This window comes from Conger conger, chromosome 16 (genome assembly GCF_963514075.1).
Source record: "Conger conger chromosome 16, fConCon1.1, whole genome shotgun sequence".
NCBI lineage: Eukaryota > Metazoa > Chordata > Actinopteri > Anguilliformes > Congridae > Conger > Conger conger.
In genome coordinates, this window is record NC_083775.1 from 5,783,619 (window position 1) to 5,846,406 (window position 62,788).

A 62,788-nucleotide genomic window follows, 5' to 3' on the forward strand; every position below is an offset into this window, starting at 1 on the left:
TTCTTGGTTCGCGGGTTGATTATGGAGTCCAGAGGGCCTGTGCACTTTGATCCCCAATCAAAGACACACTCTGGTGCCATTTGATTAGGGTCTTTAAAGTAGTTGATGAGGGGGGTCAAGGGGAGACCCCCAAAATCACTCCCTGTGTACTCACCATGCCTGGGACCAGAGGCACAGTAAAGACCACAGGTGCTTGAAGTGTACACCCAGAATGCATTGCAGTAAAATTGTTTCCGAGGTGCGGAAACTTGTTGGGGGGCAGAATGCACTGACCTGAAGTGAACTGGTTGGTCAAACTGCCGCCCCTGCCTTCTTCTGTGTTTAATTTCTGAACACATTGGCTGAGTTCTGTTGCGCATTCCCTCACAAACAATAACTGCAGTTCAACTGTAGTTGTAATAGGGGGGGCAGCCTGTAGCCTTGGTACATGGCTGGGATCCGGAAGGTTGGTGGTTCAAGCCCCAGAGTAGCCATGATAAGATCTGCAGAACTGTTGGGCCCTTGCGCAAGGCCCTTAACCACACTCTAGGGGGGATTGTCCCCTGTCTAGTCTACCAACTGTAAGTCACCTTGGATAAAAGCATTTGCTAAAGAACAAAATTATCATATTATTATTAATTATTGTATATATTGCAGTATTATGCCTTTTGTTAATGGCTACTTTAAATCGCTACTTCATGTGCAGTACTCGCGAGAAATAGAACTATGCCTTTTAACTGCTTTGTTCTTCAGTGACACGACATGATTACTTTGCAGCACTGTAGCTGCTGTACTTTCTTATAACGGTTTGAGTTTCCAGCCCAGCCTCTCTTTTGCACGTGTGAGGCACTCTGTCACAGCAGCCGCCCCAGACGGTTAACCTTCAGGGACTCGCGGCGCTCTTCTGCCCGTCGTCTGTATAAATACGCTAAATACACATTTCACCGTTTTCCTCATCGCGCTATCTCCCGGTGCGCTGAGCCTTAATATCTGTGTCTATGTTAACGTTACCTCTAGCTGTGCAACAACCATTCCGTGTATATGAGTATGTTATATTATTATATATTGCATGTATAACTGTGTTATTTTATTAGCCGTGTTACTGCTACTTCGGCATTACTGGATTCTGCACGCTGAAAATCGATTCGCGGAGGAGCGCAGAGGCGACGTGCCCCTTTCCCACTGGGAGCAACAGAAGCCGAGCGCAGACAGATGCTAGACGTGTAAAGATGTAGGGGGAAGGGGTAAAGAGTAAAAAGATATGTTATCAGTTATAGATAATGTTGCATGTGTCCGTCATGGCCGCCGCTTTGAAGCGAAATTGAAACCGCGTCTCCTAGTGTGTAATGACTGGAAAACAATGATTTGTATAAGTGAGGCAACCTCTTTTCATCTTCCGGATCGACACAAAACAGGTCCATAAAAAATTTCGAGCTGGACGAAGAACCTGAGTGGGTTTTAATTGACAAGAGAGGGGGGGGTGAGAGGGTTGAACTTTGACCCCATGACCTCAGAGAAAGCTGTAACTGATTTCTGTAGTAATGAACCCAGGAGGTCACTGCTGGGGTACACAGAATGCAGGCTCCTGGGAGCTGTAGCTGAAACACTGCTGTGTGTGTGTGTGTGTGTGTGTGTGTGCGTGTGCATGTATGTGTGTGTGTGTGTGTATGTGTGTGTGTGTTCATGTGTCTATGTGTCACGTGTGTTGGAAGACCGTTCTCTAGAAAAGCAGAAGCATCTTGTTGTCAAAAGAATATTATGCAGAAGGTGCACTTTAGCTTTTAAAAATTTTAAATGATACAGTATTCAGCAGCTTTAGTTAATGTTTGTGTGCATGTGTGTGTCTGTCTCTGTATGTGTGTGTGTCTGTGTGTGCATGCGTGTGTGTCTCTGTGAGTCTGTATGTGTGTGTCTGTGTGTGTGCATGCGTGTGTGTCTATCTCTTCTCTGTGAGTCTGTATGTGTGTGTCTGTCTCTGTGTGTGTGTGTCTGTGTGTGTGCATGCATGTGTGTCTCTGTGTCTGTGTGTGTGTGTGTGTGTGTGTGTGTGTGTGCTCTTATTGTGTCTCACCACACACCACAGGACTGACAGACCAAAGGCTAATATTTCAGGAGAACTGCACAGTCCGTCCCTGAAATCCACCACCTTCCACTGTGATTTATTGTTTTCTGGTTTAGCTTGTCCTTATGAATTTACAATAATACATGCAGGCTGCATATTTTATTCATAACAAAGATCGTAACTTATCCCGATGTTGCAATAAAGAATAAGAACTGAATTCTGTGTCCCAGGGTGACGGGTTGATTAGTGTCAGTATACAGCCATTCTCATTTAATATAGTTGCAATTGCTGTATATTTTAAACTATATTTAGTAATTTCCTCATTTTCTGAACAGTAACATTATTCTGAACGATAACCCATTATTGCTCATTGTCTGAATGGTAACTTGGTACTAACTCAATCTGTTGAGCAAATAGCTGTATGAACTGCTTGTAGTAATGCAGCCCATTGGAATTATACTAAGCCAAAAGGGAGTATACCCCTTCTGTACCACTGTGTACCACTGTGTAGCATTCTGTACCACTGTGTACCACTCTGTACCACTGTGTAGCAGCACAGGTACCTACATATTGGTACAGGTACCTGAGCCCTTTGTCTTCAGATGATTCTGGTTCATTCACACACAAGGCTTAAGCCAGCGCTACTCAACTCCACGTCCTGCAGTGTCTGCAGTGTCTGCAGGTATTTGCTTTGACCGTGCGCCACCTGATTTCACGAATTATTTTATCTGCTTGGTTCAGATAATGAGCTACGTAGTGAAATCAGGCGGTGTATCGCACGGTTGAAGGAAATGCGTGCAGACACTGTGGCCCGCAGGATGTGGAGTTCAGTAGCACTGCAGGACGTGGAGTTGAGTAGCACTGCAGGACGTGGAGTTGAGTAGCGCTGCAGACACTGCAGGACGTGGAGTTGAGTAACGCTGGTTTAGGGAAATCGTCGTTAGCCTTGCGGCTTTTGTGTGGACACTGACCGAGTCGTCGTCAGCCACGCGATGCCCGCGGTACAGTGCCGTTAAGTGAGCGAACGAAGAACCCTGCACACGGTGCGGTAATGATGTCAGCGATGATGGTCTGAGCAAGGCCCCCCCCCCCCCCCCACCCCCCACCCCAGACAGTGACGAATGGGGCAGGGGAAATCGCCGGAGGCCCTGACCCCCGGTCCAATCAGAGGGCTGCCCATGGGGACGTGTTTATCTGGGGGGGGGGCAGGAGAGACCCGGGGGCCCCCAGGCGGAGGAACCCTCTCAGCCCAGCAAACGGCATCGTGGGCCGGGCACACCGAAGGAGGCCCTCGTGAGAGCCTTTCCTGAAAAACGAAGTAAAAACATTCCACCAATGCAGCTGCCCTTGGGCTCAGTGCACCGGGCCCCTCGACCGGCCCCGGGCCCCGGGGCCCCAGCTAGGAATTCTCAGGCCTGGGTCAAGACATACTGGGAGGCCTCGCACCTCCGGTCCTAGGTGGGCAGCTGCATGGAACCAAAACCCAATGCCCAAACCACTGCACCACTGCCCCGATATATTTAGTAAATAATAAAAAATAGCTCCTCCTTGTATCTGCCCCCCCCCCCCCATCTCGTGCCTGGGCCCGGGACAGTGTCACCGGCCCCCCCCCCCCCCCCCCTCTGCCGCCCCAGCTGGCCCAATGGCGTGACTCTCCCTCACCCTCATCTGGTTTTGTGTGATCTCTCTCTCTCTGATCTCCGCCGTGTTCTGGGCGTGACTGCGCGCGTGGCGGGTGTTGTTCTTGGACCTCCGGCGCTGTCCGGTCGTGGGTGGGGGGGTGGAAGTGGAAACCGAACACAATGGGCCCTGCGTGGGCCCGGCCGACCCAGATTGTCCTGGTTTGACCCGCGGGCAGACGGGGCACGGCACCGGTGACGTCATCGCGGGGGAAACCGGGCCGCAGGAGCGCCAATACTCCCCAGAACCGCAGGGAGCTGCCGCTGAACAGCGCGCTGCATTATTTAAAAAACAGACACATGATTTATATCTTGTGCTTTCTGGAAGAGAAAGTCAAGTCTTATGACCTGTGACTATTGTGTTTGCCTGGCACTTTGATGTTTTTATTGACCTTTATTTATACTGGATAGTAAGACTGGGCACACATGTTTTTTTGCAGCAACGCCCTGTTAATGCCCCCCCCCCCCGAGTAGTCTGCATGTCTTGGGACTGTGGGAGGAAACCGGAGTACCCGGAGGTAACCCACGCAGACACGGGGAGAGCACGCGATCTCCACACAGAAAGGCCCTGGTGTCTCTGATTGCTTTCTAAGATCAGTTGAGATCTGCTATCCTGTCGCACTTTAATTTTTGAAAAATCAATGAATTGGATCAATCAGACCGTGTGAAGGAGAACGGTTCTGGCCCAGCCCGCAATCAGACCGTGTGAAGGAGAACGGTTCTAGCCCAGCCCGTTCAGAGTAGAAACACCAGGTGAAGGTTGTCATATAGTATGTAGTACTCCTTTCCTCATGTATTTTTTAAAAACTTTTTTATCACATTAATGGCATTTATCCAGAGCGACGTACAGTTGATTAGACTAAGCAGGAGACAATCCTCCCCTGGAGCAATGCAGGGTTACGGGCCTTGCTCAAGGGCCCAACGGCTGTGTGGATCTTATTGTGGCTACACCGGGGATCGAACCACCGACCTTGCGGGTCCCAGTCATTTACCTTAACCACTACTCTACAGGCTGCCCCTCATGGCGATATGCTGGCCTGTAGGAATAGAACCTCCCACCCTACTTTAAAAGCGATATGAGCAGATCTAGCAGGCCAGGCTGCATTATTCTGTATGTCAGTATCTTGCAAGGGACTAAAAGCCTTTGTGGACTGCAGCTCGAACACTTGAAAGTCATCTCGAACTCTCCTAAAACATACGAAAACAATGCATTTAAAGTTAATTTGCTCTTGTTAAAGTCTATTATCTGGCGACTGCTTTAGCGGTTGTGCGGAAATGAGATCTCTTGAATACCGTACAAGGTTTATAAAGTGGAGTAACCTCATGGGAACCACTGTCGGTGACTTTGCCCCCCTCAGACAGTCTTTTACAAATGAGTCACTCCTGCCGCGCGTTCGGCTAATACAACAAGCGGAACGGCTCTATCCTTCTGCTCTCCCGCACATGAAGTGTTTGAGAGGCGTCGTTAGATCTCCGCCGTGTCGTTACGGCGGCGGGTGACTGATGGGCATCAGAAATTGGCTTGTTCCCCCCGCTTCCTGCACTTGTTATCGATTCCCCGCTGATGGCCTTCCCGTGTTAATCACCGTTACAGTCGCGCCGTCTGTGAAAGAAACGCCATAAAGCACCGCTTGTCAGACGTGAAAGGGGCCTAAATTAATTGAATCTTTAAAATAAAAGTTTGCGGGAACAAAAGGTGAACTGCCAATCTCATTATCGGCCCCGGCTGATGGGGCTGTAACTCAGGGCCTGAGACAGACACACTCCGGCGTGGCCGGTTTTGAGCATCGCCTCAAAACTGATTTACCGCCCCTGCCCCTACATATAGATTTCTGACTCATTAAAGAACGGAGCACAAAATGGCCTCCGCTATTAAAGCTCCGGCCTCCTTCCCTTCTAAATCAACCCGTTGCCGTGGATATCGGCAGGCTTCCGTTCCGCTCCTCCTCCCGCGGCGTCTTGTGTCCGCCTGCCTCTGCCCCGCGCCGTCCCGTTGGCCTGTTTTAGGATCTCCGCTCTCTGCTCCCTCATCCCTGGTGTCAGAATGAGCACCCTGTAACGCCCAGCTCCTCAAACCTGGCACCTGCTGGTGTTCCACCCTCCCTTTACCTGGGGGTCAGGTGTGACTACGGTCTGGCCAGTCAGCAGCGTTAATCGTTCAGTTAATGACCCGGGAGGATTGGAAAACCAGGGCTGGATTTGGGTTCCAGCACCGGATTTCAGGAGTCCCACTCCTGCTCCCTGCCAGGTGACGGTGTGTTGCTGAGCGATCGTGTGTGTTTGTGAGCTGAGGACGACTGCGCTCTGCATAGGCACTATGTTTAAAATTAAAATTAAAATAATAATATATATATTTGGCGGCACGGATGGCGCAGTGGGTAGCACTGCCGCCTCACAGCAAGGAGGTCCTGGGTTCGAATCCCCATCGGCCGGGGCCTCTCTGTGCAGAGTTTGCATGTTCTTCCCGTGTCTGCGTGGGTTTCCTCCCACAGTCCAAAGACATGCAGGTTAGACTGATTGGAGAGTCTAAATTGCCCGTAGGTATGAGTGTGTGAGTGAATGGTGTGTGTGCCCTGCGATGGACTGGCGACCTGTCCAGGGTGTATTCCTGCCTTTCGCCCAATGTATGCTGGGATAGGCTCCAGCCCCCCTGCAACCCTGTTCAGGATAAGCGGATTCAGATAATGGACGGATGGATATTTTTTTTTTTTTTTAAGTAGCAAACCATTCAGGTGTCTAATGGAATAAAACATAATATTACTGGGGGCAGACTGTAGCCTACATTACATTACATTAATGGCATTTGGCAGGCGCTCTTATCCAGAGCGACGTACAACAAAGTGCATACCCATAACCAGGGATAAGTTCGCTGAAAGACCCTAGAGGGAAGTACAATTTCAACTGCTACCTGTACAACAAAGATATGGACCAGGGCCTATTTGAATTATTATTATTTTTTTAACAAACAAACAACAAAGCAAAAGTGACCTAACTTAACTATCCTAGTGGCTAAGGTACATGTCTGGGACCCAGGAGGTTGGTGGTTCAAGCCCCGGTGTGGCCACGATAAGATTTGGACCCTTCAGCAGGGCCCTTCAGCCCACCTTGCTTCCGTGTTGAAAGGAGGTCCTGGGTTCGAATCCCCGTCGGCCGGGGCCTCTCTGTGCGGAGTTCGCATGTCCTCACCGTGTCTGCGTGGGTTTCCTCCGGGTGCTCCGGTTTCCTCCCACAGTCCAAACACATGCAGGTCGGGCTGACAGGAGACTAAACGGAATGGTGTGTGTTCTCTGCGATGGACTGGCGACCAGCACCCATTACATCACATTACATTACATTACATTAATGGCATTTGGCAGACGCTCTTATCCAGAGCGACGTACAGTTGATTAGACTAAGCAGGAGACAATCCTCCCCTGGAGCAATGCAGGGTTAAGGGCTTTGCTCAAGGGCCCAACAGCTGTGCGGATCTTATTGTGGCTACACCGGGATTAGAACCACCGACCTTGCGTGTCCCAGTCATTTACCTTTACCACTACGCTGCAGGCACCCCCTGCGACTCTGACCAAGAATACGTGGCTTAGATAATTGATGGTTGGATGTAAGTTTTAAACTGGTCAGTTTTTCCCCAGTGTGCCCACAAGTTACCCTCAATGTGCATCTCGCCCCTTGGAGATGCTTTCCTGCCAGATGGAAAAGGTCAGATAGCTGATAACACTGCTATCTGATACTACTGAAGACAACAGAGGGGCCCTCTTAGTAAACCATGACCTTCCATCTGCACCGTGCATCTGACCTGACAAAACTCTTTGGGGGGGAAAAAAAACAAAACAATCACACTAGTGTTCTTGTTTATCCACTTCAATATTACAGCAGCACTACTGCCTGACACCAGTTATTAAAGAACCAGGAAAGGTCATGCATGCATAATACAATTGAATCCCGATTGTAACCGGATCATATAATCACGCCTGCATTTTAATTTCGCGGAAAACATTCTTGTTTATATTTCGACAAATGGGTTTCAGCACTTTACTGGTTTACAGTAAAGGGCAGAGCGATAAATTTGTGAAATGGTCCCTGGCTGTAATTTTGTCCTGGATCACACTAAGGTTATATCGGGTCATTGTTTCCTGTAAATTTCTCTTTTTTTAGACACCCCCCCCCCCCCTCCCCGTTTTCTTCTCTTGGGAATCACCGATACCGGAATGTTCCGGTGTCACAGGTGTGCGTCACCTGCACCTGCACAGGGGGGGAACGGCGGCAGACCGCATTCCGCATCATGAATCGGATAATAACAAAAGGACAGTACTGACACACCTCTGTGTAAAGGAGGTGTGTCTCCGTCTCTGATGACTGTTACGTGCAGGCTCCTAGAGGGTCACCAGTTGAAAGGCTTTTCATGTCATCCTGTTCCACACTGATTTACGCTCTAGCTGCTATTTTTTCCGAGCGGTAAAATGATTTCCCACTTGACATGGCTTATGTTTTTTGCATAATTATTGGATGATGTTGCTAAGTGTTAACACGGACAGGAGGCAGGGTTAGGGACTTTTCAAAAAACCTACGCTTTGTGGGCATTTTAGATACTGAGACCAGGCAGAGAAGGGTGATGCGTGTGGGCTGATTGCTAATTATCCCAGTGGGACAAAGCCAAGCCAGTATTATGATTACCGATGGCTAAATACACCTCCAAAACAGTAAAAGGTAATGCGCAGGCTCTTAAATCCTGCCCATGCTTTCTTTTAGGAAAGGCAACAGAACTTTCCAGAATTCCTCTTTGCTAACTCTTGGGTCAGTACTTTAATGATGCGCTCTGGTGCCACCCAGTGGTACTTTTGATGTACTGCACACATGCGTCTCTACAACGAAAAAGATCCTTTTTAGGCGTCCGATTGTACAGTTGCTGTCCAGATGCTCCAATATGCAACCTGGTGTGCAATTTTCATCTCCTAAGGCTTTGTTCACTGCTACAAGTAGTTCAGGAACATTATCACTCATAGTCATAACACACATGAGGTGCACTGTAAAGTGTGGGCAAACGTGAAAAAACAAAGTGTTACTACAGTTTGCATATTTGACTTGACTGTTTATATTTAGTCATGTATTGAGTTTATCTGAAAGAAATACAAATTTGAACACATTATGGGCCAGCCTGTAGCCTAGTGGGTAAGGTACATGAGTGGGACCCGGAAGGTTGATGGTTCAAGCCCCGATAAGATGCACACAGCTTCGCCACACATTGCTTTGTCTAATCAATTGTAAGTCGCTTTGGATAAAGGCGCCAGCTAAATGACTGTAACGTAACGAACAAGTCATACATATGAGAGTATTCCTTTCTCTCTCTCTCTCTCTCGCTCTCTCTCTCTCTCTCTCTCTCTCTCTCTCTCACTCACACACACACACACACACACACACACATTTGAAGCTATTTGAGATTATGGAAAAGTATTATAAAATATGACTGCAACACACAGGAACACCCCCACATCATTGTTTCTCAATCCACCATCGACAGCCATCTGTTTATTTATTCATGCGCGTGCATTTCTCTCTACCTTCACTTTTGCGTGATTGGCTTCCTCATTACCTCATCCGTCTTTCCGCTTTCCCGACCCTCTCCGCTCTGCCAAGCCTTTCTGTCTTCGTTTTCTGTCACGGTGTTTATTCGTGCGAAACGTTGTTTCAAATCAACTTCATTTCGTCGTCGTCCCCCGAACGGAGTGGGCCCGCGTATCGGAGTGAGAAGCCAACGCTGGTGTTTATTTGATTAAGAACCGGCGCCATTTGTATCCGCTGGGCTGTTTAGACAGGGGAAACATGGGGCAGTCCGAACGGCGTGCGTGTTTATTTGAGTTACCCGTGCGATCGCCGCACCGTGGAAGAGGCCCGGCAGGCCATGTGTTCCCTGGGAGACTGAGCGCCGTGATTTGCACTCCAGCAAACTAGCTAGCGCAGTAACGTAGATACAGATATATTTGATAAACATACGCGGGAGAAAAGCTGCCTGCGAAGTTGTAGCTATGTACACATCATCTGGTTGGTCGTGCTGAACCTGCTGCCTTCCAGGTCTCACTAATACATTTTAGTACTTTTTATTTTATTCATACCGTTTATTTTCAGCAAATATATTCTATTCAGAAATACAGGACAGCACATAAATCCCAACAGAAAGTGAAACACGTAGCGCCCCCCACCCCCGTGAACGGCCAGGACATTTTGTGCATTCTGTGTGTGCTGGTGCTGCTGCCCAATAAAGCCAAACCGCAGCAACTGTATTTTTTCCCAAGACCCCTTTGCAACTTTGATGAAGTGACGCGGCCATCTTGCGGCTCCAGGCACGCAGATGTATGTTTTCGCGGTTCGGCTTTGGGACTTGAGGCCTGAGTTATGGAGTGTGAGGTGATTATTTTCGGCTAGAGCCTGGACCATCTCTGGAGCTTTGAGGCCGCTTTGAGATGAAGGACATTGACAGGGAAGGAATGGCTTCAATGTTCAAAGCTTATATTTTCAATATTCAGATTTAAAAGCAAGAGATGAGTCGCACTCAAAATTGCATTCCCATGTAAAGCTTTGAATATTTTATTTGTAGGCTCAAAGTTATATGACAGATTGTTTTATTATTACAGCATCAACACAATTCAGAACATTGTTCAATGTAATATTATACATCGTCTCTATTAACATAATTATGTTTCTGGAATGGAAAGTACAAAATTATTTTTTTTTAACAAAAGACATAACACTTCTTTTTATATGTACTGCAGAACATGTGAGAATATATCTTCAATATGTTGTAAAGTGCAGCTCCTGCCAACCATTTTAAAAGAAGCTTTTTTTCCCTTTTTTTTAAACAATCTTTTTTTGTCCCAGCCGGTTTTTTGTGATTGACATACCCCCCCCCCCCCACCCCACCCCACTCTGCAGGAACAATGTAAGACCGCCCACAATGACATCATTTTTTTTTATAGCCAATCACTCAAAAGACAATCCATCAATGTCTTACCATTGACCAATAATATGGGGCCTGGGGAAAGTGTTTCAGCCAATTGCGATTAGCCTGTGATTTCCCAAAGACATATAAACCAGGCCAGGCGAAGCAGGGTCCGCAGTGGCCCATTGTTAGCAAACACAGAGGACTTCACCAGAGTCTGTGAAACGTGTCCAGATGGGTGCTGTTGAGATTATATCAACTGGAGCATGAGCAGCATTTTTATAAAAGCACATTGTGGGCATTCAGTTTTGCAGACACAGATTAAGCTTAGTCCAGGACTAAACAGGGTTGTGTATGCAGAATCTCCATTCAAAATTGAATCTAGTCTCGGACTAGGCTTAGTCAGTGTCTGTGAAACTGGCAAAACTGAGACATTCTTTTGAAAAATGCTTTGAAAACAATCAAACACACGACAGCAGTGGCCGCAGTCCCGTGTGTGTAACTGAGCTGGCCTGTGTTGGTGTTTTTGATTGCAGACTCGGTTTTGAGGCTCGGTTGGTTGGTGTTTTGGATTGCAGACCCCCGGAGAAGGGGTCTTGGTGGGGCCAGTGTGGGGCGCACGCCTGCCTGTCATGTTCCTGCCTGACTGGGCAGCACTGTGTGGTTTAGAAGGTGCTGTTCGCTGGATTAGGGCGGCCTGTAGTGTCGTGGTTAAGGTACGTGACTGGGACCCGCAAGGTCGGTGGTTCTAATCCCGGTGTAGCCACAATGAGATCCGCACAGCCGTTGGGCCCTTGAGCGAGGCCCTTAACCCTGCATTGCTCCAGGGGAGGATTGTCTCCTGCTCAGTCTGATCAACTGTACATCGCTCTGTATAAGAGCGTCTGCCAAAATGCCATTAATGTAATGTAATGATTAGATGTGAAACCCTGCTCCTGAGTCTCTACTCAGTAAAGACCCAGCACACTTTTCCAAAGAGCAGGGCTGTTCAACCCCAGGGTCCTGGGCACGCTCTCAATTAAAAACACTCTCTCTGTGTCTGGCCGTGAGGTCAGCGTCCTACAATCTGATTGGCTACAAACTTTCTTGCAGACCCGCCCACTTTGATTCCACATTATGTCACTGCAAATGAAAACTGAGCAGCCGGGTCAATAATATATCATATTCTGAAAACAAATATTAAATGTTAAATATTTAAAAAGTGAAATGAAATTGTGTAAATAGCTGTTAAAAGAAGAATCAGAAGGAATGTAACTTTGTTTAGACACAGACGTAGATTGATATACTCACCGTGATTACTGAATCTTTTTGTGTCGGCTAGGCCAACATACAGCAGATTTCAGCTTCTGTAGTTTAGATAATTGACTCCTCACAGATGACACTTTTTTTTTTGCAATCAGCTTTTTAAAAATAGATTTTTCAATACATGAAACGAGAAAGAAAATATATAACAAAAACACCCCCCTTCCCCTCCACCCTGGAACAAACTCCCCCCACAAATAACTTTTTCGCTTAAATGTATAAGCATATTCAGAAACAAATAATTAGTAAAAAAAAATTTGGAAGAGGCACTGTGCTGAAATTCGTTTGCAGTTTTCTTGGAATGGAATGGAAAATTCCGGAACGGTCACAGGTTGTATATTGTCCATTGCATTTTGATTTGGCAGTTGGATTTAAATCTCAATCGATAGAAATGAAAGCTGGATTATGGCAGATTGAGAGATGTCGCAGCGTGCCTATATGGCCATTAGGTGGCAGTACAAGCTCAAGGTTGAAGCTAAAAACATAACAGGTTACGCGGTCGTGTTACACGCTGGCATCGCGTTGAAGTGCCACCCTGTTTTTTTGGCGACATGTGTTCTGTGCAAACACAAAGCGTATCCAGGTCTGTATTAAAGAACTCTGAAATCAGACGTTCGGCGTTCAGTGACCCACTTTCACCCGGAGAAGGGACGTGGTACCGTCAACCCGAGGAATGCCGACTTTCCAGCCCGCATTCCTTGTGCTATCACCTGGCCCTGACCGCGTATAACCCGAATTATGGCGTTGTATAATGGCAATGACCGATGGGAATTATGGAGTTCAAGAAAAAAGGAATATCGAAATAACAAGTGATGCAGCCGCAGACCCTATAAAGCCTGAACCCTGAACCCTATAAAGCCTGAACCCTATAAAGCCCATTCAGAGGATTCTTATTTAAAACGGGCACAGTATTCCCGGGGACACCACAAAGCCATAGTAACTAATTGTCTCTGAAAACTCGAGGAAAACTCGTTTCCTTGCCTCAATTGAGACCTTGAATATCCAATCAAATCAAATAAAATGTATTATTAGCATGATTATTAGACAAAGTCATGATGAAAATGACAAGGTGCAAATGAATTGGAGGCGTCCTGAGGAACATTGCATTGTCCGGCGTACACTGTAATGCCCACATCAGCCCCCAGGGGGCGTACAGAGGTGGAGAGTCACGACACTGGGCCTCTCTTATAGGTCCACCAGGAATCGACAGGGACGGAGGAAAAAAATAAACGGTTGATGACCTACTCTACACACTCTAAGGAGTAAGGTGTGATTGTAAAAAAAAAATAAACAAAAATACAATGAGAGCTTTATTCAGGTATCCGAGCACAGCTGGAGGAAGATTAGCGCTGTTTTTAACTTCAAACACAAAACCGAAGAAGGATATCGAGCTGAGGTGGGCTGCGAGCATTATAATACAGTTTAATGGCACCGAGGGCCTTATCTGTTTTTGGTTGTCATACTAACGTCTGGCTGCTTCATAAACGCATGAACGACACCGTGCAGTGAAAATTAAACATTTTACTGACATCTAATCTACGAATGAACCAGTGGTGGTATAAACAGCCTATATACCACCACTGGTTCATTCGTAGATTAGGGTTATCGGTAGAAAAATAAACATCCACATTTTTTTTACATTATTTCCCTTTTTCCTCTATAATTTGACAAGGTAATGATTAAGGTTTGGCAACTGCGTACGATGTACGTTGCACAGTGTAGTATGCATATACTGTGTCGTTGGATTATGGATAATATCATGAGGTTCATGCTTAGTCGTTTATATATTTAACATTGTAGTACAAATAAGACATTTTAACAGACTTAATGGTAAAGATAATATTTATTATTTCTCAATTACAAAAAGGAAACATATCGGCACGGGTATTGAGAGACAGTGCAGCAATAGACAAAAACAAAAAATGGAAATTGCAAAGATTAGTCCATTTCAAAGAGCATCGTTCTGGGAAAATAATATTTTCTTAATCTTGGCCAACAATTGAAGGATATGAAGTCATAATTGGTAAATCTTTAATCAATACAATGAAATAGGTTACACGTGGTGATTTGCATCAGTTTTTATATTGCTTGTATATTGTAACAGCAAAAAAAATGGTTGAAGAAATGGCATAACATTACACGAATATTCCTGTTGACATTTTATCAATTTACTTTGGGTGTGTAATGCACAGACATTTCTTGCCAGCGTACAGTTTTTCTTTTGTTCTTGTTGCTCATGTGATAAGTATTTAATATATAATTCCACATTTTAAAGTGCTCTGCCAAATAAATAAGCAATCATAAATAAATGTAAATGCTTTTTTTCTTCTTCTCCAAAATAGCGCAAACAAAATGACATTGCTTTTCATCGATGTGTCAAGAGGGAAAATGTAGTGTGGGCCTTCTTTTACGATCTTTGGTATCGGAGTCACAGGCATAATTTAATAATTCCTGAATAACCGTTCTAGGCGAGAGGTTCGAGTGTTATTTCGCATTCGGGGGGAAAACGTAACGAAATATAGTGTTCATTGAAAATAGAACGTAAATCAGTACTTTCTTACGATTGTATGGCGCTCTAAAATAAAAATGAACAAGTTTGTGCCCATAGCAGCAGTACGCCTAACTTAACTAATTCCAAAAAATTACAATCATTTAATAAAGACACACGCCAGAACTCGCACCTGCAAGTTAAGTCTTCGTTCAGCTTTACGTAGATATATTATCTATATTAGTATATTATCCAAGCGGTATGAGCCATCCTGCTAAGCTTTTCGCGAATTTCAGTGCAAGGTTCCAATTCTTTTTAGCTTTCTTTTTCCATAGAAATAAAAAAATTCACGCGCATGGATTTAGTTTTAGCTATATCTGTTCCCTTACGCCATGACACACAAACAATTTTATTTAAAAGGCTAAATCCGAAATTCAGTGCATTTTAGAATTTTTTCTTGTTCTTTTTAACAACGAGGGGAAATGTCTAAGTGTTTCAAACACTTGACAGTTCATAAAAATAACAGCGCGTTCTAGTTGCTAATTATACCACAACAGAAAGGGAAAATAATATGCAGAAATATTACCTGCCATGTTACCCTGAAATGGATACTCTTCAAAAATGTTCCCTTACAAGGCCCTGTAGATTACACCCATTATAGGCTATTTTAATACAAATATAAACGATTGTACCTTCATAACAGAAAGCTTACATACTTCTACCCGCTTTCTTACTAGCTCTTTCATTTTTAATTGTAACAAGACCTGTGCCTCACATGTATACACTGTTCTACAAATATAAATATACACTGCAATTCACTCAATTAGCGTTTGGGGCTCTTCTCTCGTCTCCAGACGTGATCATTTCAGTAACGACCATTTGATCTGATCCTTCGCAGACTGCAAAACCTGAGGGAAACACAAATAAAATCATCAACGTATTTGGCTATTATATGGTTATTTAACCTTAAAGTCAATTACTAAATAAACATCATCATCATCATCATCAGTGTTATAGATATCATATTTTTCTGGTCATTATCTTATTATATGATCGAATAACCATCGATAATATTGCTAGAAACTACTACTGCTGAAAACTTCAAAAACAATATACATACAGTCACTGGGCTGAGCTAATTTAGTCTAAGCTAAACGATTTTTTTAAACTATCACGCAAATATGCTGAAGTCACATAATTACTTCATTAGTATCACTTCAATGCAATTCAAATCACTGAAATGATTCCTTATTTTCTCTCAGATTAATTGACAAACTGAATACCAAGCAGCCAGCTGGTGGCGCTGTTGGTCAAATAATGGTTCACCACTGTGACAATTACTATGAAAATAGCGGTCTGTCCATAAAGGTGCAAACCTGATTAATGCTGACTACTCGAAGTTAATTCTTAGAAGCAAAATTAAGAATACAATACTCTTACTATTAGATTATATACAAAATCTAATTTGACCAGATTTAGGGGGAAAGGGTTTACAACAACAACACAAAAGATAATACTCAAACCCTGATCCAATATTAAATCGATACATTTCGATAAACAAGAATGAATTAAAAGGATCGTGTAAATATTTAATTTACTTTGCCTCCAGGTTAAACGGGCCAAATCCAGAGACATTAACATTCTAAATTCAAATCGGTTAAATAATAATGTTTAAAGCAACATTTATAACGCTTAATCTTCGACGGCACAAATAGGCACAAACAAATCCTATAGAAAGCACACGACACGGGGCGTTCGGCGAAGCGGTCTTACAACAATTCGCCACTAGATGGCAGCTGGAACGGTTAAGATATCTGGGTAAGAGGACACAGGAGCTCTGGGTATCTGGGTAAGAGGGTACAGGAGCTCTGGGTATCTGGGTAAGAGGGTACAGGAGCTCTGGGTATCTGGGTAAGAGGGTACAGGATCTCTGGATATCTGGGTAAGAGGACACAGGAGCTCTGGGTATCTGGGTAAGAGGGTACAGGAGCTCTGGGTATCTGGGTAAGAGGGTACAGGAGCTCTGGGTATCTGGGTAAGAGGACACAGGAGCTCTGGGTATCTGGGTAAGAGGGTACAGGAGCTCTGGGTACAGGCAGAGAGGCCAGGTCAGGGACGGGGCGGGGCGGGGCGGGACGGGGCACTCACAGTGGAGGTAGAGGCCAGTTTCTGTGATATGTGCTGCGTGGGAGTTAGAGCAGAGAGGGTTAGTGAGCAGAGGAGGTAGAGAAAGAGCAGATCATTGTGCATTAAGTTAAAACGGCCACAGGGATGTAGGTGACTGCAGTCAGTGCATTTTCTCCCAGTACCATGCTCTCTTAAACCAGCAGAGGCTCGTACATGCATTACATTACAATTATTTATCTGACGCTTTTATCCAATGCGATTTCCAGTTGATTAGACTAAGCAGGGTAAAATCCCCCCTGGAGCAATGCGCAATGCCGGGTTAAGGGCCTTGCTCAACGGCCCAACGGCTGTGCGGATCTTATCGTGGCTACACCGGAGCTTGAACCACAAAATATTTGGGTCCCTGCCACGTACCGACAGACCGCACTCGGCTACAGGCCGCCTGGTACGCAGTGCAGCAGTGCAGTGCTGAGGTGCTAACACGCCGATAGCACGATAGCACTAGCACGATAGCACTAGCGCAATATCATTCACTCTGCAGCCAGTAAGAGCGGGAGCGAACTGAGAGCGTAATGCAGTGGTAGTCTATCCGTCATCCCTGGCCATATCAGACAGAACATGTAGGCGCAGAAAGTGGAAGCCAGAATTGTTGATGAAATGATAAACAAACACATTTATTTTGCGACGATATCGCTGCATTGCATCGACATGGCGTAGGCCGGCGCTCCTCGCTCCTGGTGCTGGAGAGCCGCAGGGTGCGCTGGTTTTTGTTGTCGCTCAGCGCTTAATTGATCGATGAAAGCATTGATCAATAATCACTCAGTTGGCTCACATCAACTGGTTTCTTGGGTCTGAACTGGTTGCTGATGTTAAGGTGAGAACGAAAACCAGCACACCCTGCGGCTCTCCAGGACCAGGAGTGAGGACCACTGACATAGACCATTACATTACATTACATTACATTACAAAGCATTTAGCAGATCCTCTTATCCAGAGCGACATACAACGAAGTGCATGGAAAACAGTTATAGAGGAGGTCTGTAAAATCCCCCTCCTTGTTCTCCAAGCTCTGGGGGAGGAGGGGAGGTCTTTAAGAAAACATCTACATGTATTCTCTACTCCTCACATAAGATTAGATAAATACACTGCATACAGTGTATTTGGGCAGTGCTCCAATTTCTGTTCTTTTGGATTTTTAAAGGAAATGATGAACATGAGTTCAGACTGTCACCTTTAATTGGAGGGTATTTACAGCAGTACCGGGTGATCTGTGTAGGAATTTCATCACTTTTATACACAGCCCCCATTTTAGGGGAAAACTTTAGAGAGCTGTTTCTGATTAGACAGGTGCATTAAATGGTTTCCTTTGTTCCATATCTAGTCTTGATTCTAGGCTTCTGTTTGCCTTTGGAGTCGGCTATGGGCGTTTGTTAACATGAGGACCAGAGTTGTGCCAATGACTCAAACCGTTGTGTTGGGAGTACAGAGCCAAAAGAACAGAAATCGTCCCACTGTCCAAATACCTACGGTACACAGCCATTGTGCATGTTATATTTGGGAATTTGGAAGGAAATTCCACATCTGAGCTAATATTTGCAGCTGTACCATGCTGAAATGAACAGCTCAAGCTATATTCTGAAACAGCTGGTCGACCAGCTCCATACTCAACATGGTATGACCAGCTCAGGCTAGGTTTTCAAACAGCTACCAGCTCAGACAAGCTAGCTGCACTAGCTGGTTGACCAGCTCATACCCAGCTAGACCAGCATTATGACCAGCTTGGCCATGCTAAAGTTGGATTTTACAGTAGGGTAGTCTTCATGCAGCTCGCTGTTATGGAGTATAATCAAATGATGGAAAATGAGCCTTTTTTTCCTCCCGACACCTCATCTCCCCGATGCGCTGTCAATCCCTTCCCTGCTAAATAGCCGCTGCCACGTGTGATTGGCGCTGAATGGCAGCCATTTTGAAACGTTTATTGCCCCATTGTCAAGTGTTCCATTGTCTGCACACGAGCGCGGCGCGGCACAAAAGCTAGCCTAATCTGCCTGGCTGTGTGTGGAGAGTAACAAGGAAACGCGAGAAAAAAAAAAAAAAAGCCCCCGGAACATCTGCCAGTCACAGCAACAGCAGCAGCACTAAGTCGAAAATGTTCATAAATACAGGCAATCTGTGCGTTTTAATAAGGCTTTAAACGATCTCGGCCTCCCAGTCATCCGTCCTGCGCGGCCTCCCTCCCCTTAACGCTCAGCCGTACTCATAGCCCATGTTAAGAGCTGATTTTATTATGCGTTCTATATGCCTCCCTTTTACCGCCCATTAGCTTAGCGATGACATAACATCACAACATGCAGTCGCAGTTAGGGAGGAAGCATGCGAGTTACAGACTATTCTCGCTGTCCCCAGGCCTAGACATGCAAAAGGCCAGGAGAACGAATTGCACAAGAACAGAAGAGGTGAAAGGTAATCTTCCAGCATTTGGAGGCAACAACAGAAATGACTGTTAGTGGGATTTAGGTTCGAGCCACTTAAGAGGTGAAGGAGATTGGGTTGTTTCAGTTTGTTTGAGATTGTACAGCAGACCAAAGACCTAGTGCTCAGTGCCAGAGAGATTCCCACACGTGTCCCAGATGTGGTCAAAGCTATGTGGAAACAAGCTTAGCACAGTTAAAAATGTGCTAAGTTAAAAATGATATTAGGCATATCCTGATATCAGGAAAGCCAAAATTTCATTCATTCATTCACATCAAATCAATCCAGCTTCATGGTTTGCGCTTAGTTTTAACTCAAATTTTAAAGTAATAAATTAATTGGACAAACAAAATGAAAACACGGTCAGATTTTAGGTCACACTAATTATTACAAAATGGGCCCAAAGGAAATGTGCGTAAAATGTGTGTAAAATGTGCGTAAAATGTGCGTAAAATGTACGTAAAATGTGTGTAAAATGTGTGTAAAATGTGTGTAAAATGCAGAGTGCGCTGCTGATGTGAGCCCCATACCTGAGCCACGCTCTGCTCTGACAGCGCTCCTTCATCCATCTGCAAGACAAAAGGAGAGATTAGAGCTGCCACACGCACCTGCACACACACGCACGCACGCACACGCACACACACACGCATACCCACATGCGCAAGCACACGCACGCACGCACACACACACACGCACACACACACACACACACACACACACGGGAGTGGGGGCAGTGGTGCGATGCTTAGCACACACACTCACACACTCACACACACGCACACACACGCACACACGCACACACACGCACACACACACACACGGGAGGGGGCAGTGGTGCGATGCTTAGCACACACACACACACACACATGCACGGAAACACACACACACGGGAGTGAAGGCAGTGGTGCGATGCTTAGCACACACACACACACACACGCTCGCACGCATGCGCACACACACGCACACACGCGCACACACACACACACACGCGCGCAAGCATGCGCACACACGCACACACACACATGGGAGTGGGGGCAGTGGTGCGATGCTCAGCACACACACACACACACACACACACACGCACACACACACACACACACACACACGCGCGCACACACGCGCACACACACACACGCGCACGTGCACACGCAGACACACACGCACACACACACACACGGGAGTGGGGGCAGTGGTGCGATGCTCAGCACACACACACACACACACACACACACGCACACACACGCGCACACACGCGCACACACGCGCACACACGCGCACGTGCACACGCAGACACACACGCACACGCACACACACGGGAGTGGGGGCAGTGGTGCGATGCTCAGCACACACACACACACGCACGCACGCACACACACACACACACACACACACACACACACACACACACACACACGCGCACACACACACACGCGCGCACGTGCACACGCAGACACACACGCACACGCACACACACGGGAGTGGGGGCAGTGGTGCGATGCTCAGCACACACGCACGCACGCACACACACACACACACACACACACATACACACACACACACACACAAACACGCGCGCGCACACACACACGCGCACACACACACACGCGCACGTGCACACGCAGACACACACGCACACACACACACGGGAGTGGGGGCAGTGGTGCGATGCTCAGCACACACACACACACACACACACGCACGCACACGCACGGACACACACACACACACACACACACACACACACGCGCGCGCACACACGCGCACACACACACACGCGCACGTGCACACGCAGACACACACGCACACACACACACGGGAGTGGGGGCAGTGGTGCGATGCTCAGCACACACAGAGGCAGACGTGTGCATCCCAGACGCCGTGCAGAAACCACAACGCCACACACACACACACACACACACACACACTCCCAGGACATGACGGACAGACCCACGCGTTTATCCTTCTGGAAGGACCTGCGCAGAGCTGAAACTGGCCTGCCTGAGAACACACTTAACACTCTGCAGCAGAATATAAGACAACTAAACCTTACTAAAGCGTTCAGTCCTTTAGGACTGGTAATGTAATGTTGAATACCTGTGCATGCCAAAATGACATTCTCTTCCTCATAAAAATCGGAAAAGGAAAGATTTATGTGCGACACATTTGACCCACAGCTTAGACGTTTGAAGACCGAAAGACACTGAATTTCAATTTAATCTGTGTTCATGTAGGTCGGGGATCTTTACTGCACAGCACAAAGAAAAACTGCCGAATGCCACGGAAATACAAGACCCTCGAAGAGCTCCTGTTTCTGGAAAATGCACACTCGATTTATTCCCTTGCCACCAGCCAATCACATTTCAGAATGCTGAGGACTCGGCAGATGTGTTCAACGATACGATCACAGCCAGGCATCACAGCACGCGTTTTTAATATGAAGTGTGGTTTTGGCCGTTGAATCGGAGGTTGGATCTTGCCTGGCACAGCTTCCTGTGTTGCGTGTTGACAAACGGTGCGGCGGTGGCAAAGACTAGAGACACAGCACTGCAGCATGCACCAGCTGAAGGCCTGGTGCCGCTGTGTGCATATAGACGGGGCAGAAACACGGTGTGTAGGGCCGCGTTCACACAGACAGCTGGGATCTGCAGAATATGGACGAACACCAGCAGCTCTTGTAGTGAAGCAGCTCGTGAGTTCATGCGTGTGCACCGTGCCCATGCGTGAACACACACACATGCAACTACACTCACACACACACACAAGCGCAACTACACTCACACACACACACACACACACACGCAGCCACATATGCACTCACACACACGCGCACAATTAAATAGCAGAATCGCATTCCAAAAAACCGAACGAGCAAACACTCGGAACATTACGTACTCTTGCGCTGCATTCCAAATGGGTCTGATCATTCCGACTGGTCTGAGATCATTGGTCTGGTGTTGAGCACCAACCAGGGCTGAGCACTGATCTGAGATCAGTGGGAAGCGTGGTTATGGGGAGCAAATGGGAGGGGGGGGGGCGGGGGGGTGGGCAGCCCAGGATCACGAAGCCAGTCTCCTTGAACAACGGTGACGGTCATAACAACAGCAGCACAGGCTAACGGCACAGCCACAAACACACGTTCCCTCCATGCAGTTACCTCCTCTCTCCCTCCCTCCCTCACCCTCTCTCTCTCTCCCTCTGTTCTCGGGCTACGAGCCCTGGCTCCTGTCCCCCTGACCCTCAACATTACCAGTGATGTAATCAAAGAGGACGAAACCATAGGCCTGTTCGGAAACATTCTGGGGCGGGAATTGGGGGGGAATGGAGGAGCAGGGATGAGAAGGAGGAAAAAGAAAAGAGAAGAAAGGAGGGGGAGGGAAGAGAGAGAGAGAGGAAGAAAGAAGGACACCATTCAGATAGCTCACAGGGGATTCCCCACCCCGGCATTCCCCGCGTCAGCATGCTGATGAAGGGACACAGTGTGGTCCCAGAACAGAGTCAGGTCCAATCCCTAATCACCAGAACAGAGTCGGGTCAAACCCCTAATCACCAGGAGAGCTGGGTCCAATCCCTAATCATCAGGAGAGCTGGGTCCAACCCCTAATCACGTTCACAGACACACTTCACCAGGAACAGGATCTGCTAATAAACACACTCCACCAGGAGAGCTGGGTCTAACCCCTAATCACGCTCATACACACACTCCACCAGGAGAGCTGGGTCTAACCCCTAATCATGTTCATACACACACTCTACCAGGAGAGCTGGGTCTAACCCCTAATCACGCTCATAAACACACTCCACCAGGAGAGCTGGGTCTAACCCCTGATCACGCTCACAGACACACTTCACCAGGAACAGGATCTGCTAATAAACACACTCCACCAGGAACAGGATCTGCTCATAAAGACACTCCACCAGGAACAGGATCTGCTCATAAACACACTCCACCAGGAACAGGATCTGCTCATAAACACACTTCACCAGGAACAGGATCTGCTCATAAACACACTCCACCAGGAACAGGATCTGCTCATAAAGACACTCCACCAGGACAGGATCTGCTCATAAACACACTCCACCAGGAACAGGATCTGCTCATAAAGACACTCCACCAGGAACAGGATCTGCTCATAAAGACACTTCACCAGGAACAGGATCTGCTCATAAACACACTCCACCAGGAACAGGAGTGGCTCATAAAGACACTCCACCAGGAACAGGATCTGCTCATAAAGACACTCCACCAGGAACAGGATCTGCTCATAAAGACACTTCACCCGGAACAGGATCTGCTCATAAACACACTCCACCAGGAACAGGATCTACTCATAAAGACACTCCACCAGGAACAGGATCTGCTCATAAACACACTTCACCAGGAACAGGATCTGCTCATAAACACACTCCACCAGGAACAGGAGTGGCTCATAAACACACTCCACCAGGAACAGGATCTGCTCATAAACACACTCCACCAGGAACAGGATCTGCTCCTAAAGACACTTCACCCGGAACAGGATCTGCTCATAAAGACACTCCACCAGGAACAGGGTGTGCTCATTTCAATAGATATTATGCTGTGAAGATTAAATTGGTAACAGTGAACCAAACCCCGCCACACTGAGTAATATGAGAGTAGGGAGAATAAAGTAAGTATATGTCATTCCACAGGTCCTCGGAGATAGGGTCCTTACTTACCCGATAGTTCACCTTTTGGATGACTTGTTGGGGGTCACTCTCCATGATCACTCTGGAAAAAGAGCGGCGGCATGCGTTAAAGCCGGAACACAAAATACCAAACATAGCGGAGCTCGTTCATGTCCAATATGTCCAAAGTGTTCCCCGGTCAGTGCACTTGGCTCACAATCTAACATAGCTTTAAAATATATATATTTTTATTTTAACTCAAGAATACTGTGACACAAAAAAGAAGATGAATCAATGGTGCCTTTTTTTAAAGAGGAAATGCAACGAGCTAAACAGCAACTCAAACTGAAATAACAGGATTTACTGGTGAAGCTCGCTGGTGCAATCTTGCATTAAAGCACACAACACCGCAGCCATAAAAGATAAAGACCAGAACTCCCTCCCTAATGTTCCCCAACACAAGCCTGTCTCAGCCTCTCTGTCACCCTGTCTCTCTGTCTCCCCGTCTCCCTGTGGGTCTGAATGGCTACTCCACATTTGTCTGCAGTTTGTGACAGATTCTGTATTTTGTATCTCTGATGACATCACTGGCCACACTGGCGGACTAGAGGCAGTGTGCATAGCCACAAAATGGAGGGAAAGAGGGAGAGGTGAATAGAAAGTGTGAAATGGCCATCTTAACCTATGGGCCATCGGAGCATGGGCATCCCCCTATAGCCGGATTTCTTCCTGTCAGGGCGTTTTTCTCCCCACTGTTTGAGGGTTTTTCTCTCCATAAGAGACTTGTTTACCTATTTTAGTTTTCATGCTATTTGGAGGCTGAGGGCTGACAAGTTTTCTTCCTTTCTGTTACTGTTTATTTTAAAAATAAAATGTAATTGAATTTCAGCAAGTGTGGGGGAAAAAAAGAACCTAAAAATGACTCCCTTATTATTTTGATGGAGAGAATAAGAGCACATAAATCACTGCACACAAACATATAGGAGGACAAAAGGCCAGCAGTGATTGGCCAGCTAAGCCTTTTGAAGGACCATGTGCCAGGCTTACCCTCCATCGATGATCTCGTCCACGACCAAGAAGACCCCGTCCATGTTGTCCAGTAGACACCTCTTCTCCACGTTCTTCCTGCCAACGGCAACGGGGAGCTGGACTCACGTTTTCAGTCTTTGTAATTCATGAAATTCATTCGTTATTTGTGATTTAGCTGATGTTTTTTTTATCCAAAGTGACTTACAGTTGATTAGACTAAGCAGGGGATAATGCCCACCTGGAGTTAAGGGCCTTACTCAAGGGCCCAACAGCTGTGCGGATCTTATCGTAATCTACACCGCTTGGTCCACGAATCTTCCAGGTCCCAGTCATGCACCTCAACCACTAGGCTACAGGCTGCCCCATTTTACATGGGGAAGATTTATCGACCATTACCAGAGACAGGCCAAGGAGGAAACCACCCCATGATCCACAAATCAAACACACATTTCCAGAGCCTGAAGACCAGATAATTACACAAGGATCTTTCCTACTGTTCTCCTGCACCGTGTGTGCGTGTGTGTGTGTGTGTGTGCGTGCATGTGTGCATGCACGTGTGTGTGCCCGTGTGTGTGTGTGTGTGTGCGTGCGCATGCGCGTGTGTGTGCGTATGCGTCTACTGCAAGAGCCATGGAGCACACTGACCCAAATATGCAAATAAAACACAATAAAAACGGGAACATGACGGTACTGTCAGAGCGACTGGCAGATCTGCAGAATCCTCCTCCCTTTCTCTGCATCACTGCTGCATTGGTTTCTATGGCAACAGCGGAAGCGCCATGAGCCGGGCTTGTCCCTCGTAGGGGGGGGGGGGGGAGGGGGGGGGGAGGGGGGGGGGGGCTCCAGGGGCGGGGTCAGGGACTCAAACAAACCCACGTCACCGCTCTTTGTGAACGTTTAGAGGGCGTTTTAGACGCTAACACCGGGGTGAGAACACTGACGCGTGTGGGCCTTTGATCCTCCGCCCAGGTGCAGTTTACTGGACACTCCCTGCTGCAGTCACTACTCCACGAGATACGAGGCTTTCAGCGCGAAAATCACAACGGCCCAAATACAGTACAATACAATCTCCGTTCATGTCATACTGCGCGTCTGTTACAACTATGTACATTTATTTTATTTTATTTTTTAAAGATTTTTTTTTGGCCTTTTTCAGCTTTACTGGACAGTATATAGTATAGAGAGACAGGAAGAATGGGAGCGAGAGAGAGGGGAAGACACGCGACAAATGTCAGACGGTCGGATTCGAACCGCCGACGTCGCGGCTCGCAATGAGCATGTGGTCAGTGCTCTACAGGCTGCGCCACCGAGACACCAACTACGTACATTTATAAACAGCAAGCCACTGCTGTGGTCATATGTAGGCTTTAGTGACAAATGTCACGCTTAAAAGTTAAGAGTGTTTTGCGGAGTTTATTGTGGTGTCACACAAATCTCATTTAAACCACCATTCTGCCTTTAATTTTTATTTCATCGAAAGCAAAGTCAGTAAAAAATTTGACAAATCACCCCGTTCACAAAGTAACACTGAGGCTCGAGTATAATAGATGAATGCATGTCGCCAGCCATAAGCACCACTCCATTAATTAACATGCAGTTGGGCATAATTAGCCATCATTATATCACTAATTGAGATTACTCGGGTGCTGTAATGGGGGGGAATGTTAATTACTGCTTCACAGGGGGCGAAGCCTCGTCAAGGGGCTGAGGAACCTGAAAATGAACCTGAATCTGAAGCCCTTGTATATTCATATTCATATTATCATCTACCACACACAGACGTGTATATAAAAACAAGAATATATATATTTTTTTTTGTGTGATTAACGAGTACGCCAGCGTAAGTAATGTAAATGAATTGGTGGATTCACATTTCAGTAACTGATTGCAATACATTAGTTTCGCTAACCTCACATGTCAAATTAAAACTAATTACAGCAATCTGTTGCAGTTACAGCAAAGTTGTAATGAACTCTGCATTTGTAAAAAGTTACGGTTGATGTCTGATCTCTGGCGATTGGCCGGGGATCATGAAACGGAGCCAACTGGCAGCATGTAGCCGAGTGGCTAAGGTGCTCGACTGGGACCTGGAAGGTTAGTGCTTCAATACCAAGTGTAGCCACGATAAGATCCACACAGCTGTCGGGCCCTTAACCCCCACATTGCTCCTGGGGCGATAGTCTAATCAACTGCAAGTCGCTTTGGATAAAAGCGTCAGCTAAACAACAATTTTATGACACTGAGCTTCACTGTGGCTGACGGGCGCAGAGCAGAGGAGCACTTACCTCAGAATCTGGCTGAGGGACTCGAAGAGGCAGTTCAGTACGGCCATCAGCATGAGCTGGAGCAGAGAGGAAGAGGAAATCAACTTATGAGGCAAGAAACAGGAAACAGGAAACAGGAAACAGGAAACTGCCAGGTGCATATCGCATGGCGTCGCCCGTTGCGTTTGATTGCTCCACTGCAGACATGCAGGTACCTCGTTCTCCTGAGCACTGCCCACCACGTAGAAGAAGAGGTCGATGCTGCTCTTGTAAACGATCGTCAACCCTTCCAAAAACGCTATTTCGTCTGAGCACAGAGATGGACAGGAGAGGGAGGGAGGGAGGGAGGGAGAGAGAGAGACAAAAAAAATGAATGGCCAATTGTACTACATTGTGCTAATTTGTATTGTCAAAAGTATTGAATAACCTTAGCGCATTTCAAAGGCCCAAAACGAGGCTGTCGTTGACAGAACGGGCCTCCTCCCTTGTGTCTGCGGTAATGCTAGCTCACAGGCTAAATAGTGGCGAAGAACCTGAGCAGGGTCTGACTGACACGTCCACATTCTTGCCGACACAGAGACAGGTGTGGAAAAAAAGAGCCTTCCCCCCCCCCCCCCCCCCAGGCCCATAGCCACGGAATGGGGCCGGTATTGGCCTGTAAAACTCACAGAAAACCTATCCCATCCCAGCCAACTGAAGCACCGGTTCACAGGGTCAAACCCAACGGAACAGTGGCCATTTCAACATTCTAAATCAATCTTCAGAACAGATCAGTAACTTCAGGTCAATTATCATGAGCAATACATTTTTCAAATTAGCTATATTCAAAATATAATTATCAAAATTCGTATGCTTGTTAATAAATACGTCATATGCACTCGCCTACCATGGATACTCATTCATTCCTCATTGCTTTGGGCCTTTGGGTCGTGATGAAACCCCAAAAGATGCTAATAATGTCCATCCATCCATTATCTGAACCCGCTTATCCTGAAAAGGGTCGCAGGGGGGCTGGAGCCTATCCCAGCATACATTGGGTGAAAGGCAGGAATACACCTTGGACAGGTTGCCAGTCCATCGCAGGGCACACACACCATTCACTCACACACTCATACCCACAGGCAATTTAGACTCTCCAATCAGCCTGACCTGTATGTCTTTGGACTGTGGGAGGAAACCGGAGTATCCGGAGGAAACCCACGCAAACACGGGGAGAACATGCAAACTCCACACAGAGAGGCCCCGGCCGACGGGGATTCGAACCCAGGACCTCCTTGCTGTGAGGCGCGAGTGCTACCCACTGCACCACCCTAAGCTAATAATGTGCACTGCAAAAAGGCACTTGTGTGGTGGCCTTAAAAGTGCAACAAAAAAAAAACTTACTAAAAAATGCATACCATTTCATGCAAACAGCACACCTCCAAATCTCTGTATGTATGAAAGCTGATCTCTTGCACATGGAGGAAAACTTTATACTATAACCATATTTGTTTTATAAATTATACAAATCATTTAGTGCTCATTGCAGCCTCCACTGTTGACTCAAGGGAGCGCATGTACAAAGTCCAACGCACATGATGTCAAGCTTGCACAGACATGAGGCGGAGGAAGACTCCATCTGAAACTGGCATGATCTGGATCTGATACTGGATTGTGGGGCCCATCCATGCACTGAAGCAGTGCCTTAACCTAGTTTTAATATTTAACATCCAGCTCTGTCTTACTTCCAATATTCAGTAGTTATCCTCTCTCCCAGGGGGTTTTCAACCGTTTCTGATCCAGGGATCCCCTCCCAGGCTCAAAGGCATCTAGACCCCCATCACCAAGTTTAAGTGTCTTTTTTTTTTTTTCTTTACAAAAAGATTTTATATTTTAAATATGCTACCAAATGTATAGTTGTTGGATATCCGGTCTGGCCAGGGACCCCCTACAGTACCTTCCAGGACCTCTAGGGGTCCACGGACACCCTGCAGAACCCAGTCTCTAATACTGACTGGTATTATAGTATGTAAGCAGTGTACACTCACCGAGCACCTTATTAGGAACATTTTTACTTTATTGCACCTACTTATTCATGTGAATGTCTAAGCAGCCAATTGTGTGGCAGCAGTGCAATGCATACAGTCATGTAGATACGGGTCAGGAGCTTCAGTTAATGTTCTGCAGACAGAAACGCCTTGTTAATGAGAAAGGTCAGAGGAGAATGACCAGACTGGTCAAAGCTGACAGGAAGGTGACAGTAACGTAAATAACCACACATTACAACAGTGGTGTGCAGAAGAGCATCTCTGAACACACAACGCGTAATAACTCTAAGTGGATAGGCTACAGCAGTAGAAGTGTAAAAAATAAATATAATAATTAGCAAATAAAGTGCTCACTGAGTGTATGTAGGCACGTGCCGAAGCACCGATATACTCACGATCGGCTTTGTACGTTTTGTTGAACACCTTCTTTTCAAAATTCCTCTGCTCCTTCATGGAGGAATATAGCTCTGTGTCATAATACTGGAAAAACAGAAGAGACATTTCATCAACAGCAGGCAAGAGACATACGACTGTGCACAGAAGGCAAATAGCGATATAAACTAAAATCTTGAAGCATCTGAAATGATTAATTATCTCATCGCCTCTTGTAAAAAGTCAAGTAAGGGAATACGCCAGGTTTACTTTGTGTTTGTTTGTTTTTGTTTTTTTTTGGGGGGGGGGGGGGGGGGGGGGTTCACTAGACAAACACTTGAAATGGTGTCCGCTACCTTCGACACAAGCCTGTTTCCATCGTTGTCCAGAATGAAAACAGCTTTCACTGTGAAGAGTGATGGTTCCTGGGAGATAAGCAAGTCAAAGAAAATGGGATTAACTATAAAAAATGATTAATGGGAAGAAATGCACAAACATTCTGAGAGAAAAAAAAACACAGATCGATTAGAATCAGGGACAGTGCAGATGCTAACCCAAATTTGGATAAATTCATAAACGAGTTATAAAAACTGTCATTACTGCCACTTATCAGATGCTCTTATCCAGACACACGTTTACATTTATTATTTTACAGAGTGTCCACTTACACATCTTAAGTGATAGGTTTAAGCACCTTTCTCAAGACTACAATGGCAGTGTTGCAATTGGGACTCATACCTGCAAGCTTTGATCACAAGTTCTCTACCCGGGTGGAAAATCCAGCTATTACCAGCTCGGAATAACAAGCTACATGTACTGGCTGTTTCGAAACATTGCTTTGGCAGGACAAACTATTTTGAGCATGGAGCTGGCCTGAACTGGTCAACTAGCCACCAGCTAGATTGAGCTGTTCTTTTCAGCATGGTACCCATTAAGAGTACACTGCCAGTCCTCATAAAAATCAGGGTTGTGCTTGCCATTTTATGACAGCTATGGTCATGACAGAAAATAGATAAGGATTTGAAGGAGATTATGAAGGAACACGGAGCAGACTGTTCCTGGCGAGTTCGGCTAACCCCCCTCTCTTTCTCACGTCGGCAGTTGGGTCGCCCCGAGCCAAAGTTCTGTTATGCACTGACTGCCGCGGTCTCAGAGCCTAAGTGTATCACAGAACTTGGGCCCGAAACACTGGAAAGCATCGCTCGTGGGTTGCACCAGCTGGTCCGGCCTGGACCGCACGCAGCCGCTGCAGAAGGTTGGAAGGGTTGCGGTGGAGGCTGAACAGTCAGTCAGCCGTCATTGGTTTCCTTTTACAATTAGGCCCATGCCCCTGGATCCCAGTGATATTCGTATAATTGTAAAGCAAATCATATTCAGATTCTGTAGAGCTTTTTACGACAAAAGAGCTTGCTTTGACGACTGCATAATACGATGGCAGGTCACTCTGAGCACCGTAAGTTAAGGAAACTGCTTCTGGGTTTGAATGGATAGGGTCAGACACTACTTTGTGCCAACTCTCCCGACGAACTTTTGTCAAATATGTCACGGACGAGAGGTACCCTGACTTAGTGCAACATTTTACGTAGGAATTCAAGTTTAGACGCGTTTTACAGCTTTTCTCCATAGTCTCACCAGTTTTTGTTTTTGTATAAATAATGTGGCTATGGCGAATGAAATATACGAGTTTGTGCACCCACGCGTTTTGGCTGTCAACCAAGCCATTAACTATTAACGGATTTAATTTTTATCTTGGTGTACCTATGCTATGCCTTATATGTAGCATATAGTTCCTCTATAAGGAATGGCATGCAAGAAATTACTCACAACCAATATTAAACTTTTGGAAAATCCCGCTAAAGCGACCGTGTAAGACCGTGTACTCTGTAGGTACTATGGTGCATTAAGCACAGCTCAAACAAGACGGCAAACCGACGTGGCACAGCAAATCACCACTGAGTCAGAATCGTCCATCAACGTGATTTTGTCACATTTAAAGTTGACAAAGTTGTTGTCGCATTGATAACTCGGCCGTCGATGATTTTCGTAGAAAGAAGAATGATTGTTTCTACTTTTATTGAAGGTCCACTATTAATGGCTTACCCCAAACCAGTTCGTCGTAAGAACTGACAGACTTTGTTTGGCACCAAGCTGGATTGCAATAACGAGTGCTGAATACCGAGGCATAATTCATTCAAAAATGGCTTGTAAAGATTGTACCTGCGCGCTATTGCTACTACAGTAACTATACGGTCCCGTGCACTGATATAGCTAGCAAGCTAACTAGTTAGCTAGCTGGCTACAGCTTACTACCATATATCACATCTCCCAGAAATGTCAACCTTGAAAATTATTCAGTGAACATTGTATTCCTATTTCACGGCAAAGGCGAGGCCCGTTGTTAAGTTTGCAACGAATCTGATTGGAAAATATGAAAAAACACGAATGAACACGAAGAAAGCGTGAAATATCTTCAAAGATTGCCTACCAAAGCCACAGAGTCCATGGTGGTGTTTCAGTGTTGACGTGGACAGTCTGAGCTGTCATTTTAATAGACTTCGCAGATCCCTCTCCCTCACAGGTAGGCGGGTCCTCCGAGCAATGTGTCAGCTTTCACGAAACTACCAGCCCTAGTCGCGAATCTGCCATGTTGGCTCTCAATGGACAGTCCTAGATCTTCTTCTCGTGTTTGAGCCAAAATGGTTCCAGATGCTTGTCAACCGCTTTGGTCGTAACGTATGGCAGTGTGCGAAAGTAGCAGATGTAGCTAGGTGTTTCCGTTTCAATAATCGACCGATGATGCATCTTAATGATACTGTGACCACACGGGAATCGCTAACACGGATATATAACCGCTTTTTTTTTTTGCTACATAATTGTCTGTGATTTTGAGACTTGCCACTTCCCCAAATAGTCTGAGATATCTCCAGTCTAAAATAGCTGAAAAACATCGATACAGGTATCGATCGGAAGCAGTTTATTGCACTGCAAGGCAGTTTTATGTCTTATCCCAGGTGCGTAATGGTTTACTACCTACTGGATGTGGGTAGTGAGATGCACAGATTGGATATTCAGACCAGACCAATATGTTGAATTGGTGGAAAGGTGAATGCATTATCCTAACAAAACATTCACTTTCGTACATCCACAGTAGGAAGGGGCATGCGCTGGACAGATGCACTTTACAAGAGGCTGAGCACCCTTTGTGCTTTAGTAAATATTCAGGTGCAATCAGACCAGCATTGGACAAGGCAAGTATCCCCACAGTATCTTTTAAATATATTTAACGGCAAAATTCCAAAAGGGTTGAGGAAACATAGAAATGCAATGCTATCCAGTGTTATCGATTATATCTATGAAAATGCAGACAACCTCTGTCCCTTGCCGTCTGAAAGCTTTGCAAAGGCTCCAATAGCAAGTGCCTGTCATTCTGTTGTCGGGACGATTCAGTTTAAAATTAGTATGCTCCCTCTATAAATATATTATATTTATATATATTATTTCCGCGATCATCTGCGTAGGTAGGGTTTTGTGTCTAACTACTAAATAAAGTACTTCCTTTAACACAGTGCCCCAGAAATTAACTTGGGAACAGTGTTTAAATTTGGGATTGGTTTGACACGATCTCACGTGACATGTGTGTTGGAAAAATCCGCACATGCGCTATGCTAAAATGTGTGCGGCTGCTCAAAGGAGTAGTGAGCTTCTGACGTTGGGAATTTTGCAAGTCATTGTCGGCCCTTCATAACACGAAGAACAGAAACAGTTGTTCACATAACTATGCCGTCTGGATATAGTGGACGGAGACATAAAGCCAGTGCATAACTTTTAAGTAAATAGCTACTTTTCTGTCAATTCGTTCGTAAGTATTATCTCGCTAGCAAGATAGCTTTGAGAATTGACCGCTGCTTCTCCATCGTGCTAGCTAGCTAGCTAGAGCTAGCTATGTTCATGTTTTCTAGGTTCACCATTACTAGCTAACATCTATAATTTGAAAGTATAAAGCTATACAAGCTAGCTATACGTTTTTCTCCTTGTTCAAAAAGTCTAAAGCAAACATAGAGACCACGTAAAGTGTAAATACATTGTTCTAGCTAAATATCAAGTAAACCGCTAAACCTTACTTAGCTACTTTCCGCCCCTGCCCCATATAATAGCTGCAGGAATGAACCGCCCCTTCTCGTTTATAATAGGCTGAGATGCGTGAGAAGCCCCCAATGGCTCCGTATTCTCGGATTCTGATTTGCTGGCGTGTCTGTCCGTCACTGTGGTGCCACTTGTTGCTATCGCTGGGGTTGCGGGGCATCAAACAATATCGGAAGTCTGCCGGCCCAGCGCTTCCTGGTTTGGCAAGTGGCGGATTGTGGACAAATTAAGGTAGAAACGTGTCTCGCAAAAAAAATAAAATATGTTTAAAATAGGAGGTAGGAAAAGAGGGCGGAGTCGGTGCAGTATTGCGGGTGTCATGGTCATCGGATGGATGTTGTGAGGTGCGAGAGGGTGTAGGGGAACACCGTTAGCTAGCTACTGTTAGCTACAGAAACTGGATCACGTCACTTTGGGAGGGGATGCGCTACAAGGGGGAAAGCGACCGGGTTTATAAATACTCACTATTGGTAGTTCACCTTCATAACAACCTCAACATCAAAGCATTGCCTGGTCGCTAGGTAGGTACGTTGTATAGCTGAGCACAGCTATAGGTACAGTTCGTAAAGTTAACCGGCTTAATTGTCAGTTAACCGATAAGTGAGTAGCTCGGGTTTCCAGGGTAGATTCCTAAACGTTAACGCTAACGTTACACTACGTTTGTACCAATCACAGCTATACCGGTAGACGTCTGGAGTGGGTTTTAACGTTACTTTAGATAGCTAACGTTAGTAATGCTGCTCATAGTTTAGTACCGTTAGTTCTGGATGCCTTCTAAAATGTCAAGAGGTGTTTAAAATGGCAACAACAAATAATCCGTTCGCTCCCGTAAGAACGCAATAGAACTGGGGAGCTAACTTGACGTAGCTAGCGAGACAGGTTTTGTTTTTGCCATGTGATACTTTGTCCGAAGATGGGTATTTCTAGTTTTGAGAAGTACAAAGCTCACAGCGTTATATCGACAGCTATTCATTTTTCTCATATGGGCAGTATTTAGTTCAGCATAAAGTATATATTAAAGTATATATATAACGAAAACTTTTTAATTTCTGAGACAATGGTGGGGACAGCTAGCTATGGGCGTTTTTGTAAAGACTTAAGCAATGTAACGTTAAATTGGAGTGATTGTCGATTACAGTTTACACGTTTAGAATAATGTCATTAAACATAGTTTTGTGTTCATAGCTTAATGATTCAAGTAAACAAAGCCTCCACACGATGAACAAATTATGAAAGGCAGGCAAAAGTTGCTTATTCTTTTTATGCTCGTAATTGTGCTAGGGAAGCTGCGCTCAGTTGAAGTGGACTGTTTATTTTTCGTTATGCAAGCGTCTGCACAGTGGTAAAAGAACGGTTTCCCGATATATGGTCAAATTTCATCATCTAGCGAGAGCAACCTACAGTAATATTGAAAACGCCTTTAATCACAGCTTATTAAAAGTAGGTCAAATGTCTGAGGGACACACCCTCCTACTGTAAACCTAATTATTGTTTGAGCGCTTAGTGTACTGTACTGTTGCTCAGTTATTTATTTTTTTATTATCAGGTAAGCGTATCCCACAGCCGCTGTCTATCTTAGCCAACATGTGGAAAAACCGGCCGCTTCGCTTAAATGTTTTTCGAGCAGTAGCCCGTAGCATTGTGAGAACTGTATATTTCAGGATGTTGACTGTTTAGTGTGAGGGTAAACTTGACCCTTGACATTTGTTATGTGCCTTTGTCCTCCGTTTGGTAACAGGACTGGAGTAAATTACCTGAGAAGAAAACAACCGCTCAAGCTGGGACTGCAGACTATTTTAGTTTTTTTTTCTGTGCAAGAGGAGAACAAAGGATTCGCTATGCATGCTTCTGTTCTGAGACGCATTTAAAATAACCTCAGACAAACTCCGACCTTTTCCCCATATACTTTTTATACTTTTTCCCTTTTTTCATTTTTGAGAAAAATAGTTTTTATTTTTTGATTTTCTTATTTTGACCCTCCTTTTCCCCCCCCCGCCCCGTTTTCCCCCCTTTATTTTTTGGTCCTTTTTTTTGTAAAGAAATGCTTTACCTGAAAAAGTACTTCACAGAGGGCCTGATTCAGTTCACCATCCTGCTGAGTCTGATCGGGGTGCGGGTGGATGTGGACACCTACCTGAGCTCCCAGCTGCCCCCGCTGCGCGAGATAATCCTGGGCCCCAGCTCGGCCTACACGCAGACGCAGTTCCACAACCTCCGCAACACGCTGGACGGCTATGGCATCCACCCCAAGAGCGTGGACCTGGACTACTTCTTCGCCTCGCGGCGGCTGCTGAGCGAGGTGCGCTCCCTGGACCGCCTGCGCGTGCCCAGCCCGCAGCTGGACGCCTGGCTGGTGCACCGGGACGCCGAGGCGGTGGTGTCGGCCGGGGGCCAGAGCGGGCCCGGCATCGCCCTGGAGAATGGGGGCGTCCTGGAGGACGTGGGGAACCCCGACGGCTCGGCCATGAGGGGCGGCGGCGGGGGCGGGGGGAGCGGCGGGGGTGGGGGGGGCGACGGGGAGGTGCACCCGCCCGGGTACAGCCCAGCCGGCGAGGACAGCCTGGGGGCGGGGGCCCCGCGGGACGAGGAGCGGGAGGAGCAGGGCGGCGGCGCCAACCACAGCCACAACCTGACCAAAGAGGTACGGTCCAAGCGCGCTCGTTACCGGTCAGCCTCGCTGGGACTAAGGCAGGGGCAGGGCAGCAATCACAGACACGGACCCCAGCCACAGACCCCAGTCACAACCATAGGCCACAACCACAGACCCCAGCCACAACCACAACCCCAGCCGTGGACCCCAGCCACAGACCCCAGCCACAACCACAACCCCAGCCGTAGACCCCAGCCCCACTGTACAGTCGGTGTGCTTATCGCAGCTCAAGTGCGATTTACTTTAGCTAACGTTAGTAATGCTGCTCATTGTTTAGTACCGTTTGCTCTGGATGCCTACCGAAATGTCGCGAGGTGTGTGAAATGGCAAAAACAAATAATCTGTTAGCTCCTGTAAGAACGCAGTAGAACTGGGGATTTTATTTAATGTAGATAGACAGAGGTTTTGTATTTGCCATGTGATACTCTTGTCCAAAAATGGGTATTTCTAGCTCAGAAATATATAGATAGCTATATACTATTTAGTTCAGTGTAAACAGCCATAGCCACAACCTGACCAAAGAGGTGCGGTCTGTGTGCTCACGAGGTACAGTTTAGTGGGAGGAAAAGGCGAGCATTGCTGGGCTGAATGGCCTGTTCTCGCCATTCTGTTATGTTATATCATGTTAATGTACTGTGCAATGGACCTCGAGGATGGTGGCCCAACTTATAATAATAATATTATTATTATTATTATTAATATTATTAGTAGATTTCTACATACAGCAAGTGCTCAGTTTATTTACATATGACCTACTCAAGTAAAATGAACAGACTGGGATTTAATTTTTAAGTAGACAAATCTGTTGCTGGCTGTAGCATTCTTTTGTGTGGGGACAGCTGTATGATCTCTCAAAGATAGTGTCTGCAAACCCCCCCCCCCCCCCCCCCCAAAGTTTATTTATTCACAGTTATGCTCACATATTTTCCCAGTTTCCTGCGTGTTTGAAATGTGAGAACAGCTTCAAGGAAACTATGAAAAATGGCGAGGACACAAACGCTGCTTTTATTAAAGGTAGCTTGCAAGCTATCGCTCACTCCTGAGAAAGTAAGGCAAGCCAAGGAAACGCTTCTCACACAATAGAGAAACCCAACTGAAACTGCAATGTGCAGAAGTGCATGTTATTTAATCTCAGGCACACTTAATAAGTACAAGAGAAAATTCTGGCAACATTAGCTCAGGAGGTTAAGAGCAGTGGTCTGGCAGTCGTCTGATTGCCAGTATGGTCCCGTCCTGGGTGTGTCAGTGTCCCTGAGCAGGACACCTAACCTCCAATTGCTCCTGATCAGCTGATTGGCGCCTTGCATGGCAGCCTATTGCCATGTGAGTGTGAGTGTGTGAATGAGACGCCTCAATTTTACAGCACTTTGGATAAAGGTGCTATGTAAAGGCAGACCATTTACCATTTATTGTTTATTTCCAATGAGTTTTTATTTTGTTACAGGTTACATAAGTGAGAAAGGGACTCTGCTGATCATTTTGCTGGTTGTCGAGTCTTTTGAAGACTTGAGGGCTACATAACTACTAGAGAGCAGTACTCAAAGTGTAGGCTGAGTGTGGACAAGGGTGACCTATGTGGGCACATTAAACATGAAGATGCAGCCCTCTGAGCTTTAATGAGGGAGAGTGGGGCAGTTTACAGCTCAAAGAGTTGAAGGACTAGAAAAGATGCACAGTTGTGACTTGGGCTGTTTTGTTGTTTCCCTTTGTGTCGGTAGCCTACCAGCTGGTTCAGAGAGGGTGAAGGATTTGGATGTGCTCACCACACCCTACCCCATCCTGTCCAGGGCATTCCTGGTCTGTCAGCCCTTCACGGCTGAAGCTCAAACTGAGCGATTGTTGTCTCGGAAAACTATTTGGCGCTATATCTGTTTGTTGTGACACCAAAAATAGTTCCTTCAAATCCTGTTAAGATTTTTATCATTATATACGTGAAACCAGAGGCTCATATATATATATATATATATATATATATATATATATATATATATCTTTCGAATACAGAAGTTTTGCTAAGGAACTACGTCAGTGGAAATTTCCGGCAAGTTTCCTTGCCGTCTCCGGGCAGACTAAGATCACTTCAGGACCACCCCCCAACCTATAACACTTGTCACTCTGTATTTTTACTGTAGGTATATCACATGGTTGTTTTTTTTTTTTTTGGTGATACTCGTATGAACAAATGCATACGTGCCTCATCCGTCTGGCCTGTCGTCGTTGGTCACACACTTATTGATCAACAGGAGTGTCGGGTAGCAGCGGTCTGGGCATGCCCAAGCAGGCTCGTTCCCCAACAGATGACCGGGAGTTGTTGACTTGTCCCACTGCCTGGATACTCATCGGGGCAGGGTGCCATCAGAGTGTCCCAATTCAGCACCGGCTGACGACCAGCTAACGTGCCTCCTGCTAGCATGGTCTGTCCCAAGTCAGCACTGGCTGACGTGCTTCCTGCTAAAGTGGTCTGACCTAATTCAGCACTGGCTAACGTGCTTACCGCTAGCATGGACTGTCCCAATTCAGCACTGGCTAACGTGCTTACCGCTAGCATGGACTGTCCCAATTCAGCACTGGCTAACGTGCTTCCCGTTAGCATGGCTTGACTCAATTCAGAACTGGCTAACGTGCTTCCCGCTACGATGGTCTGTCCCAAGTCAGCACTGGCTAACGTGCTTCCTGCTAGCATGGTCTGTCCCAAGTCAGCACTGGCTGACGTGCTTCCTGCTAAAGTGGTCTGACCTAATTCGGCACTGGCTAACGTGCTTCCTGCTAGCATGGTCTGTCCCATTTCAGCACTGGCTAACGTGCTTACCGCTAGCATGGACTGTCCCAATTCGGCACTGGCTAACGTGCTTACCGCTAGCATGGTTTGACTCAATTCAGAACTGGCTAACGTGCTTCCCGCTAGGATGGTCTGTCCCAAGTCAGCACTGGCTAATGTGCTTACTGCTAACGTGGTCTGACCTGATTTCCGCACTGGCTAACGTGCTTCCCGCTAGCATCAGTCATAACGTCTTGTTCACGTTTTGGCTTTTTCATAAAATGTCGGAAGCGATTTCAGAAGCCAATGAAAAATATCTGTGAGGTGGAAAGTAGCTGGTACGTCTTGTAAAGCAGAGCGGAAAGCAGAGAGAGAATGCAAAAGAGCTTGGCGACATGAAAACTGCCCCCCCCCCCCACCCCCCTCCGAGCAGAAGACGGGGGAGTTGATTGAACTTTGGCAGGGTTCATTTCATCATTCCGCTCTCACGTTGTGCCCTACCCGCAGACAGGACTGTGGTCATTTTCTATTAAGGCAATTTATTCAGATAATAATTTATTTAACGTCGGCAAATGGCTCCAGCCAACGGAATACAAATTCAGTCCCGGTCATGTATTCAGTGCACATTTGTAGGGTGCGAACGATGAGTGGATTTTAATCTCAATCAGGCCAATTTTTGGCCAAAATTGTTTTGAAATATGAAGTGAATTCAGTTGGATAAAATGAATAGGTAAATAACGGTCAGTTTGCCACATACATGCTTGTTCTGATGGGTAAGAATATTGTAGTGTGCAGATTTTGCCCAAAGTTGAAAGTAATCGTGCACTGAAAGCTACTTTCCCCCTGCGTGTAACTTTAAGGAACGCTCCGGTCTTTAGCTACGTAAAGGAAAGCTCCGTGGGTAGGCAAGGGTGGCCGAATGCTCGGGTGTTAGACTGGCAGCTATGGAGTCACTGGTTTGAGCCCCAGGTTGGCATACAGGGATGCTGACCTTAGGGTCCCCTAAATGAGAAAAGAACCCTGCCGTTGGGCGCTTGAGCAAGGCCCCTAACCAAAAAACTGCTCCAGGGGCTTAACCCATCTCTCTCTCTCTCTCTCTCTCTCTCACACACACTCTCACTCTCTCTCCCTCTCTCTCTATCTCTCTCTCTCTCTCTCTCTCTCTCTCTCTCTCTCTCTCTCTCTCTCTCTCTCTCACACACACTCTCACTCTCTCTCTCTCTTCCCACTTGCAACTGCTCTCTCTGCCATTTCTCCCAGGGCATCCTTGCAAAAGAGAACCATGTTCTCAATTGATGTCCTTTGGTTAAATGAAAGATTTAATGTTCCTAATAAAGTGCTCGGTGACTGTATATATGGATGGGCATGACTGGGGAGGCAGGCCCAGGACGGGCCCGGAGCGGCAGGCTGAGAGGAAGGGCCGTTTTCGGGCCCCGGGGGGCCCAGGGCTGGCGTCCGGCCGCGACAGGAATGCGCCCTTGGCGATGCCGGCGGGATTCTCGCGCCCCCCTTCAAGGTCTCCGGGGCGGGAGACGCCGTCTCCCCCCCCCCCCCCCCGCCTGCCCCTCCGGCCCTTCTGCTCCGCCGCACAAGCGCGCCTTTGAGCGCCCGAACCGCCGTCGCCTTGCCGACCGGCCTTGCGTTTCCCCGGCGACGCGACACGACGCGACAGGGGTCCGGGGGAACCGCCCACCGCCGTTGTTTGGCGGCGGGAGTCCCGGCGGGGTAACCGCTCCGCTCTGATTTGAGGGGCATGTTTGTTTGTGTGCCGTTCACGCGGTCAGGGTGCGTTCTGACTCTTTCCGCAGACTGTTATACTACAGAGGTAGTGCCCTAAAAGTGCCCTAAATTAGTCACTTTCGCGATATTAGTCACTGTGTTTCCACCACTTTCCCCCCGTGCTGAGGGCTGGGTCGCCGCACGGCACAGCCGCAGTGCTGTAGTTTCCAGTTGTTGATAAATGTGAACATGACATATACAGGGGTATAATGGCCCCTTTGTGCGTTTGGAGTATTTGGAGGTGGGAAACAAGGGCCACATCTGTTCCCGGGGTTCATGCCAACGCCCGCATTTACGGCTTCTGACATTTCAGCGACATTTCTTCATAAGCGACGGCCAAAGACCGCTCCTGTGTCCCGAAATGTAACATTTTATCGAGATTTAATCTACAAGTGAACCAGTGTTGGTATAAACAGCCAGTTTACTGGACTGGGACCCGGAAGGTTGGTGGTTCAAGCCCCCCGGTGTTGCCACAATAAGATCAGAGCAGCTGCCCTTGAGCAAGGGACTTAACCCCACATTCCTCCTGGTGGGGATTGTCCCCTGCTGAGCCGAATCAAGTGGAAGTTGCTTTGGATAAAAGTGTCAGCTAAATAACTAATTAATAAATCATTTAGCCTGGGTAATTGGTGGAAACCAAAACCTGCACACACACACACTGGCTTTCTAGGATCCCAATTGCCCACCCCTGAGTTAGAGACTGATTAAAATTTTATAACGCTGTAGGTTATAAGGGTATCTGGCCTAATTATGAGCCAGTGCCTCAGCCAGGGCCCTGTTGGTACAGTAAATGCACACCGTTCCTCCTCTTCTCTCCCCGGCTCTCAAAGCACTTAGCCACCTCCGGCTAACCCAACCCACCGTAACCTGATTAGCGCTGTGCGAGAATGCTAAACGCCCCCACTCCTGGGAGTCACACTCGCCTAATGCAGCGTGTGAGGAGCCAGCAGGCTAAAGAGGCTGCAAGCTCAGCAGCTGGTATGTTACACCACAGACTATCGCGCTGGGTTGTGCATCAGGGGCAGAGCGGACAGTGAGTTGAAGCGCAGTATGCCTGGTTTATGTGGAATCTTTATATGGTATTTTCAGCTGTGAAGGCTGTTGAGATTCATGGTCCCCCCCCCCCTGTCGTTCTGTGTGATTTTAACACCCCCTCGTCTTACAGATGGACGGGGGTTCATTGCTGGGAATTCTTTGCAGTTTTATGTCCAACTGGGGGTGTGTATGTGTGAGTGAGAGTGTGTATGAGATAAACTGTGTGTATGTGTGTGTGTGTGTGTGTGTGTGTGTGTGTGTGTGTGATAGAGAGAGACAGAGAGAGACATTGTGTGTGTATACGTGTGCGCGTGTGTGTGAGAGAGGGAGAGACTGTGTGTGTGTGTGTGTGTGTGTGTATATGAGAGACAGGGACTGTGTGTGTGTGCGTGTGTGTGTGTGAGAGAGACAGGGACTGTGTGTGTGTGTGTGTGTGTGTGTGTGTGTGTGTGTGTGTGTGTGTGTGTGTGTGTGTGTGTGTGTGTGTGTGTGTGTGTGTGAGAGAGAGAGAGAGAGAGAGAGACATTGTGTGTGTATACGTGTGCGTGTGTGTGTGAGAGAGGGAGAGACTGCGCGTGTGCGTGTGCGTGTGTGTGTGTGTGTGTGTGTGAGTGAGATAGAGACTACATGTGCATATGCTCACACTCGCGCTTGCCCCCTGTGCCTGTTTTTAATTGGCCAGCTGAGCTGTAGCTCCTGCCCTTTGCAGCGAGGCACATAGAGTTCCACACGGTCCCTGGGGGTTCCCACGGCAACACCAATAACAGCTGTTTCCTCCCCCCCCCCTCCCCTCACTCTCATCCCAGATCCCCTTTCAAAGCGCCCATCGCCTCATTAACAGACTGCTAATTCTGAAGGTACCCCCTGTCCTCTCCCTGCCCCTCCCTACCCAGCCTGTGCCTTACCCCGCTCAGGGAGGGCTGTGTGTTCACACGGACAGGGTCAGATGAGCACAGTCACGTGGAGCGCCTGGACAGCTCTCCCCAAACCCTGCTGGGGTCGAGGAGCTCAAAGCCCATCCACACCAAGAGCGATAACCATAACCATAACCATAACCGTAACTGTAAATATGCTGTCTTTAAAAATCGTTTTAGCTCGAGTGGATGGCGGAGTGAGTCCGTAACTATAACGACAGCGACGGAGACATCGTCGGGATCACTTTAAGAGCGATTTATTCCAGCTGCATGAATGATTTAAAAACACTAACGGCCGATCAGAAACCATACAAATTTACAGGGCGTCACGTGCAGAATAGTCGATGACACAGCCCGAGAGGCTATTTACAGAACGTTATTGTTCAGCAGTGTGGATGCTCGCATTGTTATAGTTATGGTTATGGTTCTAGTTCGTGGTGTGGACGCTCACATGGTTATAGTTGTAGTTGTAGTTCTTGGTGTGGACGCTCACATGGTTATAGTTGTAGTTGTAGTTCTTGGTGTGGATGCTCACATGGTTATAGTTGTAGTTATAGGTCTTGGTGTGGACGCTCACATGGTTATAGTTGTAGTTGTAGTTCTTGGTGTGGACGCTCACATGGTTATAGTTGTAGTTGTAGTTCTTGGTGTGGACGCTCACATGGTTATAGTTGTAGTTATAGTTCTTGGTGTGGACGCTCACATGGTTATAGTTGTAGTTATATTTCTTGGTGTGGATGGGCCTCTGTTCCCAGCCTGCTTCCACTGAAGCATAACCGGGTGGGGCCTCCCCCTCTCCACCAGACACGCCCAGGCTGTACCGCACCGGATCCGTCCCCTCTCACAGCCTCTGGAGCTGCAGCAGGCCTCCTGAGAAAGGGTCACTGTTGCACAAAGCTGTGCCTTGGGCCCGTTTCTGAAAAGTCTGGTTCTGGGGTACTGTCCAGGTGCCGCCCAGTGGTAGTGAAACCCCCATCCCCGCTAAGGTGTGAGGTGACGGGATATGCCATTACAGTGTTCTTGACTGAGCATTCTAATGCTGATGTCACAGTCACTACGGTAATGGAAAGCAGTGGAGTTCTAGAACACTGCCTCAGAACTTTCAGGGGGAGGGGGGGAACACTTCATAACATTCTAAAAAGAAAAAAAAAAAAAAGAAGAAAAAAAGGTGATGTTCACATGTTCACATTGTCCTGCAAGGCTGGCTGAAGCTCGTGGGAGTGAGAACTGGCCCTGGCTATTCAGAGCCCTCCAGCCGCAGACGAACGTATTCTCAGCTGTCGCAGGCTGTGATGCTATTCCAAGGCCACCCGTTAATTCCAGGCCCGGTCCAGACAGTCCCGCAGTGCGGCTTCCACAGGCGCCGGTCTTACGGGCGGATAGCTGGCCTCAGTGAGACTCACAGACTTACAGCGGGGAAGGGCAGGGTGCACCTGGCACGGGCTGGTATACACGGTGTACATGTGTTTGAAGAGGGTGTGTGTGCGTGTGCGTGTGTGTGTGTGCACACTCACGGTGTGTGTGTGTGTGTGCGTGTGTGTGAAAGAGAGAGAGAGTGTGTTTATGTGCGTGTGTGAGAGTGTGTGTGTATTTAGGTACGTGTGTGTGTGCACGTGTGCGTGTGAGAGTGCGTGTGTGTGTTTAGGTACGTGTGTGTGTGTGTGTGTGTGCGTGTGTGTTTAGGTACGTGTGTGTGTGCACGTGTGTGTGTGAGAGAGTGCGTGTGTGTTTAGGTACGTGTGTGTGTGTGTGTGTGTGTGTGTTTAGGTACGTGTGTGTGTGTGTGTGTGTGTGTGAGAGAGAGAGAGAGTGCGTGTGTGTGTTTAGGTACGTACGTGTGTGTGTGTGTGTGTGTGTGTGTGTGTGTGTGTTTAGGTACGGGGGGGGGGGGGGGGGTGTGTGTGTGTGTGTGTGTGTGTGTGTGTGTGTGTGTGTGTGTGTGTGTGTGTGTGTGTGTGTGAGAGAGAGAGAGCGTGTGTGCAGGACAGTAAAGGCGTCTGACACAGACACTGCACACCCGGGGGATTTCCCTTTGCCCCAGGACGGGGTGGTGACGGGTTGGGAGGGGCGTTTTAAACCATTTTTCCATCACATGCTTCGTCTCCTGTCCTGATTGGATGCTCATGGTGAGCTCTTATTGGCCGGATCCTGGCCGGGCACATTCCTCCATCCCACACGGCAGGGCCCTCACTGTGGAGTGAACAGGGGAAAAACTCACATTGGGCCTTCACCAACCCAGGCCTCAGACCCCATCCCTGGAAGGGGAAAAAGGCCTGGTGGTGCTATTTAGCAAAACTGGCGCGGTGTGGCCATGTTTTCCCCAGGTCAGCTGGCAATGGTAATACCACTCACACCACCACTAACCATGTTCCTGGGGGGAACCCTGACCTGAAATGTCCAGCGGAGTGAATCGTTTGCATGTGAAGATTTTAAAGCCGCGTAGATCCGCCTGGATGGGAGAAACGCCTGAAATGTTCTCATGTTGATAGCTGGGCCTTGTGTCAACACGGCAGTCCGTACCCATCCCTTTTCCATCTACCGCAGGCTGAGAATAGCAAGTCGAGCCTGCTTGCTGGAGCCGCAATGGAGTCTCTTCATATTCGTATCCCACGAGCACCATCGACACACGTGAACACAGTTTGCACACTTACACAAGCTCCCCCACACACACACACACACACACACACACACACACACACACACACACACACACACACGGCCCCCTTCATGTGAAATTGTTTGTTTCGTTGGATTTTCATACTTCGAAGAGCAGTCCCTTATCACACAGGGCAGAGAACATGAGAGAACAGTGTCTCTGGTCCTGGTGCTCCTATGTGTGAAGCTCTCTGCTTGACCCCCCCCCCCCCCCCCGGATGTGTGCAGTCGCATAGGCCAGAGAGGAGGGCATCGCACCCCCACAGCTGAGCCACAAGCCCCCTTCCCCCCCCCCTCCGCCGGGGTATGTAGAAGGGGGCGGACGTCTAATTTCGGCCTCGGGTGTCGACACATGACAGCCACCGGTTACTCTGACCCTAGACTGGGTTATGAGAAAGGTCACGTCTATTTTTAGCTCCGCCCGGGCGCTTCTATAAATACAGCGAATCGGAACGGGACGACAAACAATGTGGGCTTTAATAACTGCTGATGTTTGACAATCGATATGCCCTTGTGCCACCCTGCCCGGCTGTCCTCTTGAGTCCCTCCTCTTGTAGCCTGGGGAGCGGGCCCGCGTCTGATCCGAAACCGAAAGCGCCGGTGGTGGTTTCGCCCGGTGTGCGTTTCGGAGCTTGTGGGTGTGTTGGTCTGCGCAGCTGTGCGAGAGCCGTACAGTGCGGTGTTTTTGTCGGCGAAAGCCCCAGATGTCGTCCGCGTGTTTACGTCAATGAGGGAGATGTGCTTTTTTAACGGTTGTTGACCGTAATGTCCAGCCGGTTCTCTGGGAATCAACCAAAGGCCCATCAAAAAAAGATTTTCTTTGACACTTTTGAGGCCATTTCTCTACTATTTTTAAATAGATCCGTTAGCTATTGGCTAAATAATTAGTTCTAACAGGGACGTTCACTGAAGTATTGTGATTGCCGTCTCTGTAGCAGTGGCTAATGGATATTCGCTGTAGACCTGATCATTACCTCCCTCCCCCCCCCCCCAGTGCTACCCGCATCGATAGCATCGAGAGAGAGAGTAACCCTGCCTGGGTTTTTCTTGCAGGACATCGATCTGATTGACATCCTGTGGCGTCAGGACATCGACCTGGGGGCGGGGCGGGAGGTGTTCGATTACAGCAGCCGGCAGAAGGAGAGCGAGGCTGACAAACGCCCCCCTGACGAAAAGGAGGGGGAGGGGGAGGAGGAGGAGGTCGAGAGGGAGGAGAGCTGGAGGAACGGCCTCAACCTCCGAGGGGCCCAGGTGGACGGAGAGACCGGCGAGAACATACCTGAACAGGTGAGAGAGAGAGAGGCAGGGGAGAGCATACCTGAACAGGTGAGAGAGAGAGAGAGGCAGGGGAGAGCATACCTGAACAGGTGAGAGAGAGAGGCAGGGGAGAGTATACCTGAACAGGTGAGAGAGAAGGAGACTGGGGAGATACACCTGAACAGGTGTGCTAGAGACTAGGGGGGGCACATAGAGCATTTCTGCCGGCAGCCGGCTCTGAGACACCTTTATGCCCTGTGGCTTTCCCGGTCCTGGGGACCTTCACTGTTTCTTTGAGCTCAATATATCAGATAAGCCTGTTTAAATAACAATGGCCACTTTTCTGTCAGAACAGAAATAATCCACAGTAATCCACAATCCAATAATCCCTATTGGAAATGGAAATCCCCTAATTACCTTTTGGGACTAAAGAGATGGGAGGCCTCCTGAGGTCAGATGCTTATGGAAGCTGGTTAATCATGTGAACCAGGCCTGCTCAGCCTTGTTCCTGGAGACCAATCTTCTAATTGTGTGATCCAGGGCTAGCTAACCCTGTTCCTGGAGATCTACTCAAGGCACATCACGTTCAACAGCTAGAGCAGGGCCTGTTCCTGAAGATCTACTGTCCTGTAGAATTAACTCCTACCCGAACGAAGCACACCTCCTTCAAAAGCTAGAGCAGGGCTGCCTTACCCTCTTCCTGGAGAAAGACTATCTTTTACAGTTGGTTTTCACTCCAACGAACTCACCTCGTTCAACAGCTGGAGATCTCATTAATTTGCTAATTAGTAGAATCCAGTGGGCTAAATTAGGGTTGAAATGAAAACGTACAGCACGATGGACCGTTATGGAATCAGCAAAATTATTTAGAGCGCAAAGTTCGTTTTAGATCAGGGAAAATTCGGACGCTACAGTCCTGGATGATCCTGGATCCAGGGAGGTGGAGTGGTATGATTGATCGTGATCAGTGCTGGACCAGGGCGTAGCAGATTGAGGGTGATCAGTATTGGGTAACCAGGGAGTGCAGTGATTGAGTGTGATGGGCTCTGTGTAATAAGAGGCCGAGCCTGTGATATCAATTCTAGGGTTTTGGCAGCACTTTCCCCGCTGGCAACAGGGGGCTCAGAGTGTTCTGCTCTCAGTTACAAAATGTACACCAAGTCTCCGTTGAAAAAGACATTCTGTGTTCATTTTTTTCACCTGGGAATTTTCCGGAATTTGTGAAAGAAATACCAGAATTTGTTATTCAGTTAGGGCGGGCGTACATATATACACTTTTCTCAGGGGTTACAATGTCGGCAGCTTGGATGGCTTCTCACACCTTGCGAGGTCAGATTGCAACAACCGATCAGATGATGGCATAGACCAGGGATACTAATCTTACCCAGAGTGTGTGTGTGTGTGTGTGTGTGTGTGTGTGTGTGTGTGTGTGCAGGCTTTTGCTCCAACCAAACGGTTACACACCTGATTCTACTAATCAAGGTCCTTTGCAAAGACTGTAATGATTGATTAGTAGAATTGTAGGTGTGCAACTGCTTGGTTGGAACAAAAGCCCGCTCCCACATCGGCCCACATCTGGGAATGATTGAGTATCCCTGGCGTAGACTATACTAGCTCTCGACCAGATCTGAAAAATGTCAGAAACGGAACCACCTTCTGATTTGTCAATGGGAATTGAAACGGAATTCGCTCCCAAGAATTCGCTCACAACTGACAAATTCAAGCTGAAATAGTTTGACGTGTCAAAAAACAATCGGGAGCCTGTAAGCCAGTCGGATCGGTTCAGAGCGGTCGGTATCTCACTCCTAGTGAGTAGCAACATCATGGCCTAACGTTTTTCATATTAGTCCTGGTCTGAAAAGAACAATCCGGCGGCCGCAAATCATATAATGTACCACCGCCTAAGTAAGCTGTTCATTTTTCAGTTTAATCATTGAAACAAAAGGATGCAGGCAACCTTATGAACTTCCCAACACCACGCAACTCTGGCAGAAGCTTGTCTGACGTGTCACACTGTGAAAGGACGTCACATTTTTACTGTGTTAGCACAGGACACACTGAACACGCTTTCCACCTTATTTTGGCATTTATTCTGTTTGAAGTGTTACCGCCAAGTCACGTGAGCTAGCTAACCTGTTTGATGCAAAGTTTAAAGGTCCCCAAGAGGTCAGTGTAGCCAGAATGTTCTACTAAAACCAGTCTGAACATTTGTGCTAAATTTCATTCCTGTGTAATACCTAACTTCATGGCACCAGACCCTCAGTGATAAAATGCACTGTTGATGACCTAACCTCCAAATGTATCTTTGTTTAGTCTGAAAAGAGACATTCCAGAGCTCTGTGTGTCCATGGACTGAGAGGATATTACCCAACTAACGCAAAAATGTTGTGGCGTTGTTATAACATCGGCAATACATTTCCGCAACATTGTGAGAATGTTTCATATTGTCTGGTCACGCATTATAAAGAACGAACGCATTCCTGCCGAATGCTGGAGTTCATTCCTCCTGCCACAGGGGGGTGGTATCAGGATTGAAGTCCAGTGCTGCGGAGGATGTTGGGTGACGTCTTGTGTATTCTCCTCTCCCCCAGCTGGCCTGTCTGGGAGCCCAGACCTCAGTGTCGCTTCAGGAGTGCTTACGGCTTCTAGAGGCTACCTTCCCCTTCGGAGAGGAGCCCGAGGTAACGCCCCCTACAGGGCAGTGCCAGGGTTGTCGATACACTCCAAAATCTCGAGTATTTTAGTCTTGCCATTATACATTGCCTTTAAGACTTTTTAAGATTGCCAATGAGGTGAGACAGTTGACAGACTATTTTCAAGATTTGTCAATGGGGTAAGGAGAGCAAAAAAGTAACTAAAAACAAGCTAATATTTTCTACTTAAAATAAGATTTTAAGTGTCATCACACGCCTAGAGCAGACTTTTTTTTTGCAGTGTAGAAGGCCACCCGAGAAAGGAGTAAATGCCACAGGCATAGAAATCCTATTGGCCATCATGTTCCCCTGACTGGTTGATACTCTATGGTTGGGTAAATGCAACACATGTTGCTAACAGGGTGGGATTTCCATTCTTTCTAGGGTGGCCATCTTAGTGACAACCCTGTGCCAGGAGGTTCAAAAGTTGAGGGCCTTGGAGGAATGGGAGTTCATCCCTCGCAGTTAAACTTGCTCCATCTCAATCTTACCAATTTAACGTTTCAGAATAAGGTGACAAGCTCCTCATGTCTGTTGGCTCATTTTGGAAGTGTCAGTTTTCACCGGAGTGAGAGCCAAATTCCGTATTGTTGCATTCCCACGTAAAAAAAAAAGGGGAATATTTTCCAGAGGGCTCTATACCAGCAGTACTCTGACACCAGAGATGTTCCTGATGGACGTGGTTAAGCATTGTGTCCTTTCCTTGGCAGTTCCCTGGTACGGTGACCCCACAGTTGGGTGGATCTGGTGAAGAAGGCCCCTCCACCTCCCAGGGGTTTGTCCGACCTCAGAGTGAGCCCCCTCTGGACCTGGAGCAGCAGTGGCAGGACATCATGGCCGTCATGGAGCTGCAGGTCTGTCCCAGACACTTCCTGTTTGCTGTGCGTCTCTAAAGTCTCCTCGCCGTCGATGGTAGGGGCGTGATGATGTGTTGATCCGGATTGATGAATCAATCGCAGGGATAGTCAAATCTGGCCCTCAAATCCAAACCTGGTCCTGGTTTTTTTTTTTTTTTTTTTTTTTCTCCAAGGTAATCAATTGTGTAACTGATTGGCCAGGCTATTTTCACACCTCTCCCAGCTAAAGGGAGGGTGGAAAATCAGCAGTTCTTGGCCCTTGAGGACTGTTTGAGGAATAGGGATGTATTGGTTCAATACATCATGGAAGGGCGAAGATCCAGTGCAGTCGATACAACATGCAAAAATGTATCTGTATCCTTATGAATCATCGCAAAATATTTATTTAAACGCCCATATTCTATGGCAGTTTATTCTCTAGCAACACTGCCAGCATCATTGTTTACATTTACAGCTCAACCTAATCATCACTAGTGCTGTTAAATGTCACGTCAATGCGTTTTTTGCGCTCGCAACCTACTTTTGGTTATGTCTGGCCGTTGTAACAGGATTGCGTTCGCTGTTGGTTGTTCCTTACTGTATCAAATCGTTTTGGATCGTGCCGTTGCAAAATTGGTGATATTTATATCTTTACACCCCTAGTCCATGGCCAGTTGACGGGCGGCCTGTAGTGGTTAAGGTAAATGACTGGGACACGCAAGGTCGGTGGTTCTAATCCCAGTGTAGCCGCAATAAGATCCGCACAGCCGTTGGGCCCTTGAGCAAGGCCCTCAACCCTGCATTGCTCCAGGGGAGGATTGTCTCCTGCTTAGTCTAATCAACTGTACGTCGCTCCGGATAAGAGCGTCTGCCAAATGCCAATAATGTAACGTAATGTCTTGCTCAACTCTTCTCTCACTTGTTGTGTTTTGTGCTTGATTGAAGGACATGGAGGTGAACAGCGACGCCGACAGCTCCTTCCTGGAGAGCAGCTCTGACGGTGGGTCTGGCAGCGACCACAGTGGCGTGGAGGCGGGTCCCCTGGTGAACTTCAGCCTCTCCGACGCCAGCACGCCCATCAACCAGAACGTGAGCCTCCACCAGGCGTCCATGCCCAGCTGCAGCCAGGACCTCCGCCCCTTCTTCGGCCCCGATTTGGGGAGCTGCGTCTCCATGGAGACCCCCGGCGCCGACCCGCCGGCCCTGCTGAGCCTCTCCTCCAGCAACTCCTCCAACTTCAACTCCTCGTTCGGGACCACCAACCTGACGGGCCTGTTCCTCCCGCCGCCGCTGAACGGGACGGGGAACGGCACGGTGCTGCCGCCCCTGCCCGACCCCCTCAGCGTCCTGCTGGAGGAGGCCATGCTGGACGAGATCAGCCTGCTGGACCTGGCCCTGGAGGAGGGCTTCAGCCACACCCAGGCGTCCCGGCTGGGCGAGGAGCTGGACTCGGACTCGGGCCTCTCCCTGGACTCGAGCCGCAGCCCCGTCTCCCCCAGCAGCTCGGAGACCTCCTGCTCCTCCGGGTCCTCCTCCTGCACCTCCTCCGCCTCCTTCTCGGAGGAAGGGGCCATGGGCTACAGCAGCGACTCCGAGGCCGCGGCGGAGTCGGAGGAGGGGGCCGTGGGGGGCTACCAGCCGGAGCACGCCAAGTTCTGCCGCATGAGCTACCGGGACCCCTCCCGGTTCCACGGCCTGCCGCAGCTGGAGCACATCGGGCACAACCACACCTACAACCTGCCCCTGTCCCCCTCGGCCGCCGCGGCGGAGGAGGAGCCCCGGCCCGCCCGGGGCAAGAGGCCGGGCCGCGACTCCAAGCTCCAGCCGCAGGACGTCCTGGACAAGCAGGCCAGCCGGGACGAGCGTCGCGCGCGCGCCATGAAGATCCCCTTCTCCAACGAGCGCATCGTCAACCTGCCCGTGGAGGAGTTCAACGAGCTGCTGGCCAAGCACCGGCTCAGCGAGGCGCAGCTGGCGCTGGTCCGCGACATCCGCCGGCGCGGCAAGAACAAGATGGCGGCGCAGAACTGCCGCAAGCGCAAGCTGGACACCATCCTGGGGCTGGAGCAGGGCGTGGACGCGCTGCGGCGGGACAAGGCGCGGCTGCTGCGGGAGAAGGTGGAGTTCCTGCGCTCCGTGCGCCAGATGAAGCAGAAGGTGCAGGGCCTGTACCGCCACGTCTTCGCCCAGCTGCGGGACGAGGCGGGGCGGCCGTACGCGGCCGGCGAGCACGCGCTGCAGTTCGGCAGCGACGGCAGCGTGCTGGTGGTGCCGCGGCACCTGGCCGCCGAGCCGGGCCGCAAGCCGGAGAAGAAGCCCAAGGACAAGAAGAAGTGAGGGGGGGGGGGGGAGGGAAGGAGGCTTATTTTCCTTTTGTTTGCAAAAAAAGAAAAAAAAAAAAGAAAAAGAAAAAAGATGTTTTACCTGAACGAGAGAGCAAAAAGTGTGTTTATTTTCTTTGACAAGACTTGGTTGGGGAGGAAAAAAAAAAACTGAAGGCCGATCGAACTGAACTCAACTTTTTTCTTTTTTTTTTTTTTCCTGGTTTAGTATCTTTTCTTCCTTTTTTTTTTTTTATCAGACGTTTTTCGTTTTTTCTTTACAGGAAACAACTTGCGAAGCACAAATGCGTTGCTTGAGTAGAAACATTTTTTTTTGTCGTTGTATTTTTTTGAAGAAAAAGGCTGAACTTGAGAAAACGAAAGGAGGGGGAAAAAAAACAAATCCATTGAAATAAAATGAAAGGAAATGATAGTTTGAAGATCTCTGTGGGACACGTCAGCAGGACCGTGAGGAGCCGGAGGAACACGGTCACCGTGTCGCGTGGTCCAGAGAAAAGACTGGTGCACCAAGCGGCCATGTCGGCTCACTAATGCACAAAAAATAGTCGGCAATGTCAGGATCATGTTGGGCTGCCTCGTGTAGGGTGGACGGCAATGCAAGTATAGCGCTGAGTATTATATGGGAAGGTTAGAGGTATTACGTGTGTTTTGCAGGCCCTGCAACTCCCCTCACTCCAACTCCCCCCTCACTCTTCCCTGTGGAAACAGAGCAAGGACACCCCCCCCCTCCCCCTCTGCTCTTGCGTGAGGTTCGGAAAGGTCGCGTGAGAAGGTCAGACAGTCAGCTGGCCCTCGCCGACGGACCCATACTCCTCTCCCCAAAGATCCGAGCGATTAGCACGATAGCAATTAGCACGATAGCGGGTATCGAAGGCACCGCTTATCCTATTGCAACTACGCCACACCCTGCCAGAAGAGTCGCTCCTTTTAAAAGCACGACCCCCCCCCCCCCCCCCCCCCCCCCCCCCCCCCCCCCCCCCCCCCAACTTCCGTATTAGCGCTCCCGGGGTAAAAGTGCCCCCCCCCCACCCTCCCCCGGAGCAGGTGTTGGCAGGTCGTGTCCCAAGGACTCGAACCGGTGTTCCAGTGTTCCCGTGACGACGGGAATTCCCCAGGGCCCCTTCGGGGAGCGGCTGAATGTTGGGAGGGCCCGACTGAGCGCGTGCAGGGACCGCCGGGGCTCGGGAAGGCCGACTGAGGCCTGGAGGAACGGGGAGCCCGTGACGGGTGTGCAAGGAGAGAGCACACTCCACAGGACTGAGGAAACGGCCACTCTATACCTGTACGTTATGCTACAGCCGTCTTGAGTAGGCCTTGGCTGTAAAGTATCAATCTCTCTCTCTCTCTCTCTCTTTCTCTCACTCTTTCTCTGTTTCTCTCACTCTTTCTCTATTTCTCTATTTCTCTCTCCTCTCTGTGTTTGTCTGTCTCGTCTGTCCGTCCGTCCGATCCTATCTGTATGTCTGTCCGTAGAAGCAAGAAGAAAAAAGTTAAAAAAAAAAAGAAAAAAGTAGTTTTGTTAATCCCATCCCCTTTGGCTTACTGTTGCGACAGCTCGTGTCCTGTCACCCTGCATCAGCCTCAAGGGTGAACCTCAGCGTCGGCGTCGCGTCCCCGGCTGGCTCGTAAATTCGGCCGGGCTCACGTCTCCCGTTGAGTTTTTACGGTTCTGGCTGTGATAGCTATCGATGCCTGTAGCTTATCTCGAACACTAAAGAGTGTGGAACAAACACGGCTTCATATTCACTTTTTCATGGTAATGTTGCTTGAGCTAACCGGTTTGAATCTATTCGATGACGCTTCACCGCCCCCCCCCCCCCCCCCCCCCCAAAAAAAAATAAAGGCTGTGATGTCTGAGATTTTGAAAAATGTGCAAAATACACATTTTTAAACATGGCTTACTGTCTCCACATCACTATGCAGCTAAATTTGGCCATTACTGAAATGCTGTGGCAAATCTTAAGCTGTGATGCAGTGGCTGAAATGGACACATTTGTGTTGACAGAAATATTTCAACTGAGGTAAATTACTGTAGGTTCCTTGGGTGTACAGCTAGAAGGCAATATCCACAAACATAAAAGGGGGAACCTTCATTTATTTTCCAATAAATCAAAACCGTTTCAAAGGTGGCTTTGCTTCTTCCTTCCCTCAGCACCGACCTGTGATTTTACGGCTAAAATTATTAGTCGTAAATCTAGTCGTCCGCTACTACTAGTCTGAAACTGACTAGTCAACCTGAAGCGAAAACCAAGCAAATGTTTTAGCCCGAAAATCAATTTCCATTAAAAACAACAAACAAGTGTCAAATGCAGTTGAGGGACATAAAATGGTAAATGTTTGAAATCGGAAGCATTTCAGAGGTTGATCATCATGTGCGTTGAAACAGTAGACCGTAGTTTGCATCCCTCATCGCAGCTAGCACCACCCCTGTTTCCCACAATGCATCACTGTGCCTTATTCCATCCGTGGCCCCTGCTTTAGGCTTGCCATGTTTCTCTTTAAACATCTCTGGTTAACCCAGCTCTACCAAAACTTGCCCCCCCCAACCCCTTAATAATAGGACATTTTTACCACCTCCACACACACACACACACACCCTCCACTGTGCCTTTTTAATTTGACCATTACCGCCCACCGCCCTACCCCCTCCATCTGTGCCCCCACCCCAGGGAGCAAGCCCTCCCTCCATTTTCGGAACCACTGCGTTATCCTGCGCACCATCACATGCGTTCCTCAGCCTCTGTGACCGCCCGTGTTCCCGGTCTGAAGACGTGCCTGCTGTCAGATCCGCGATGAACCCAAAAATGATGGAGGGGCAAAATGGTTGAACGCTTCGCTGTCACAAAGCCACTCGTTCAGGAAGCATCGGCCTTTCATTAGCATTCTAGCTTTGTTCAACTGGGTCCCGATTGGTTGGGGGGGGGGGGGAAATCAGGGCCGAGGGGTTTGCAAGCAACATTAATCCTCCACCCTCCATATGAGGACTGGCCTGTGCATTTGAGGCTCAGCACAGCCATCACCAGACACACATCCGGCTAGCTGAACAGATTACATGTTCTGCAAGTGTGGTTATTACTTCAGTCTGATGGCATTACTGGTACCAACTGAAATATTCACCCGAAGACAAATTTCAGTGTGGGAGGAGGCTTAATCTATTCGGTGGTAATAAAGCGAAATGGAAATCTACATTACCATTACGTTCTAATCTTCAATTTTACCTAGTGACAAAACCACACTCAAATAACAGTAATTTATAAAACGGTAAACCATATTACTTAAAATGTCAACAGTGAATTCTGAAGTCATACCGGAGTATGACCACATTATGTTCACCTTTAAATGAATTGTCGCAGAATGCAAGATCCAAACCTTCCGTGTGAACTATGAGGCAAGTCCGAAGATTGAGAGAAGATCCAGAGTCCTGGATATCAGTCCCTTCCTGCAGAAAGAAAATAACCGGTTGGAATTTAACCTCTTGCAGTATTTCCACCCTAAACTGAGACTGTTTGGGTTTTGTTTTGGGCTAATGGTCAAATTTACATCTTGCTGAACATGTTTTGATTCTGTGTGCCATTTTTTAAAAAGCATAATTTACACATAATTTACACAATAGCAGGCACAAGTCATATAAATGCCCCTGTATTATTTTTTAGGAAAAGTATATTTGATTAGTTCAGTCTACACCGTGCTATATAGGATACAACACTGCAAAAATGAAAAAAACCTGTGTGGCTAACGCAGCTTTCACCAGTGCAGTGGTGAGACGGACCATATGGATCCGTGTGTAGATATTTACGTGCCGTCCTAGACCAGACCGGCACGGATTTGTGACGGGCAAGCTTCTGTTCACATTAACTGACGCCAAATAAATTAGGCCAACCTTCCGCTTTGTCATTCGATCGGAGGACGCCGGTCGTTCTGAGCATTTCACTCCAAACCCTTGCATAAGATTCGCCTTTTTCGCCAAGTGAGTTTATGGAAGCAATGACCAGATGCTTTTTTGGAAGAAAAAAAAAAAGGAGCAAAATCAGTATTTCAAAGATGATTTTATGGCTACACTGCACGATTCATTGGCTGCATTTATGCTGATTGTATAGAATGGCCTAATTTCATTGGTCCAGCTCATGGTCATTGCAAATGACTGGTTACAGGTTATCTGATGCAAATGTACATGCTGTGCAAAGAATCAAATTGCATATGATGTCACTTATGTTTCAGGAATTGAAAGAAAAAAAAAAAATTTTAAGCGCTACTTGCTGTGTGCAAAAAATAAAGACGTCCAGCAAAACAAAATACATCTACACTTTATTTTTCACTTTAGAAAATACTGGAGTTATTAATTGCGTTCAGTTACTTCGGTTGTTGCTTCTTGGGTCGTTTTATTCATTTCTGTGTTTTGTAAATATTTATATGTTTGGATTTTTTCTTCCATGTGTTGATTTTTTTTCTGCTCTGTGTACCCATTTGAGATTTGTTGTACATTTTCTCACTTGATTTTCTTTCAAATGTTTGCTGGCAATCTGGAATTGTTATTTTAATGATTAATAAAATACTTTTATTTTAGGCTCAGACTTAAAATTAATTTTAAAATGGATGCGCGAAACCATTGTTGTCCTGATCGAGTCGAGTCCGACTCGAGTCACGATTTTCAATAGCCTACTCGTAACTCAAAACTTGGATTCGTCATTTTTGACTGGTTGGATTTGTACTTACAGTATCAGGCTCGGATAGTAAGACTGTTAATTGTTTCAATGAACAATCGGATAAAAGTGGAATTATTATATCGCAATTAATTATTGTCAGTGGTATCTATCTTAATCAACCGTTTACTACGCGTGACGTAGGTAGCGTATGACGTGTCATGAATGCCAGTGCTGCCGTCCGCGTGAATTTTGACCGCGCAAAAAATGCCGAGAGAAACATCACAATTTACTTTGTACATTTACGGTGATTTCCGTCCACGACGGAGACAAAGCCTCGGCACAAGGTACCATCTCTAAACCGAAAAGTGAGGAAAAACGTGAAATTACGTCCAATTCTGAGGTAAGTCACTCTAGGTTTAATTAATGTGAATTAAACAAACAAAGTTAACCAAACCAGCTAATGTTGTTAGCAGCAACCTATAACGCGAATACAGCCAGTCTCACAATTTGCTCCCGTTGCTGAAAATGGACTTGGGGCTCGTTATCAGTTGTTTCAGCTATTGCGGACACGACATTCCAAATTTTTATTTCCCTCAAAATGAGTATTTTTTTTTACCATTCCAAGAGTAATGCCAAGAGGACACAGACCGCACCCAAAACAAAGAGCCTATGCTCTTAATTGATTTCAGAAACATTGGTCCCAATGTAAGTTAATGGCTCTTTATAAGTTTAAGTGCTCGTGTCTGGCTGTTGCAGTCAGAAGACGTACTATAGAGTGATTGCATGTTCAACCGTGTGCACTGTTGACCTAGTTTGCCCTTTAATTGAAGTAAAATTCAACTATGATGAGGTATTACTCAAGTTCCTGCTGGTCATTCTGTGAAATGAGTGTCTCAAGGACATTTGCAACTAGAACCACTTATAGATGTTTGTTTCTTACACATGCGGTGCTGTCTATACATATTTGGACAGTGACACATTCTTTGGTGTTTTGGCTGTACTCCAGCACATTGGATAAGAAACAAAAGGATGGTAAATGGCAGGCATTTATAAAGCGCCTTTATCCAAAGCGCTGTACAATTGACGCTTCTCATTCACCCATTCATACACACACTCGCACACCGACGGCGATTGGCTGCCATGCAAGGCCCCGACCAGCTCGTCAGGAGCATTTGGGGGTTAGGTGTCTTGCTCAGGGACACTTCGACACAGCCCGGGCGGGGGATCGAACCGGCAACCCTCCGACTGCCAGACGACAGCTCTTACTGCCTGAGCCATGTCGCCCCATGCCGCCCCACAGCCATGTCGCCCCACAGGATGAAACGTGAATATAAAGTGCAGACTGTCACCTTTAATTTGAGCGTATTTACATCCATATTAGGTGAAACTTGTAGGAATTACATATCTTTTTAATCATGGTTGCTCCCTGGGGCACCAAAAGTAATTGCACTGGCTGCTCAGCGGTTTCTTGGCCAGCTGTGTGACTTTGCGTCATTAGTTCATGCACAAGGAAGCTAACAAGAAGTCGAGTGTCGATTCCAGGTGTGAGTCTGTTACTGTTCTCTCTCTACGTGAGGACTAAAGTGTCGATGCCAGCAAAGCAGGCCATCATGAGACTGAAAAATCTAAATAAAAAAAAACATTTGGTGCATCAAAATAAACGGTTGGACACATTGTTAGGCAGCAAGAATGCACTAGTGAGCTCAGAAATAGCAAACAACCTGACCAAAGAACACTTTCAACTGTCGAACATTCAAGAACATTCTCCAGGAAGTCCAGTCTACAAAATAACCTCTTGAGGGTTCACTGCAAGATGCAAACCGCTGGTAAGCCTCAATAAAAGAACGGTCAGGTTAGATGTTTGCTAGAACATTAAATGGTAAATCACCAATGGTGAGTCAACCGTTCTTCACAGCACACCAGGCGCATTTAGGGGTCACGTGTCTTGCTCAGGGACACTTCAACAAAGACAGAGAACTGCTCTTACTGAGCCAATGTCACCCCAACATTAAACTCCCATCTAAACCATACGAAACAAAGTATCCTAGGGACAGATGAAACCAGTATTAACCGGTACAAAATGATGGAGAGAAGAAAGTTTGGAGAGAGAAAGAAAGGGACCCATAATCCAAAGCATCTGTGAAACATGGTGGAGGCGTTGTTATGGTTTGGACAAGTATGGCTGCCGCTGGATGTGGTTCACTTGTCTTCATCGATGAAGTGACAGTCTGAGGTTTCAATTCTGAAGTGTAGAAAAGCCTCTGTTCAGATCCAGCCAAATGCTTCAAAACCCCCTGGCCTTGCAGCGGGACAATGACCCTGAACACCCTGCTGAAGCAGCCTGGGGGTTTTCTCAGGGCCAAACAGTGGAATGTTCTGGACTTGCCAAGTCTATCGCCCAGCCTGAATCCATGCGTTCAGGAACTGAAGATGGCTGCAGACGTAGCAAAGCATCAGCATGGGAGATGCCCATGGGCTGGTGATGTCTATGGGTTGGCAGTCAGTGTAGGGCCTCCTAAAATGGGGGAACGGTGAAAAAAAAAAAAGAAGGGGGCTGCAATTCCAACAAGGTTCACCCAATGTGAATTAAATTAAAGCAGTCTACACTTTAACATCATATTCATGGTTTAATTTCAAATTCAATGTGTTGGAGTACAGACCCGAAACAACGAAAACACTAACACTATCCAATCAAACAATTCAAATAAGGACTCCTGGACATTCCAGGAGACTTGGGATGTCTCATAAGATGTCTGCTAAGTGTATGCAGGGTTGAGAATGCAGATATCATTTGTTTTTTGATGGTAAACAGGAAATAAATCCTGCATAGTCTGCCTTTAATTCAGTTTTAAGGTGGTTTTTACTTATCGGTATGCTGTTCTGTATTACAAGTATATAACTAATTATCATTAAGAACCTATTATAATAATTTTCACCCAAAGTGCATTTTAATTATAGTGCATATACCATTGCCATTTACTGGAATAAATAAAAGTTAGTCAGAATTTTGAAACGACAACCACAGAATTAATTCATCTTCAACTACAAGAAAATGACTGGCAAAGTGCTGATTTTTCAGACTTTTAGATTTTTTTTACCCTTCCATTGGGGTAGAGGCCCTAAGCCACTGTCCCATAACTTTAATTAGTTAGACTGAAGTAGCACAGGGCTTTCTGGAACCTTCTGGAGAGTTTAAAGACCTCTGCTGCTTGCAGTGCCACCTTCAGGACACGACAGGTGTCATTCTGAAGGCTGACCGATGTCTGTGTTCCAATCCAAAGTAGTCAGAAGCGATTCGATCTGAAGGCAATGAAATTTCAACACAAGGCTAAGTGGTGATTTTGGGGAAGTTATTCATTATTATAATGGAACATTAACTATACACGGTATCAAAGTAATGTTCAGTGAACTGGTGTTGTGTAACACAAGTACATTTATACGTAAAGGTACAAATGCATGTATGTACGTGTAAATGCATGATTACCAGTGCAAAACTCCAGAAAAAAGAAGTGAGACATGACAAAAAAAAGTGTTTATTCTCCAAAAACACAGACAAAGTTACCTCAGACACACGTAAAGCAACAAACTAACATGCAACAAAAATGATTTTTCTATCAATATATTTTGTTTCTACTGTAAAAGAGAATAACAAAAATAAAATGTCGCGAGGGTGCCACCTAACCTGTGCATATGAACGTATGTACAACCGTTTGAAGAACAGGTCGGGAAACACGAGACGCCAGACCTCCTGGACCTAGTCTAAAGTGGGCAGTTTCAAATTCCCTTATCTGCTGTGAAGAGAAAAAGAGTCGAGTGCATGTGGCTCTGCAAGAACCAATGGCTGGACCTTCCACATTTCAGTCTGCGCTGCGTTTTCGTTTTTCTTTCACAGATGTCGTTTCTCGGGGAGGGGAGGGGAGGGGCCTGGCCGCTCGCTGTAACCTTGTGTAGCGTGAGCGGGCATCAAACACCACGACGGCCATCTTGCATCCGGCGTCCGGTGGTCATTTTCCGTTAAGACGTGTACACACATCTTATCTTTCAACGGTACATGGGTGTCAGCTGTGGCCCGCTGACGATTCCAGCAAAGGTTTTGTGGTTTCGTGAGATTAAACTGAAACAGATTTACATTGGCGACACAGTGGATAACAGCCGCCACACTGTGTGATATTGAACATCTTTTGAGTTTTTTTTTGTTTTTTGTTTTTTCATGAAATAGAAAATTGATTTGGAATAGGGTGTTTTCCCTTCTCCCCCCCCCCCCGTACATCGAGTCCGGGGCATGAAGGTCACGCCCGTTTGATCGTAAACTCTACGGTCGTCTCGTAGGGCTTACCGACGTCTACCCTCAGGGGCGCACTGTGGAAAAAGGAACTGAGGTATGAGTTCAGGAAATGGAGTAAACCCCCCCCACCCCCTTCAGTCTGGAGTCAGAGAACTCCTCTGCTGCTGTCACCACCCCACCCCCACCCCCACCCCCACCCCGTCTCCAAGGACAGAACAAAGCAGCCCAATCACCGTGAGATTTCGGGAAAGAGAGGGGTCGTCTCTACAACACTGGCTCGGCTCGCTGCAGATCGGGCAGATATTCTGAACCCGCTGAAGCACTGGTGAGGCGGTTACAGAGTATTTTGGGGGCAGGGGGCTCCCGACCTAATGAGCCAATGGCGTAACGCATTATTAAACAGGCGAGGGCAATTCCAGTCTTGGGAGGGCCAGTGTGTGCGCAGGCTTTCGTTTCCAACAATCACCCTGGCTAAATGACCGAACTGGCCGTTTACAAACCAACGCCGGCTCACTCGTAGATTATATAACGGAGCAACGTTTCATCATAGGGACACAGGGAGAGTGTTGCGTACACTCGTACGCTCATCAAGGTACTCGGCGGAAATGTTTGACGCTGTAAAGTTCGGGCTCGTGACCAGCAAATAAGACCACCGCGGTTCTGAAAGAATCGACACGCCAAGTGCTTCAAGGACACAAAAAACTTGTTGTTTGTGTTTTCGATATCATAAAAGACCCAAAACGGGATCAGTCAATAGAATAAAATCAAGAGTCGGGTAGCACCTAGGCCCGCTGAATGTCGCCAGGGCAACATAACTATCGATATGAAACGGCCAGGCTTGCCCCACAATTCTTTGAGACACTTTTTGTTCTAGAACACTGCTCTACAAGTTCTAGAGCTCTGCCAGTAGCATCTTGACGTGCACCCGGCTGGACCCTTCCTGTCCACGGCTTGTAACCAGGGTTACGATTCACCGTTCGTACGGTGACGGTGTCAGGCCGTTTAATTGCACTTGTTTTTTGGGGGGGCCGCTTTCTGCCAGCGGTGGAACGCCGCCCTGGCCATTAACCGCAGAAGGTAAAAATAAGCTGAATTGAGGATGTTTTATTATTGTTTAAATCTCTGTCCAAAAGTACCTGACCTCGACTGAGCTGCTGCTTGACCGTCTCTATAAAGCCCCTGCCCCCCCCCCCCCCCCTTTGTTAAAAGTATTTTTCTTAAAGAAAAAAAAAAAGAAAAAAGAACAAAAGAAAAATATTATTTACACATTATATGATAATGACATGAGAGGCCAGCTTGTTATGTGCTGTAACTTATAAAAATAGCACTAAGGAACAGGGACAGACTGTTCAGCGAAGGTCGGGCCAATGGCTGAGGAGCAGACATCGGGGAGCAGATGTTGGGAAGTGGTACCCATGT

At 47.3% G+C, this 62,788-nt stretch overlaps 2 protein-coding genes across 9 annotated transcripts; one reads left to right on the forward strand and one right to left on the reverse strand.

Moving 5' to 3' along the window:
- Positions 1-13,777: 13,777 nt before the first annotated feature.
- On the reverse strand, positions 13,778-32,006 carry LOC133114619 (coatomer subunit zeta-1-like). Of its 2 annotated transcripts, XR_009705563.1 has the most exons (10): positions 31,865-32,006; positions 29,736-29,804; positions 29,403-29,487; positions 27,196-27,287; positions 27,002-27,057; positions 24,735-24,812; positions 23,739-23,790; positions 22,219-22,336; positions 19,571-19,609; positions 13,778-15,349 (listed from the first exon to the last, which is right to left on the reverse strand). XR_009705563.1 is itself a non-coding variant. In XM_061224155.1 (9 exons), the coding sequence occupies exons 1-9, from the start codon at positions 31,880-31,882 to the stop codon at positions 15,302-15,304; spliced, it is 537 nt and encodes a 178-aa protein (XP_061080139.1). In that variant the 5' UTR covers positions 31,883-32,006; the 3' UTR covers positions 13,778-15,301. The 2 variants fall into 2 exon arrangements, 1 of the variants encoding a protein (XP_061080139.1); XM_061224155.1 differs by lacking the exon at positions 22,219-22,336.
- A 1,058-nt stretch (positions 32,007-33,064) lies between these two features.
- On the forward strand, positions 33,065-52,954 carry LOC133115262 (endoplasmic reticulum membrane sensor NFE2L1-like). 7 transcript variants are annotated; one of them, XM_061225075.1, is made up of 7 exons: positions 33,065-33,238; positions 33,570-33,753; positions 35,261-36,163; positions 46,367-46,600; positions 49,162-49,251; positions 49,974-50,117; positions 51,045-52,954. In XM_061225075.1, the coding sequence occupies exons 3-7, from the start codon at positions 35,564-35,566 to the stop codon at positions 52,434-52,436; spliced, it is 2,460 nt and encodes an 819-aa protein (XP_061081059.1). In that variant the 5' UTR covers positions 33,065-33,238; positions 33,570-33,753; positions 35,261-35,563; the 3' UTR covers positions 52,437-52,954. The 7 variants fall into 7 exon arrangements, with proteins under 7 accessions (XP_061081059.1, XP_061081057.1, XP_061081062.1 ...); XM_061225073.1 differs by having other exon boundaries at positions 33,065-33,208; XM_061225078.1 differs by lacking the exon at positions 33,570-33,753.
- The last annotated feature ends 9,834 nt before the right edge of the window (positions 52,955-62,788 follow it).

Bases quoted from the DNA above. Each gene is read 5' to 3' on its own strand.
- LOC133114619 (XM_061224155.1), bottom strand. The intron at 24,813-27,001 runs GTAAGTGCTCCT...TGCCGTTGGCAG, and splicing joins TCCCTCAGCCAGATTCTGAG to GAAGAACGTGGAGAAGAGGT. The intron at 19,610-23,738 runs GTAAGTAAGGAC...TTTGTCTTGCAG, and splicing joins TCCAAAAGGTGAACTATCGG to ATGGATGAAGGAGCGCTGTC.
- LOC133115262 (XM_061225075.1), top strand. From the start codon at position 35,564: ATGCTTTACCTGAAAAAGTACTTCACAGAGGGCCTGATTCAGTTCACC. The intron at 36,164-46,366 runs GTACGGTCCAAG...TTTTTCTTGCAG, and splicing joins GCCACAACCTGACCAAAGAG to GACATCGATCTGATTGACAT. The intron at 49,252-49,973 runs GTAACGCCCCCT...TTTCCTTGGCAG, and splicing joins CCTTCGGAGAGGAGCCCGAG to TTCCCTGGTACGGTGACCCC.